Source organism: Bidens hawaiensis, unplaced genomic scaffold, assembly GCF_021521415.1.
Source record: "Bidens hawaiensis isolate Kalapana, Puna unplaced genomic scaffold, B.hawaiensis_p1.1 tig00017589_1, whole genome shotgun sequence".
Classification (NCBI taxonomy): Eukaryota; Viridiplantae; Streptophyta; class Magnoliopsida; order Asterales; family Asteraceae; genus Bidens; species Bidens hawaiensis.
The window spans coordinates 78,092-150,180 of record NW_027492664.1 but is presented as its reverse complement, the minus strand read 5'-3'; positions in this window follow the sequence as shown (position 1 = coordinate 150,180).

Sequence of the window (72,089 nt, the reverse complement as noted above, 5' to 3'; positions counted from 1 at the left end):
GCATAATACATATACGATCATAAACTTGAAATTTATGGATCATGATTATCTAATGGCATGACCGAAAGCTTCTTCATGATATTTGAACATGCAAAGTTTTCTCTCAAGTGAACTTGCTTATTGCCAACAAAAGTAGGGTGAGAATCCCTAAATACTCGGGAAATTTTAAAGGATATGAACATCCCAACATGATACCATTTAGCTTTTTTCTAAATCGATGTATCGTCTAAATGGTTATCAATTTCACAACCTGAACTTTGTGAGAATTTGGCTTAGCTAATGATATAGCGGGCATATTATTCCAAATTATGATAATCTTTTGGTAATAAGAATAAACTTAATGATCATTGGAAAAATGTTGAACTTCATACAGAGTATGTTCTTACGCGAATTGTTTTTGTTGAAGGCGATTATTCAACGTCTATAACTGGTTGCAAAGCCAGTGATCACGTGAGCAAAGGTTCATGCTTGTATATGAGTACATATGATTTTACATGTCCTAAAATTAATTCACATTAAGCCAACATGTATAACATCTAATCTCCATTAAAGTTGGTTTTGGTCATAACCATGTACTTCCCATCAAAGATTTTGGTTGTGTGATATGTAATGAAATTGATCCACCTTAACACACAAAGATGGAACCTCATTGGAGGTTGAGATTTTATGTTGGGTATGAAACACTTATATATTGTTAGTTTTTTAGAGCTATTAATGAGAGATAAGGTTAAAACTTATTAGTTTATACTATAAGTGAGTTAACATTCCCAACATTAGGGGGATATATAATGCAGTTGGAAAAAGAAATGGGCTAGAATGAATTATCATTGATCTTCAAAGTAAACTATACGAACAAAAAAGAAAAGTTCAAAGGATAATTCATTAAAAAAATAATGAATCAATTACCAGACGCGTACACTAACCTATGAAGAGTGACAAAGTCACATAAATCAACTACTTATGCTCCAATTAAAATAAGCGTCCTGGAAGGACAACCATACATTGGTAATGACTCGTGAGTCTAAAGCACGCTTGAACCATGGAAGACTAATCAATTCCAAGAATAATGATTCCTCGAAAATTGGAGCAAGTAATAAAGATGGTCAAGTCGAAGTATAGTAATAATGTCTCTTGAAAGACATTAGACATGATGATTTCCATAGAACCCCAGGTACCTGAAAATAAAGAGCTCTCGGTAAATTATATTTTATCATGTCTAAAAGATATATGAAATCGAAATAAAATCGACGTCGTTATTGTATATAATATAGCGCTTAAAAATGATGAGGATCAAGATTTAAGATCTGCCTATGCAATATGATTGGCCAAAGTGGAAAGACGCAAACAGGGCAGATTAAATTCTCTATATAACGGAAAGTTTTTTAGACCAACAGTCTGTACAACTAAAATTGTAAAATGTGTTAGATACAAACGGGTCTTTTGTGTGAGTTATGAAAATTCAATAAAGTGATATAAGGCAAAATTGGTGGCACGAGGATTTTGCAAAGACACATGATTAATTATGAGGAGACGCATTCTCCAATGGTGGAAGCAATGACTTTCCGATACCTAAATAGTCTGGTAATACAAAGAGTGAATTGATATGCGTCTTATAAATGTTGTGATTCAGTTGATATTGAAAGTTTACAAGAAAGTTTTCGAAGGATTTGAATTATCAAATCATGTATATTAAATTCTCGAGAACACTATGACTCATGTTGTATGAAGATTCACATTTGAATATGTTACGATTATTGAATATGTTGAACATAAACAGAACTCCTAAAGAGTTTCCTAAGGTAGTTGAATACCTGAAAGGTTAAATGATACATCTTAATGATGGAATTCTTGTGCATCAATAAGTATACACATAGAAGAGAATCTACATGATGAGTAGAAATCTTAATAAACAAAGAAATGGTACAATGTGGATTTTTGATATGTGATACAAAATTGATGTGTTAAATGAGCAAGTTTATGTAGCAAAAATCCTAGAAAAGTGAATACACATGCATAATTTGTCAAGTTGGAAAGAAGTTCATGATATATTGGAAATGCATAGAGTTATGCTTATTGCGTATGGACTAATATAGTCGGATTGAGCGTTGCACAACCAATAAATATTTTGATAAGGAAGGAGATAAGTTGGATATCATTAGCCATACTTTTATCAAAATTTTATTCTTAAAGGTTCATATAATCACAGTTAACAGTGATAATGTACACATCATCGAGAGCACGATGTGATTATTTCTCGACCTGCGGTTGGAGTATATGTGTAATTATATGTTTATCAATCTATCAAAGTACATCTGAAATGTTGAGACAATTTATCAAAGACAAGATTCATTCTTTGAGTACTTTAAAGGATGTACAACAATTCACTCTATACATTTCCTATCTGAATATGAAATATTATTGGTTCGGAAATACCATAGTTAAATGCATATGTGCAGTATGTCGTACTGTTAGCTATATATGATTATTATTTTCATTATTTATTTTATCGGCATGTGTCCAGCTAGGAGACATCAGAATGAGTTAACAATAAGATCATAGTGTTTACCAGATGAAGCAATAGAAGTTTTCAAGTGAAGATCATGAAACGTTATTCAACCTAAGAATTCGCAAGTCAATGGCTGAAGATGCAATGGACTGACTACAAAAGTTTTGGACAACATTCACAGAGTATCAATATTTACCATTTTAATGGATATATAAATCAGGGGGAGATAATACGCGTTGCACTCTTTTTCCCTTAGCTATGGTTTTGTCCCACTGGGTTTTTCAAGCAAAGTTTTTAATGATGCAACATCTTTAAGTGTATTATGTTGATAACCAAGGGGGAGTGTTATAAATATATAATATTGTGGTTATCAATACCAAATATAGATTATGTTTTTTCTCCAAGTTATCTTCTCTTATATATATATATATATCTCATTGTACCCTATTGTAAGATACATCTTATTCATAAAATCTCATCCTTTTCTCCATACATGTCTTCTCTTATTCTTTGGTTATTAGGCTTGTTTCACAACAATAATATATATTTTGTCAGGCTTCACCCCTTATCCAAACTAAACCACCACGTAGCATAAACATTTAACAAAAGCACAAAAGTCTATAGATTACAAAATATTCTTCATATTATTAACAAAATCATGATTTACCATGAATGCTCGTATAATGACGGATTGCTGATGATAAACAATGGGTCCAATCACCTAGGAGTAGGGACGAGATTTTATTCCCGAATACCCGTATCCGTACCTGTACCCGTACATATCTATTGGGTACGGGTATGGGTACCCAATTTACTGATTATAGGTACGAGTACTTTCGGTTACATGTACGGGTATTACAGGTACCGGTACCCATTTAGAATATGTAGGGGCTTTTATTAGATTTCCAACACTCATGACTTAATTTTCAAACGAGATTTTCAAAACATAATATATATATATATTAGTTGAATAAGTTAATTTTCAATCTATATATGTATATTCATATATTGTGTATTCGTATATTTTTATTTCATGTATGTGTAATTGTGTATATCATTAAATAACATGTATTAACTTTCGCTCTTGTTTTTCTATATAAATTGTTGAAACAATAAACAAAGTAAAGAAAAAGGGAATAAATTTTATATTATGGTTGATTTGTTTCATTTTTAGTTTAGGTTGCGGTATTACAATTCTGGTTGTGGTATACGGTTTTGGTATTATAGATAATTGATTGTCGGTACCGTACCGTTACCTAGTTTAGTGGAGATTTAAAAAAACAACAAATGGGTATCGAAGCGAGTACTGTACTCAAAGTACCTGTACTCGTACCCGTACTCGTACCATATAATTCGGGTACGGGTATGGGTACCAAGATTTACTGATTTTAGGTACGGGTACTTTCGTGTACAGGTACGGGTATCGGGGGACCTTGCTAATAGAACACCAATTTCATAATTAGATTATTGTGCACAATGAACCAATTGTTTACCCTCCCGAGCTTGTATCTACTATCGTTGCTTCCAAACTTGTGACCAGGGCTGACTCTAAGAGGAAAGTTACGACTTTAGGCCCCCGTTTGGATAGGGCCTCTGATTTAAATTAAATTTAGGAAAAAAAAAACATTTTAAATGATGAAAATGACCTTAAGTTATATGAAAAGACAAACATATTTGTGGTTAGTTGTTTCGCTTTTTAACAATAAACCAATCCTATACTACGAATCCAAACAATACGATTAAAATAGCAAATCAACTGAAACTTAAATCAAAACCTGATTTAACGGATTTCAACGAGCAGCAGCTATTTTCTCTCGAAACGCATCAAAGAATCACCGCTCCGGGGACTCCACACTGCGGCGAAGAACCTGGTCATTAACATTTTGGTCTGGTTCGAGTGAATTGATCAGCTAGCTGTTGTAAGCTTTAATATTGATTGAAAGTTTGAAACTAATTGGCGCCAAATATATCATAATTTAATATACATGATATACAAGTCCCTTAACTATTTGCCATGGCATATTCAGTCCTTCTATAATCTAATCTAGTTTTGAACCAAATGGCATGCTAGCTAGACATATAATGTGATGTATATAAATTTAGTTATGGTAGAAAAGTATTTAATAAAATTTGTAACCAATTTTTGTATCGAGCTTTAAACAATTTAGGTGATGAATGGCTGAAATTTCGAATCATAAAGTTTTTCATTCTATAGTTTGTTGAAAGTTTATTGAACAGATGGTGCGGTGCATTCATCTCATGCTACATATTTCAAAAACATCAAAAGTATAGTTAAGTGTACATGAAACATAATCGTCATTTTTAAGCATCATCGACTCTTTAATTTGAAAATTCCTCAAATTCACAACGTTAGATATGCATAATAATTGAAAAGAATGCAACCGATAACTTAATGGTCTAGTTGTATGGTGTTTTCTCTCTCTAAAAATGACAACTGCAAAGTCTGAAGTTTTAGGTGGATAAATTCATAATTAGAAAAAATTGAAAAGAATTTGGTGAAGGTGGATAAGGAAAGGATGAAGAGAGAAAACAAGAACGTTAAGTTATATATCTATTAGCTTTTTGTTAATTTGATTTAAAATATTTTATGCCAAGTTGAATTATGTGTGATGCAAATAAGTTGATAGCATGTGTTGCTTCGTTGCTGATGAAACGAATTGTTGTTAATGATCAACATCAAATAAATGCCAATAATTCTTGGATAAAGTTTATGATCTTGCTACTCACTCAGGTTTACTATTGATGTATTGGTTGTTTTTGAACAACGGAGTTTCTCTAAGTTAAAGTTTAAAAGAAAAGTTGCTTTTAACTAAAAGATCTCTAAATTTAAAAGTTAAGTTCTAGTTTTTTTAAAAGAATGAGTCGTTCTCAGTTATTTCCTCGCTCTTTGTTTAGAAAACGACATGGATATCTCTATCATAACGTCTATAAAATAATGAGTTGAAGGTGATGGGTAAATATAATACCAATGAACTAATTGGATACGTGTACACAAATCTTATAAAGATAAAAGTAAGAAATGATTGAAACAATATCTCCTAAAGGTCTCATATGATGAAATGCCTCATGAAATTTATGGAAATTCTATATTTACCATTTTTCCCCTTATTTTTAACTACTTGATAATGGATTTTTCCCTTTTCTTTTACAAAAAAGTCAAGTCTATTGTTGTCCTTTTGAAATTTCCTTAAATATACTAGTATTATATTGATAAAATGTAACTATGTATCCACTCTATTGTGGGCTCTTTTGGTAGGCACATAATTGGAAAAAAAGTTTATTAGACAAACATATGAATCGTGTGCAAATGCAACAAGTTACATATTAAATAGCCCCCACGTCAATCAAAAGAATACTTAAAAGGTTTACTTGGAGTTGTTTAAAAAGGAATTACCTAGCTTTCACAACAAGCTATTTAAGAAAAAAAGTTAAGATATAAAACATTAAAAATGCTTGAGTGGAAATTAAAGTCCTTGAACTAATTCAAAGGCTATTAACATGTTCTTTTCCTTTTTGATGATGGTGGTAGGGTGTTTCAGTCAGTGGAATTTAAAGTTTTAAACAAAGTTTTTTCTTATAACATGGCTTTTCTTTTTCCTATTATCAGATTAATTATAAAGATGATCACAATCACGTATACATGTGTACATGTTTTTTTAAGTGTAATCCATAAAACAATTTTATAGTCAGATAATTCTGTTATATATATTTGGTCAGCACTGTCTAAACATCTTATCAATACAGATCTATTTGGCTCCTATTGAATTGATTACGTAATAACTTGGCTCATTTTATTTTGTGTGTATATCGAATAAAGAATGAAGTAAATATTGGATATGTGACAAACAAGTCAATTTAAAACTTAAATAATAATAATAATAATAATAATAATAATAATAATAATAATAAAAACATTAATAGTTATATGAGTTTTCTTCTTCACTTTTTCAAGCTAACATGTTGATATTTATGTAGTGTTTATTTAGATTTAGATTTAGATTTAGATTTGATGCTATGATTGCTAATATGATTTCTATATAATTGGTGTAACATAAATTTCACACAACATTTAATATAATGGCTTCAAGTAAGGTTAATCATGATACATACTTATTATGTTCATCAGGTTAAGAATATAATGATTTCGTGAGTTTGTCCTAAGTTAAAAAAGACAAATGTTTTATGGCCTTTCAATCCTCATAAGGTTAAGGGGTATACATCAGTGGACAACCTCCACTGATCCCATCACCCGTCTCACGCAAACACTGCCTCGCCCGCCGCCCTCCTTTTAGTCACGCGTGACCTGACCTCACTGAGGATGGTCAGTCACGTCAGTGACGGTTTCTTGTGGGGCTCATTTGACCATTGGCAACAGTAAAATTAAAAAAAAAATTGATTTTATTATATTTTAAAAACCATTTAAACCATTTCAAACCATTCCAACCAATCTCAAACCATTTCAACTATTCTCAAACCATTTCTACATATTTTAACCAAAACCATATAATTTCAACCCAAAAAATCAAAATGAATGATTCTTCTTCGTCCGACGATACATATTTTTTTTTTCTATATGCAATGGGAGTTTACGATCAAACATGTTTTATTTGGTGACGACCAAACATCGCCTCGTCTCACAAGAAAAGCTCGGTTGAATCGAGATTGTAAAGGTGCACACGACCATTTGGTAGCCGACTACTTTGTCGAAAACGCAACTTACACATGCAAAGATTATAGGTGGCGCTTTCGAATGAGTAAACGCCTATTTCAAAGAATAGTCGATGATATAGTGAGAACGGATCCATGGTTTGAGTTACGTTCGGATGGGAGAGGGAGAAGAGGTTTTACTCCACTACAAAAGTGCACTGTAGCGATCCAACATATAGCATACGACACGATTCATGTGCTTTGAACGAGTATCTTCAAGTGTCCAAAAGAACGGTACGCTATAGCGTTTACAAGTTTACCAAAAATATTATTAAGTTATATAGAAAAATATATTTACGTAGCCCTACTTGGAGTGATATTCAAAAATTATATGAATGGCATGAAACAAAACATAGATTTCACGGGATGCTTGGTAGTATTGATTGTATGCATTAGGAGTGGGCAAACTGCCCAAATGCTTGGTGCGGTCAATACATGCGAGGTGATCATGCACACCCGACTATATCCTTGCAAGCAGTTGCTTCACAAGATTTATGGATTTGGCATGCCTTCTTTGGTGTTGCGGGTACAAATGATGATTTAACGATCCTCCATCAGTCAGGGTTTACAATAACATACTAGAATGTACGATGCCGGATTCAGGTTTTTATGTTTCAGGAATCGAATACAAGCACATGTATTATCTTGGTGACGGGATATATACGTCGTGGTCCATGTTTTTGAAATCCTTCATGTGCCCACAAGATGAAAAACGAAAGAAATTTAAGGGAGCTCAAGAGGCGGCAAGAAAAGATATTAAAAGATGTTTCAGTGTCACAAAAAGAAAGTGGCATGTAGTGGCCAACCCAACACGAGCATGGACGCCAAAAAAATTAGGCGGATGATGTATGCAATATGTATTTTGCATAACATGATTATTGAAGATGATGGATGTGCGATTTGCGAGTACAATGAAGATGAAGACAACGTACAATATCAACCGGTTGACGAAACATAGATAATATAATCGATTGGCTTTGGAAAATCAAGATACACATGACGCGTAACATTCGGACTTGTTTGAACATATATGGTCTCTTATGGACGATGAAGACTATATATTTTTTTAGTTATTTTTTTTAGTTTAAGTTTATTTGATAATGTTATTTGTAATGTTTTAAGTTTAAATTTAATAATTAATGTTTGAATATTATATAAATTAAAAAAATAAAAATGGAGAATGGTGGAGAATGATGGAGAGTAGTGTATTTCCTTGGTTGAATGGTGTTGAAGAGTGATGTTGAATAATGGGGGAGGGGGGGATGACGTGGCAAATGAGGGGAATGGTGTTGAGGGGTGTATACCCCTTAGCCTAAGGGTGGACGAAGTGGGTGGTGCCGCATCAGTATCGGCAAGAACACTTCCCCTCCTTTCGTGCAGATCAAAATCACCCTGTAGCAGGGTCTTTACACCGCTCACCATGCCAAATAATAGATTCACATTCAAATCAAAAGTACAAAATAGAAACCTGGTGTCAAAATCAATATTTATTAGACTAGCGTACTCATAGATATAATGAAGCCCTCTTATTGAATTGCTCATCGAATGAGTATTCTCAATATTATGCTTTGAAGTGAACTCGAACCTCCATACTCTTTAGCATGAGATTTTGAGTCTCGCGTACAAAGTAGAGTCATTTGACTCTTACGACGTTCGGGAAGAACTTCGGAACACCGGAGAAATGTTGAATCTCCTTGAGACTCTTGGAACCTCCCTAATGACTTTGTAAATGAAGCTAGAAAAAATTTAAGAAACTAATTATTTTTTTATAAGAATTGAGTGTCTTCTCTGCTGAAACACGAGCTGGTATATACAAGTGAGTTATGAAAGACTTATGGTCGTAAGGTTGTGAACAGCGTCTTTACGGCACATAAAGGTCACTTTTTCAGAAATCTTGATTTTAGCTCTAGGTTCTACGGTACGTGTTTCCTACGGTCAGGTCGTAAGGTGTCTTTATGACCCATAAATGTCACTTTCAGAGATCTTGTTATTTTCAGTCCAAAGTTTCAGAAAATATTTGCGTCGGCAACAACTGTTAATCATGCCTTACATAAGGTTATTTATGACATATAAGTCTCAAGTCTAGCCTCTCTAGGTACGAAACCTACTCCGAATTCCTTGTTTCCTAATTAATGCTTTTTCTGGCAATCTTTATGAGTCGTATGATATAGTTAACAATGTCTTTATAGCTCTTAAGGTTTTTTAGAATTCCGTTATTATTTTTATCTCGGTCTTGAGTCGTCTTTTGATCTTCGTTTTCTCCAGATTCGTTCCTTCTTTCGTTTGTTCGTCACCCTTTTATCGTACCAAGTTGCTTCATTCCCTTATCGGACCTTGTTGCTCATTGTCATTTTCGTTCGGTTTTTGAATTGGTCGGTTTTGACATCATTTCTCGTTTATTTGGATCAATTCGTTCCTCAAACCTACAAATCCATGTTACAATCAATTTAGTATTAGGCACAACATATTTTGTTACGAAAAGTGTATGAGATCGGGGATAAGTGAAATAAAAGATGTGTATAATTTGATACACATAAAGAACCAAAATCACCGAACTTCACTAGGAAATTGGAAACTAGAATATTCGTCGACTTTAGGTCATGGTGAATGTAGCTGTTGCGGTTCATGCATCCAAAACCTTTAAAGATTTGATAGCACACTCATATAACCTTGGTTATCAATAATGGTTTTGTTCGGTGAACCATATGGTCGTAGAGACTGCCTTGCAGCATGTATTCGAATTTCAAGAAGATAAGGTTGCATTTATTGATTTTTTACTTGATTTTGATGATGTTTTTATGGTTGTTAAATACGAATGGTTCGACTTCTTTATTTATCATGACCTTATTCGATGATGATTCGTGTCACATTTCGGGTTTTTTGTATCTTTCGAATTTGTAATCATTACCCGACCCAGGTTCGGGTTCGGGTATTCTATCAATAAAGTCCATATTTGTTTAATATTTTTTATTTCCTTTTTATATAATTGATTATAACTATGGGACATATACAAAACACCCCTTAATTAACTTTAATTCACCTTTGCATCCAACGCCAAAGACAAGGGACCAACCTGCAAAATAACAAAGCAAATTTTTCCCTCCTCTTCACCACCCTCACCAGCCGTCGACCCCACCACCACCTTTCTTGGACCTTAATTTTCGGGCATGATTAACGAAATTTATCTTGCCAAATCAATGGTTGACCAAAAACTAGTTTAACCGACACTCTAATCTTGATAAACAATATATAGTTGACAACGAATCCAGTAATCCTTGAGCCGCGACCTAATCGTCCTTGTAACACTTTAAATACTCACTTATATTTCAATTAAATGTGCACACACCACCTCTACCATTAGTCAACGCAAACCCCTAACTTAATTTCAACACATAAGCAGCGTAAGATCAAATTCGAAGTCATGCTAGAGCCGCAAACCCTAACCTTGAATCTTATTCAATTTCGTGTTTAATTAAGGTACTTTTTATTTGCTTTGAGTTCGGAATTTATCGCTTAGTGAAAGCCCTTTGTCAATTTCAATTAACAGAGGGTATTTGTTGATCAATTGGATGGATTTAGATCTAGGGTTTATCTATGAATTAGGTTCATGTTTTAAATCTGTGTTTAATGTTTGCAACTCGACATATTTCACAAGTTAAGGCACCAGTGTTTTTTTAAAACACTCAGACTCGGCTAGGCGCGGGTTCGAACCCCCTTGGACGTGGTTTGGTATATTTTTTAAAAACCTTTTTTTTCTTTTTTCTTCTATTACCTTTATCACACATTATTATCACCTAATAATTATAATCTTATAAAAAAGGACCGAACCTTAAAAACCCCATTTCTATTACGTACACACACACACACACTCACACTCACACTCACACTCACACTCACACTCACACTCACACTCACACTCACACGTATACAAGGAAAAAGAAACTAAACTTTTAACACTCGCTTAATAAACCGATCTATGTTAGATGTTCAGATATGTCTTTTCGTCTAACGTTTCCGTTAATATACGCTATCATACCTAATAATTGTTATTTTATTCAACCTTCTAATAATAATAATAATAATAATAATGCACCCTAACAGTTAAAATAATAATGTCCTAACTTAACGAGACCCGAGTCCGTCATATACTCCTTTTCCAATTCGTTATAGTTTCTTAACACGATTTTATATAAATAGGAATCATTGTCGGTAAACCACGTGGAATCCAACCTCTCTCATCATAATTGTATTATCTCGTCCTCGTTAATCCAACCCGATAAGATAAGTAAATTCACATTCCCCTTTTTACCGCTTTACAATTTTGGGGGCGTTATGCGTTCAAAATCAACTTATTGTTTTCACTACAATTCCGTTATATGCATAATTGAAATTGCTCGGTTAGTTGTTACGTGCAAATATGACTATGTGTTTTATTTATGGGGGTTGGTACCTCATCCTCATCCTCATCCTCATTAGTATGATTATACGCCGTCGAAGTAAACCGTTATCAATGCGATTCGGTTGAAAAGACAACTTTTATTTATTGTTACTAGCTTTAGTAATGTACGATTATTGCATAGAATTGTCCTTTTATTATTATATATACTCAAAAACTGTGGTTTACTTGCTCAACGTTATGTTGACAAAAATATATATTTTCACGCATGACGCAGGTAGCTTTATTGGATGAATCAAGTATTGAAGTTAGATGATACCTTAGGTTGCTTTGATGAATGAAGAACACATTTTCTTTAAGTCATTTATGTTTTAAATATTTATATGTAACGGTATTTTTGAGACAATGTATGTGCTTTTGAAATTTGATATATAGATGGATAATTTGGATATTGGCACGTGTATTTTACTTAGTGTCTTCTGAGCTATGATACAATATTGTCGCGCCCCGGCATGTTCTGCCGTAGGTTGGGGTGTGACAGATTGGTATCAGAGCCGAAGGCTATAAGATAGGTGGTTAGACGTAACAACCTAGTAGCATGCTTAGGGTCCCCATACGTGTTCCTATACGTGCACCCTACTTGTTTAAATTTTTTTACATAGCTTAGAATATTTATATTGTTCATCATATTAATTCGAGGCTATGCCTCACTCTCAAAATTGTTTTCAAAACTTTAGGACGATTTAAAAAAAATGAAATTCCTTAAGAAATCCCGTCTTTTCACTCCCCTTTCCTTGAGTATGATTCGTGGGACGGATATGTGGTAACTATAAGATGGACACACTTGTTCACCGAACCCTTGACACCAAGTCTTGCGAGCCTAAGGAAGTGCAACGCGCATAAATCTCAATCAACCGCAAGACCTGGTTGCCTTTCTGGAGTGTTCGGTAAGGGTGTGGAACTTATTAGGCCAAAGCATATCACACCAAACGTACCCGAATCTACTACCCTCATTGTATCAAACGTGTTTTGTTGAATTTGATGGGAGAAGTGTGTAAATACGGGGTGATTCCCGAATTACTTCAACCGTCTACTTCACGCCCCTCAATTCGAATTTAAATGATTTTATTTGAGTTTTCAATGTTTTTCATTTTGTAGGAAGGACCCATGGTGATTCATGAATCCCTAACCAACAAATGAATTCATTTACATTTTAAGATATGTTTTCATAATATTAATAATGACAAGACTTGTATAATTAAAACTTTCCCTAAGTAATGAAATTCTCAACCTCAAACACAATCCCAACCTCAATGCACAATTACTATATTTCGTCAATTTCTATACTTGTGACCTTTACCCGAGTTTTACGAACTTTACACCTTTTACCCTTGCAGTATGTCTTCTCGCCTCCTCAACCGTAACCGTCGCACCAGTAACTCTGGCCGCAGCATGTCAACCCGCATTGCTAAGGGCATCGTGGAAGCCCTCCCAGCGATCATCTCTCAATTGCAAACTGTGAATACTCCTACATCATCCACAACTCCGAACCCAATTGCTTACTCCCTCAAACAATTCAAGAGTGCCAACCCGCCCGAATACTTCGTTATGGATGGTGCTACTATTCTCCTCCAATGGTTCGAAGAAATGGAGAGCGTGTTCCTCCATTGTGAATGTCCCGAGGACAAGAAAACCACTTACGCCTCTAGCGTACTCAAGAAGAATTCCCTCAATTGGTGGAACGGTGAGAAGCGCACGCTTGGCGCTGAGGTTGCCATGACCTTGTCATGGGATGACCTTAAGAAACTCATGCTCAAGAAGTTTTGCCCGAAACATGAGCTTCGGAAATTGGAAGAGGAGTTTTGGTATTTGAAACAAGAAAGTGGTAATGACACCATATACAATGATCGTTTCCATGAACTAAGCCTTCTCATCCCCCACATGGTCACTCCCCTTGAACGTTCAATGGAAAAGTACATCTCGGGTTTGCCTATGCAAATCCAAGATTCTGTCCTAAATCGTGACGCTCAAACTCTCCATGATGCCATCACCCTAGCCGGTACCCTCACCGAGAATCACGTTTAGGCCGGGACCTTGACGCGGACGAGTTCTAAGAAACCCAATGATAAGCCCACACCTGAGCCCACTAAGGAATCTAAGCCTGAATCCTCCAAGAATAACAACCACAACAACTCATCCCACTACCCCAACAACAAGAGAAAACCCAACTCCCAAAATTATGTATTAGCCCAACCACAAGCCCAACAAGCCCCTCCAAACAAGAAGCCTTATACCGGCCCACACCCGTATTGCAATACTTGCCAACGCCACCACCCGGACCAAGCCACTTGTCGAGTGTGCACCAATTGCCACTGATTCGGCTACCTCACCCAATATTGTCGAGAAGCACCTCATGTGCAAGCCGCTCCACCGCGGCTCGCACCGACAAACCAACCCAACCGAGCCTTCACTCGTGCTCCAATCATTAACCCCGTTAGAGCTTACTACAATTGTGGTGACCCAAATCACCTCCGTAATGCGTGTCCTCGACTCTCTCAAGTCCACCAAGCCTATGTTGCACCACAACCATACTACACCTCCCTAGCCTATCAAGTGCAAGCTTACCAACCCCATGTATCCCAACTCATGGCTTCTCCAACTCTTCAACCTCAACCCATGGTCATGCAAGCCTATCAAGCTACAACACCTCAAGCTTCAACTTCTCAAACCCAAGCACCTCGAGGAACTCAAGGACAAGCTTTCACCATCAATGCTCATCAAGCTCGAAACTCGAATGACGTGGTGAACGGTACGTTCGTAGTTTATAAACACCATGCTTCGGTACCATTTGATTTGGGAGCCGATAGGAGCTTTATTTCCTTTGATTTTGAATACATACTTGATGTGCCACGTAGTAAATTATCTAAGCCCTTCACGGTAGAGATAGCCAACGGTAGTTCGATCACTATTGACTCTGTCATTCGAAATTGCACGATTACTCTTAATGGACAAAACTCGACCTTATCCCTATGCAAATGGGTAGCTTCGACGTTATCATTGGTATGGATTGGCTCTCTCTCCACCATGGCGAAATTTTATGTTTCGAGAAACTCATTCGAATCCCTATCGATGGGGGCATGATTTTAAATGCTCCAGGAGAAAGACCCTTCTCAAAGCTAAACCTCATGTCATGCCTCGAAGCCCAACGTTACTTACGCAAGAAGTATGTCGCCTTCTTAGCCCACGTCACCACAAAATCCGATGAAGAAAAAAAACTTTCTGACATCCCGATTGTCCGCGACTTCCCCAAAGTCTTTCCCGATGATGTTTCTGGACTCCCTCCTATCCATCAAGTGGAGTTCCGTATTGATCTTGTACCCGGAGCAAACCCTGTAGCCAAAGCACCTTACCGTTTTGCACCTTCTGAAATGCAAGAACTCTCCAACCAAATCCAAGAACTTACAGACAAGGGTTTCATTCGCCCAAGTTCGTCTCCATGGGGCGCATCCGTCTTGTTTGTTAAGAATAAAGACGGTACTCTTTTTATGTGTATCGATTATCGTGAGCTCAACAAGCTTACTATCAAGAATCGTTATCCCCTTCCACGTATTGATGATCTTTTCGATAAACTCCAAGGATCCGCATGTTTCTCTAAGATTGATCACCGTTCGGGTTATCACCAACTCCGTGTCAACAAAGATGACATACCCAAAACCGCCTTCCGTACTCGTTATGGCCACTTTGAGTTCCGAGTTATGCCTTTTGGGTTGGCTAATGCTTCTGCCGTTTTCATGGACCTTATGAATCGTGTTTCTAAACCCTACCTTGACAAGTTCGTGAATGTTTTCATCGACGATATCTTGATATACTTTAAATCCAAAACCGAGCACAAAGACCATTTGCGCGCCATTCTCGACTTGTTACGAAAGGAACAACTTTATGCTAAGTTCTCCAAATGCGAATTTTGGCTAAAGCAATTTCAATTCTTCGGCCACATCGTTAACGACAAGGGTATTCACGTTGACCCCGCTAAGATTTTGGCCGTTAAAAATGGGTGACCCCGTCCTCTCCAACGGAAGTTCGTTCATTTCTTGGTTTAGCGGGGTATTACCGTCGCTTTATCCGCAACTATTCGAAGATTGCTTCACCCCTTACCGCACTAACCCACAAAGGGAAAGTTTACGAATGGGTTCCAATCAAGAGGTAGTGTTTCAAAATCTTAAGGACATGCTTTGCAATGCTCCAATCCTTTCTCTTCCCAAGGGCAACGACGATTTTGTAGCCTTTTGGGACGCTTATATTCAAGGTCTTGGTTGTGTTCTTATGCAACGAGATAAGGTCATTGCTTACGCTTCGCGTCAACTCAAGGTGCATGAGAGAAATTACAAGACTCACGACCTCGAACTTGGTATGGTCGTGTTCGCCTTGAAATTTTAGAGGCACTACCGTTACGGCATGAAATGTTTGGTCTTCATCGACCATAAAAGTTTACAACACATTTTCGACCAAAAGGACCTCAATATGAGACAAAGACGACGGGCCGAATTGTTAAGCGATTATGATTGCGAAATTCGCTACCACCCCGGGAAAGCGAATGTCGTGGCCGATGTTCTTAGTCGTAAGAATCATATTAAATCCGTCTTGCTCCAATGTGCCACCATCCAATCTGACCTCCAATACAGCATGTTCGACGCACAACACGTCTCCGTCACCGAGGGTAACTTATACGACAAGATGTCGTGTGGCGCCGAACTCCAACTTTGAAACCAAACGTAATATCTTACTCTTATATTTGGACCGATTATGGGTTCCCGATCGTGACGATCTTCGAATGTTCATCCTCGATGAAGCTTATAAGTAACGATACTTTACTCATCCCGGTGCGGATAAAATGTATGTCGATCTTCGTTCCATGTTTTGGTGGTCGGGAATGAAGAAATACATCGCGGTATATGTATCTAAGTGCCTCACTTGCTCTAAGGTTAAAGCCGAGCATCAAAAGCTGTTTGGTTTGCTCGAGCAACCTCCGAACCTCGTTTGGAAATGGGAAGATATAGCCATGGATTTCGTTACTAAACTCCCCACTACTCAAAGCCGCAATGATAGTATTTGGTTGATTGTTCATCGTTTGACCAAGTCGGCTCACTTCGTACCGTTCCGAGAAAAGTCCTCCGTGAGCGAATTAGCCCGGCTCTATGTCAAGAACATTATTTGCTGCCATGGAACACTGTTGACCATTATCTCCTATCGTGATGGTCGGTTTACCTCTCATTTTTGGAATCGTTGCAAACCGCCTTGGGTACCCGTATTAATCTAAGCACCGCTTATCACCCGCAAACCGATGGTCAATCCGAGAGAACGATCCAAACTCTCTAAGATATGCTCCGCTCTTGCATACTAGACTTTGGTGGAAATTGGGATACTCACTTACCACTTGTGAAGTTTTCCTACAATAATAGTTTTCACACTAGTATTGGCATGGCATCCTTTGAAGCTCTCAATGGCCGAAAATATCGTTCCCCAGTTTTTTGGAACGAGGTTGGTGGTGAATCGCAAATCACCGGTCCCGAGCTTGTTTAAGAAACTTCCGATCGAATCGTTCTCATTCGTCAAAATCTTCTTGCCGCTTGTAGTCGTCAAAAGAGCTACGTCGATAAGCGCCGTACACCTCTCGAGTTCAATGTTGGTGATCGTGTTTTCCTTAAAGTATCTCCTTGGAAATGGGTAATTCGTTTTGGCAAAAGGAATAAACTATCTCCTCGTTTTGTTGGCCCGTTTGAGATCGTTTAAAGGGTGGTAGAGTTGCTTACGTCGCGATCTACCGGATGAGCTTTCCAATGTTCATCCAACTTTTCATGTTTCCAATCTCAAGAAATTCTTAGCCGAGGGTAACCTCCATATACCCCTCGATGAAGTACAAATTAATGAATCTATGTGTGCTATCGAGAAACCCGTTGAGATCATGGATCGTATGGATAAAGAGACCAAGCGTAGTGTATCCCTCTTGTTAAAGTTCGTTGTCAATCCATACGTGGTCCTGAGCTCACTTGGGAGTGTGAGGACAAAATGAAAGCTAAGTACCCGCACCTCTTCCTTACGACTTAATCTCTAATTTCGGAACGAAATTTCCAAAAGTAGGGAATGTTGTGACATTTCGGGTTTTTCGTATCTTTCGTTTGTAATCTTTACCCGACCCGGGTTCGGGTTCGGGTAATCTATCAATAAAGTCCATATTTGTTTAATATTTTTTTTATTTCCTTTTTATATAATTGATTATAAATGTGGGACATATACAAAAACACCCCTTAACTAACTTTAATTCACCTTTGCATCCAACACCAAAGACAAGGGACCAACCTACAAAATAACAAAACAATTTTTTTCCCTCCTCTTCACCACCCTCACCAGCCTTCGACCCCCCACCTTTCTTGGACCTTAATTTTCGGGCATAATTAACGAAATTTATGTTGCCAAATCAATGGTTGACCAAAAACGCGTTTAACCGACACTCTAATCTTGGTAAACAATATATAATTGACAACTAATCTCGTAATTCTTGACCGCTACCTAATCGTCCTTGTAAAACTATAAATACTCACTTATATTTCAATTAAACTTGCACACACCACCTCTACCACTAGTCGACTCAAACCCCTAAATTATTTTAAACACATAAGCAGCGTAAGATCAAATTCGAAGTCGTGCTAGAGCCGCAAACCCTATCTCTTGAATCTTATTCAATTCGTGTTTAATTAAGGTACTTTTTATTTGCTTTGAGTTCGGATTTGTGGGTTAGTGAAATCCCTTTGTCAATTTCAATTAACAGAGGGTATTTGTTAATCAATTGGATGGATTTAGATCTAGGGGTTATCTTTGAATTGGGTTCAAGTTTTAAATTTGTGTTTAATGTTTGCAACTCGACATATTTCACAAGTTAAGGCACCAACCCAATGGCTGGTGCGTGTTTGTTTAAAACACTCAGAACCGGCCAGGCGCGTGTTCGAACCCCCTGGTCGCGGTCTGGTATATTTTTTAAAAACCTTCTTTTTCTTTTTTCTTCTATTACCTTTATCACACATTATTATCACCTAATAAGTATAATCTTATAAAAAAGGACCGAACCATAAAAACCCCATTTCTATTACACACACACACACACACACACACACACACACACACACGTGTATACAAGGAAAAAGAAACTAAACTTTTTAACACTCGCTTAATAAACCGATCTATGTTAGATGTTCAAATATGTCTTTTTGTCTAATGTTTCCGTTAGTATATGCTATCATACCTAATAATTGTTATTTTATTCAACCTTCTAATATTAATAATAATAATAATAACTATAATAATAATAATAATGCACCCTAATAGTTAAACTAATAATGTCCTAACTTAATGAGACCCGGGTCCGTCATATACTCCTTTTCCAATTCGTTATAGTTTCTTAACACGATTTTATATAAATAGGAATTATTGTCGGTAAACCACGTGTAATCCCACTACTCTCATCATAATTTTATTATCACGTCCTCATTAATCCAACCCGATAAGGTAAGTAAATTCACATTCCCCTTTTTACCGCTTTAAAATTTTGGGGGCGTTATGCGTTCAAAATCAACTTATTGTTTTCACTACAATTCCGTTATATGCGTAAAAAAAAATTTCTCGATTAGTTGTTACTTGCGAATATGACTATGTGTTTAATTTATGTTTGTCGATACCTCATCCTCATCCTCATTAGTATGATCATACGACGTCGAAGTAAACCGTTATCATTGCGATTCGGTTGAAAAGACAACTTTTATTTATTGTTTACTAGTTGTAGTAATGTACGATTATTGCATGGAATTGTCCTTTTATTATTATATATACTCAAAAACTGTGGTTTACTTGCTCAAGGTTATGTTGACAAAAATATATATTTTCACGCATGACGCAGGTAGCTTTATTGGATGAATCAAGCATTGAAGTTAGATGTTACCTTAGGTTGCTTTGATGAATGAAGAACACATTTTCTTTAAGTCATTTATGTATTGAATATTTATATGTAACGGTATTTTTGAGACAATGTCTGTGCTTTTGAAATTTGATATATGAATGGATAATTTGGATATTGGCTCGTGTATTTTACTTAGTGTCTTCTGAGCTATGATACAATATTGTCGTGTCCCGGCATGTTTTGCCGTAGGTTAGGGTGTGACAATTCATACTATGTTACCACTTACGCATATAAATCCTAATTCAAAACTTTCTAACCATTGTTAATACTAATGTTACAACCGTTTAACTAATAATGCAACAAAAGATGAATAAAACAATATATATACTGAGCATGATTGAGGCATGTATTCAATACGTTTCCCTTAAAACATATTTCGGGTCTCTAATAAAGAGTTTGTCTGTCTCCCAGGGTACAAAAACCAGAACAATGTGTGTACTGTCGGAGATGACACTCGCACCCGATATTGAATTAGGTAAAGTAGTGTTATTGAAAAAAAAATAGTAGGATGAATAAGTTGGTGATGGAAACAAATAGAGAGTACTCCTCTCAATAGGTTTTCACATATGAGGTCTTCAAGTGTTCTCACTTCTCTAAGAATTCTCTCTCTATTTTTTCTCTATCATGAATGACACACAAAAGAACACTTATATAGATCCATGCATGGATTAAGAGTTTCTTAATAATTAAAGAGTTAATATTAGACATTAAAACTCAAATAAATTGAAATAAGTACTCTACTCAAGAGACACAAAACATGTCACATCCCGACCAAAGGCGGCGGAACATGTCGGGGCGTAACGTATTGATTGGACAGTAGCTCAAAAGACACTAATTAACGTGGCAATTATTATTAAATTTCATTAACATTAAATCACGTACACAATTACAATAATTAAATCAAATAAATCGTTCTTTTGTGTAATATGAGTAGATATCCTAGGGTCAAACTATTGTCTTCCATCTTGAATAATATCAACTACTTGTACCTGTAACATGTATGAAAATAGAGTTTGTCAACACGAATGTTGGTGAGAATACACAAGTTTTAGTTATATATATATATATATATATATATATATATAGATAAATCACAATTCATATGTAAATGAAGAGTATTACAATTCTTATGAAAATGTAAACAACTAAATATATGTGGACCCGCTCTTATTGATACGAAATCAAAGTACTTGGGTAAATGTATGATCATACTAAATGAGGATAGATGAGGATGAAATACGAACCACCAAACATAACATAAACAATTAAGCATATAGAGCATTATCATAGAGCATGCAATAATCACACATAAACATATATTAATTACCTATAATGGTGACAGATTGAGGGTAAACGACAAACTAGGGTTTGCGGCTCAAGTTGAGATCGAAACTGATATGAACGAGTTTGTTTGTTATAATTATGTTGGGGTTTTGATTTGCGAGGTAGTGAGGGATATCTGTGCAAGTTTAATTGAAAAATGGTGACGTTTATATAGTGTTTTAGGGACCCCATTAAGCCGCGGTTTACCATTTATGAGATAGCTGTCAATTGTTAATGCTTTCCATGTAGGGAATGTCGGTAGAATGCGGTTTATGGTAAAGAATGATATGGTAACACCAATTACACGATTTGGTCTGTAAATTATGGTCCAAGTTATGGTAGGGGGAATATTTTGCTTAATTACCATTTGGTCCTTGATCTATGGTGGTGGGTACAAAAATGGTTAAAGCTAAGTTAAGGACTTGTTTTGCATATTAGTAATAGTTATATATAATTAAATACATAATTAATTAAATACATAAATAAATAAAGATTGAATCTTAAACAAAATGCGAGACTTTATTGAAAATTTTCCAAATACGAACCTGGGTATGGATCGTGTTGGGTCACAATTACAATATGAAAAGAACGACAAAACAACGAAATGTTACAACATTAACTACTTTTGGAAATTTCGTCCCGATATTAAAGAAAAACATGACATAAAAGAAGAAAACAAAGGAATTTTTTTATATAAATTACACAGATCTTTGAATGACCCGAATAAAGCTACAAACGAAAACTATGATAAGGACACTTATATATAGGATGTACCAACGGCGTACCCACCATGCCCTTATCACATCGATATTTGTACCGTTACCCAAAATCACCCTAGGTTCCGAGTTATGTCACACAACCGTATTCACTATGGGTTCCATTCGAGGACTTCGATAATAATTCGTGCACTCATAATTATTTAGGTCGTCGCATGATGCGCATGGTTCGTCCCGTTGTGTGGGTTCGAAGAAAACGAGAAAACCTTTTAAGTTGAAATTAAATGAACTTATTTAATCAAAAGTAATGAAACAAAATAAATGGGTGAAATTAAATAATGACTAGTAAACAAATTTGAAAAACATAATTAAATTGTTAAGTTTATCATTGAAAGTAATAACAACAAACTGGAATAAATAAACGAAGGAAAATTTGATTATATAAGTAACTTAAACATATGATGTCGAGAAATACTCTGGTTAACAAAAAAATTCATGAATAACGAATCATATGATGGAATAATATATACGAGGCTTGTAATCAAGATTATAAAATTGGGTAAGGTGAGGAAGGAGTCCTATGAGAGCATGGTGAGTTTGGAGAGTTTGGGATATTAAAATATCAAAATAAAATTTGTACATGTGACTCCTATTAGATAACTATGTACAACACATGTTCATAGTCCAAATTTACAAGACGTTTGTAGGAATCGCTCATAGGTAGTTCATTATACAAATAAGGTGCTATCAGATAACCATGCGCATAGCCATGCACATAGTCACGATAAACAACCGGTCATAGACCATGTAAAAATAAATAGTGCAATAATCGTAATAATAGAAATAGATGGGTAACTAAATTCAAACATAAATAACCATGATTTTCATTCATAACAAAACTGGAGATTTAATGAAGTCAATACATTAGATTTAAAATTAAAAGAACTAAATAAAAGAAACATCTTTCGCGTAGCATGTCTTCATAAAGGGTTAGGCTTAGACTTGGGAATCGTTGATGTAACACGCATGTCCTTGAGCACTTTGAGTAGCTTGGTTAACTTGAGCTTGGTTGGATGAGTTTGGTTTGGCTTGGGTAGCTGGATTAGGTTGGGCATGAAATGCTTGAATGGATTGAACTTGGATTGGTTGAAGTTGATTACCTTGGGCATGGTAAGCTTGGTATAGAGTGGTTTGGTTTGGGTACGATTGAATTTGGTTCATGTGTGCGCTTCTTGGGCATGCATTGCGATAATGGCTAAGATTCATGGCTAGGGTCTCCACAATTGTAGCAGGCTCTAATAGTTGAGAGTGATTGAGTACACGGTTGAGTATAAGGTAAAGTTTGGGGTTGGGTAAGAGGCGAGGTAAATGGTTGCATCATGAGTTGGTTGCGTTCACGGCATGTGGTAAAGAGGTGACCAAATCGATCGCAATGTGTGCATTGTCGACACTTGAGGTTAGGTGAATGGTGAAATTTACACGTATCACATAATGGGGTGGGGTCCTGTGTAGGGCTTCTTGGTGGGTTGGGCTTGCGATTGGGCAAAGACATAGTTTTGGAAAGAGAAATCTGCAATTTGCCTCCCTGGTTTATATCGTCGCTGGATGGGTTAACCACTGAAAAAGATTTTGCGAACTTTGGACCACTGTGAAAATTGGTCGTGTCAGTCTGTGCCCATCCGTTAAATATTTTCGTTAAAACCCATTGAGATGGAGGGTGTTTTAGACTTTTTACAAATAGAAATTTGGCGGGTCACACCTGTACCACTCTGTTTGTTATTTTTTTAAAAATCTTGAAAAAACCAGCTTACCGGGAAAAATGACAGTCCGACCACCGGGTATTATCTTCTTCCTCCTTCCTCCATACTCTTTCCCCCTTCTCCACCCCTCCTTCCTCCCTCTTTCCTTCTTTCCTTACCCAACACCATCACCAACACAATTTCTCCACAATTTCACCACATTTTCTATATATATACACCAACACCATCACCATCACCCATCACCAACACCAAGACCATCACCATCACCGACGTCATCCATCACCATCACCATCACCATCACCGACGCCATCCATCACCATCACCGACGCCATCACCATCACCGACGCTATCCATCACCATCACCATCACCGACGCCATAACCATCACCGACGCTATCCATCACCATCACCATCACCGATGCCATCACCATCACCGACGCCATCACCATCACCGACGCCATAACCATCACCATCACCGACGCCATCACCATCACCGACGCCATCACCATCACCATCACCATCACCATCACCGACGCCATCACCATCACCAACGCCATCACCATCACCATCAACGACGCACCCATCACCAACGCCGCCATCAATATCCGACGCCGCCATCATCGTCGCCACCAACGCCGTACCTTCACCTTCACTTCACAATGGTTTTGGTGTTGGTTACTCGGTTCAATTGGTTATTCGGAGTCCCACTTGGACTGAGTCTCCGAATCCGGATTCGGAGAATTTCTGTCCGTTTTGTTGTTACTTTTGCCGGTCAAGCCCGGTTGGCCTTCCATAGAAGGTGGGATCTTGACCCGCTTCTCCTTTTGTAGTGTTCGGGGTCGGGGTCGGCACGTAAAATCCCGAAGTTTATAATTCGGGTGTTTTGATATATGTGTTTATGTATTGTGTTTATGTATTGTGTTTGTGTTTATGTGTTTATGTATTGTGTTTGTGTAATATATATATAAGAATGGTTGTGTTCATTGTGTGTTCGGGCTCGGGTTTTTGAGCTAGAAAATGACCCGTTTTTTCGTTTTTGAGCTAAAATTACAATAATAAACGACCCGTTTCGTCGAAAAATTACAATAATAAACGACCCGTTTCGTCGATTTTGAGCTAAAATTACAATAAAAACGGCCCGTTTCGTCGTTTTGGACGAAAAGTTTACTAAAAAACGAGTCGTTTCGTCGTTTTTGGACGAAAAGTTTACTAAAAAACGAGCCGTTACGTTGATTTCGGGTGAAAATTACAATAAAAAACGGGCCGTTTCGTCGTTTTTGAACGAAAATTTTACTAAAAAACGGCCCGTTTCGTTGTTTTCGGACGAAAAGTTTACTAGAAAAACGGTTTTTTCGGACGAAAAGTTTACAAAAAACGGCCCGTTTCGTTGTTTTCGGACGAAAAGTTTACTAAAAAACGGCCCGTTTCGTTGTTTTCAGACGAAAAGTTTACTAAAAAACGAGTCATTTCGTCCTTTTCGGTCGAAAAGTTTACTAAAAAACGAGTCGTTTCGTCCTTTTCGGTCGAAAAGTTTACTAAAAAACGAGTCGTTTCGTCGTTTTCGGACGAAAAGCTTACTAAAAAACGAGTCCTTTCGTCGTTTTCGGGCGAAAAGTTTACTAAAAAACGAGTCGTGTCGTCGTTTTCGGACGAAAAGTTTACTATAAAACGGCCCATTTCGTCGTTTTCGGACGAAAAGTTTACTAAAAAACGAGTCGTTTCGTCGTTTCCGGGCGAAAAGTTTACTAAAAAACTATTTGTGTCGTCGTTTTCGGACGAAAAGTTTACTAAAAAACGGCCCGTTTCGTCGTTTTCGGACGAAAAGTTTACTAAAAAACGAGTCGTTTCTTCGTTTTCGGACGAAAAGTTTACTAAAAACGACACTTTTCGTTGTTTTCGGACGAAAAGTTTACTAAAAAACGAGTTCGTTAGAGTTTTTTACAAAAAATTGGTTTTAAAAAAAAGGTTTAGAAAAAAACCTTTTTTAGTTCAATTCTTGGTTCAGTTCAAATGTTGAGTATATATTACATATTGTATTGAGTATATATTACATATTGTATAGATTTTTCAAATGTTAGTTCATTTCAAATCGTTGGTTTTGTATGTTGTTAAACCAGGGGACGGGGGTTCGAACCCCACCCTCTACCGAAATTTGGATATTTAGTTTTAGAATTAATTATAGGCTCAGGGGTAAAATGGTCATTTCAACGTTTTTTGGTCAGTCAACTCACCATCAACTGACGGCAATGGCACAGACTGCTCCGTCAAAATTTCACAGTGGCAGAACATTCACAAAATCTTTTTCAGTGGTTAACCCATCCAGCGACGATATAAACCAGGGAGGCAGATTGCAGATTTCTCTTTTGGAAATTGGACTTTCTTTTATTGAAGCGGTAATGGGGAGAGTTGTTGTTGTTGTGCTTGAAGGATTTGGCATAGAAGACTCGGGTGTGGAAGATTCGAACTTGGGTTCTTCGGTGGGCTCGGATGCAGGCTTATCATTGGGCTTCTTGTAATTTTTCTGCGTCAAGGTCCCTACCTTGACATGGTTCTCGGTGAGGGTACTGGCTAAGGTGATGGCATCATGGAGGGTTTGAGGGTCACGACTTAGGAAGGAATCTTGGATTTGCATAGGCAGATCCGAGATGTACTTGTCGATTGAACGTTCAAGGGGAGTGACCATGTGGGGGATGCGAAGGCTCAGTTCATGGAAACGATCGTTGTAGATGGTGTCATTACCACTTTCTTGTTTCAAATTCCAAAATTCATCTTCCAACTTCCGAAGCTCATGTTTCGGGCAAAACTTCTTAAGCATGAGTTTCTTGAGATCATTCCATGGCAAGGCCATGGCAACCTCAGCGCCAAGCGTGCGTTTCTCACCGTTCTACCAATTGAGGGAATTCTTCTTGAGTACGCTAGAGGCGTATGTGGTTTTCTTGTCCTCGGTACATTCACAGTGGAGGAACAAGCTCTCAATTTCTTAGAAACATTGGAGGAGAATGGTAGCACCGTCGATACCGAAGTATTCGGGCGGGTTGGCACTCTTGAATTGTTTGATGGAGCAAGCAATTGGGTTCGGAGTTGTGGATGATGTAGGAACATTTACAGTTTGCAATTGAGAGATGATCGTTGGGAGGGCTTCCACGATTCCCTTAGCAATGCCGGATGACATGCTACGGCCCGAGTTGCCGGTGCGACGTACGGTTGATGAGGCGGGAAGAAGACATGCTACAATGACGAAACGTTATGTTTTGGGGAAAAAAATAATTTTGTATAACTATGTGAAATTCCGAGTTTTGTGAAAATTCATGAGAATACAAGATAAAATTTTAATAACCTTTACTTAGAATACAAAATAAAATTTTAACAACCTTAACTTAGAATATTGATGAAATTGATACTTTGAGAAAATATCCATTCTTAACAAATTAAAAAAAAAAAACAAAACTCTCATCGTTGATTTAAGAGTGTGATCGTCACATAACCACGTTTGATACAATGATGGTAGTAGATTCCGTTTCGTTTGGTGTGATATGCTTTGGCTTAATAAGTTCCACACCCATACTAAACACTCCAGGAAGGTAACCGGGTCTCGCGATTGATTGAGTTTTATGCGCATTGCACTTCCTTTGGCTCGCAAGCCTTGGTGTCAAGTGTCTGGTAAACAAGTGTGTCACTCTTACAATTTACTACATATTCGTCACACGAATCTTCCTCAAGGAGAGGGGAGTGAAAAGGCGGGATTTCTTAAGGAATTTCCCTTTTCTTCTTAAAGTTTGAAAAACAATTTTGAGAGTGAGGCACAGCCTCGGATTAAGTGTGTGCTTTTGTGTACAAGAATAATATTAAATCATTAAATAGTATTTAAGCTACTCCAATCAATAATATAATTCAGGGTGCAAACACGTAAAAACATATCACGTATAGGGACTCTAAGCATGCTACTAGGCCATTATATCTAACCACCTATCTAATTATAGCCTTCGGCTCTGATACCAATCTGTCACACCCCGACCAAAGGCGGCGGAACATGCCGGGGCGTAACGTATTGATTGGACAATAGCTCAAAAGACACTAATTAACGTGGCAATTATTATTTAATTTCATTAACATTAAATCACGTACACAATTACAATAATTAAATCAAATAAATCGTTCTTTTGTGTACTATGAGTATATATCCTAAGGTCAAACTATTGTCTTCCATCTTGAATAATATCAACTACTTGTACCTGTAACATGTATGAAAATAGAGTTTGTCAACACGAATGTTGGTGAGAATACATAAGTTTTAGTTATATATATATATACATATATATATATCACAATTCATATGTAAATGAAGAGTATTACAATTCTTATTAAAATGTAAACAACTAAATAGATGCGGATCCGTTCTTATTGATACGAAATCAAAGTACTTGGGTAAATGTTTGATCATACTAGATGAGGATAGATGAGGATGAAATACCAACCACCAAACATAATATAAACAATAAAGCATATAAAGCATTATCATATAACATGCAATAATCACACATAAACATATATTTATTACCTATAGTGGTGACGGATTGAGGGTAAACGACGAACTAGGGTTTACGGCTGAGATCAAAACTGATATGAACGAGCTTGTTTGTTATAATTAGGTTGGGGTTTTGATTCGCAAGGTAGTGAGGGATATCTGTGAAAGTTTAATTGAAAAATGGTGATGTTTATATAGTGTTTTAGGGACCCCTTTAAGCCGCGGTTTACCATTTACAAGATAGATGCCAACTGTTAACGTTTTCCATTTATAGAATGCGGTTTATGGTAAAGAATGATATGGTAACACCAATAACGTGATTTGGTCCGTAAATTATGGTCCAAGATATGGTGGGGGGGAATATTTTGCTTAATTACCATTTGGTCCTTGATCTATTGTGGTGGATGCAAAAATGGTTAAAGCTAAGTTAAGGGACTTGTTGTGCATACTAGTAATAGTTATATATAATTAAATAGATAATTAAATAAATACATAAATAAATAAACATTGAATCTTAAACAAAGTGCAAGAATTTATTGAAAATTATCCGAATACGAACCCGAGTATGGATCGGGTTGGGTCACAATAACAATATGAAAAGAACAACAAAACAACGAAATGTTACAAAACATCTCTAAAGAGTTTAGTCTTCAATTCACCACTTGAAGTGTCACATTTAATAAACCACCAAATATCCATTCACCATATTTTCCAACAATCCCCCATGTGAATGGAGATTGATCAAAACACACAAAATATCCAATGGAACCTCGACGGTTAAGTATTGTAGGATAGGTAGGTGTTAGCTTTGAACCTTACTTTGTGAAACATACTTAGTCTCCTAGCGGTTAGTAGACGTGATGTCCTTGAACAAACCTTCATTTGTGTATACGAAAACACACTTCACGCAATACTCTTCTTAGTTGGGCCATCCCCTCACTAGTGTGTCCAATAATTGTGTCAATCGTCAATTTCAGGTTAACTCCGTTAACTCAACTCCGTCAATTCAAACTTTAGATCACTGAACCTATAACGCACACCTCATCACATTTAAACTAGGGTTTAAATGACGCTTGACACTTACTACATGTGTAGTCTTTCGGGAATTGCACCGAAACGCAAACGGGTTGACGCAAACAATTGGTGAATAAACGAAAAACGTCAAAAGAATAATTATGTGATAGTTATGTGTTAGACTTATGTGTTATGTGATAACATTGTTATAAACGTTAACTCAATGTGCTAGAACTAGTTAATTAAGCTAGAAAAGTAACATTTGAAAGTGGAGGGACCTAGATGTAATATGATTATTATTAATAATATTATAAAACCCTAACTCCCCTCTCTCTTTCCTTCACAAAACCCGACGACAGCCTACCCCCCCCCCCCTCTCCTTGCGATCGGCCCTCATACACACACATATTGCTTGGTTTTTGATCTTGGTTTTCACAATTGAAGCATCCTACACCCGATTCTAGTCACCTTCTACCTTCCCCTTGCTTATTTTTGTGCTTTGGAAGGTATAATTATAAAACCTAGAATCTGGAAATTATATACATGATGTTCATATGTCTTGTTTTGATTGAAAGATGCATTGATTGTTGAATTGATAGCTAGTATTGGTGTTATTGCATGTTAATCGTTTGTTTCTTGATTTTGAGTTCAAGTAAAACCCTAATCATGGATGTAATGTGTATTTGATGTGCATGGCTAATGATTATGGTGTCTATAAGGTCACATGAACGGATTATGGTCCATAGATAGTTAATAGGTTGAGTTTTGTTGCAAACAGTTTCTGGACAGATTGTGTTGTTGATGTTCAATTGACTGTATCGGGGTGTAAATATGAAAATTGGTTGAGATTATTGATACTACAGTAAACTAGGTTGAGTCTAGTTTCTAAAGAATATAAATTTGCAATTTTTGGACGTGTAAAAGTTAACCTTTATGATTTTACAAAAACGTTGTGCAAAGCTGAGTTGTTAGACCTGCTGTTAGGTTGTTTTGTAAATGTTATATCTCATAAACCACGAGACCAATTGGGTTGGTTCCACTTCTGGAATTTGACTTGTTGAGTTAGGAACCTAACCCAAGTGGTCTTTCATTTGTTGGATTTTTCGTTTAACAGGAATTTCAAATAACATTCTGTTGCGCATGAATTTGACTGTTATGAGTTTGCTGTAATGTTTTGATCATTGTGAGAAACCTATGTGGAATAAAAATAAAATAAAATATGTTCTGGAAACCTAATACATGTATGATTTTGTGATGATTTTTGGTAAATTAATTGAGATGTTATGATCAGTGGAATAGTACAATCTTTCAAGTAGAATTTCTGTCTCGGTGAAACTAGCTGCTGAATTTTGTGAAAATGCATGAAACATGATAATTGCTAGTTAATTGTTATGTTTTGACCAAATTGCCCCTGCGGGGAATAATTGCTAATTAATTGTCGTGTTTTGACCAAATTGCCCTTGCGGGGAATAATTGCTAGTTAATTGTTATGTGTTGACCAAATTGCCCTCACGGGGAGTAATTTCTAGTGATGTACATTATTAATACATGACACGTAAATAATTGCTCACACATGTAATGTATCACAAATGTACTTGTTAAAGTCACACACGATTCACAAACGAAACACGAAACATATTGTGTGCATAGGTATTATGTGCCGAGTCTAGAGACTCGATAATAGTTCCGACACTTAGAAAAATCTCTTTGTTGTTTTAGAACGCTAGAGAGAGTTTTTCTGTGACGCGCATCCTTTGGTGATTTATTTTGGGAATTCTTCGCAAACAGTGAGTTCACTTACCCCTCTAAACTATTTTCAAACGCTTTTCACTTGGGGAGATAACATACTCCGAAAACGCATTTAAGATTTTGTTAATATAAATTATATATCACTTGTAAAGACTAAGTGGCAAACGCAATAACTAAAGTCCTTCATTCACATTGAACCGTTTAGTATTGGATAATAGCGAGTCATTGTTGAGTAGTACTACTGGGTTTGACAAACCCCACCCAACGCTAAACTCGACTGGAGGTCGAGTGGGTGTAATCTTGGCTAAACACATACCATGGTCGGGATAGACCTGGTGGCAAGGCAAATGATAAACAGTCAGCTTCGGTGTCGAACACTTAGTAATACTTGTTTTATAGGCTAGCTACCTATAGATATATAATTGACATAACACTATCTGGTAACGCAAAACGCTGAACGCAAAACGCTGAACGCAAAACGCTAAACGCAAAACGCTGAACACAAACGCTAAACGCTTTATTTTATATAAACTTGTGAACTCACCAACCTCGTGTTGACACTTTTAGTATGTTATTCTCAGGTAGCCGAGGCGGGCGCGCGGTATAGGATCATGCATTGTTGAAACGCTTTTGTTTATGCAACCTGATTTTAAACTGTTATTATGGGGTTTTGAGTCGTCCTGCGTGACGCAACTTTTATCTTTTGGTTTTTACGCTTCCGCACTTATTTTCATTTAAACATTTTTATGGTTTGATTATAACTAATGATTCCGATCCTGTTAGTTCACACCATCTGACGGTAAAACTACGTTAGTGGATTTTGAGGGTGTGACAGATTGGTATCAGAGCCATTGGTTATAGCGAACTACAATTGCATGCATACTAGACTATAACCGCGACGACCCATTAGTTATAATGATACGCACTGCATAGATTTGTGTAGTCTTTGTTATCTTATCTCTTTACCCTTTTTCACTCATACGCGCGCATACACGGCTTACCTGTAGGGATGTCGACGCCACCATCATCATCATCATCCGATCAGATGACTCATGCGCATGGGAAGGAACCGCAGTTACCTACCTCATCGCCACCCCGAGTAGTCCCGGAACTCGAAGCTCCCGCACCGAAAAGGTACCGCTTATCCGGAGGCATGTACGAAAACGAAGTTATCTGGGATTGATACCCTAATATGATCAGACGTATGGTCTACCGTGAACAAGTTCCCCCGCTACCTCACCCGAACCATCCTGCTTACCCCAACACCCTACCACCTATAACCGAACCTGTAGAGCGTGTGCTCGCAGCTGTTGTTTCTTGTTTGGAGCGTGATGTTGGTTACATGCGCTATACGAGAGCGAACGTATCCGGACTGTTAAAAGATGGAACCAAAACTAAAGAGGAAATTTCCCGCATGACAGCGGCAATGAAGGAAATGCAAGTGGCTAGTGATCAACAGATGAAGATTATGAGAAAGATGCAAGCCGAGATGATAGACTTGCAAGAGCAACTCCAAGTAGCAAGGACTCGAACCGAGATAGCTTTAGAGCGTTGCGATGTCTTACAAATGCAAATTGCTCAGAACGTAGCCGAACCTGAGGCAGAGCCTGAAGAGGATCCCGAAGAAGATCCTGAATAGGAACCTGAAGAGGATCCCGAGGAAGATCCCTAGGAGGAACTTGAAGAAGAACCGGAGGAAGAACCGGCTGAGGAGGAAGCAAACTCAGAGGTGTCCTCAGATGATGACATCTAATGATGATAACACCTAGATGGAGGGGTTGTCTCCATCCAAACTATTATTTTCTATGATTTTAAGGATTGGTTTTAAATACTTTGTAGCGAATACAATGGTTTTAATCAAGAATTATTATTTGGATTAATATATGGTTGTGATGTGATGTTTGATTCTTATTTCTTTCTTACCTATCTTTTTATTACATGTATGGCGTGTTGCATATGAAAGAAAAATTCATGTTTAATATTTTATGCTGTGATTCTAGGAAATGGCAGGAAGAAATGCTGGACACGGACGTGGTAACATCAACCTGACTGTAGCAGAACTCCAAACTCTGCTGAATGACCACGCGACGGCCACTCTAGCCGCACATGTCCAGAACCAAGCTGGAGGTCCAATAGGAACGTGTACCTTCAAGAATTACCTTGACTGCAAGCCCAGTTCGTTTAAGGGCACCGAGGGAGCTATAGGCTTCCTGCGTTGGGCTGAGAAAGCCGAATCGGCGTTTGAAATGTGTAATTGTCCCCCTGCCAGTAGAGTCAAATTTGCTGCTGGAACACTTGAAGATTCTGCTCTCACTTGGTGGAATTCGAACGTACAGATTCTTGGATTGGAACTGGCTAACGCGATGAACTGGGAAGAGTTCAAGAACATGATGCGAGAAGAGTACTGTCCGAGAGAGGAGATTGCAAAGTTGGAGTCAGAGTTTTGGTCATTGAAGATGGTGGGTTCAGAAATCGAGGCCTACACTACCCGTTCTCACGAGTTGGCCGTGATGTGTCCACGGATGGTAGACCCACCGAGTAAGAGGATTGAAATGTATATTGATGGGTTTGCACCGCAAATTCAGGGCATGGTGACGTCTTCCAGACCAGCCACGATTCAACAAGCGATTCGGTTAGCTCACAAACTAACGGATCAAGCAGTGACCCAAGGTGCGCTACCACCTAGGGGTTCAACCACTAAAGCCCGTGACAACCCGAACACTGACAACAACAGCAACAACAACTCGAGCAGCGGAAAAAGAAAGTTTGACAATACCAGATCCTCATCCTCGAACCCCCCCACAGCAGCAACACTACCGAAAGCCCGAATTCACCCGGAGCTTCAACAATCAGGGTCACAACAACAATAACAATGGTATCGGGCAGGGTTCGAGCGGCTATGCTGGGAAATATCCAAAGTGCAACAGGTGCAACTATCATCATGCTGGGCCGTGTGACCGTGTCAAGTGTCAGAGATGCGGAAAGATGGGTCACCAGGCAAAGGAATGTAGAGGAGACCTTGCGGCAAAGGGTGCTCCTAAACCACCTATGATGACTAAGGGATGTTTTGAGTGTGGTCAAGAGGGCCATTTTAAGAAAGACTGCCCTAAGCTGAAACAGAACGACAACAATGGAGGTAATGGAAGTGGCAGTGGTGGTGGAAGCAATGGTAAAGGAAGAGCTTTTGTTATTGGGTCGGGTCAAGCCCGCAATGATCCGTACGTGGTGACTGGTAAGTTCCCTGTGAACGATTGTTTTGCTTCTGTATTGTTTGACACGGGAGCTGATAGGAGTTTTGTGTCGAAAGCCTTTAGTCAACTCTTAGACCTAACTCCAACCCCGTTAGATGCTAAGTTTCCTGTTGAATTAGCTGACGGTAAGACTATAGTAACAACTCATGTACTTGCGGGATGTAAGTTAAAACTGTCAGGTCATGTTTTTGATATCGACCTTATTTCTTTTACGCTTAGTAGTTTCGATGTCGTGGTAGGCATGGACTGGTTATCCGAGAACAGAGCGGAGATTATATGTCACGACAAGATAGTCCACATTACTACCCCTTCCGGCGAGATCATTTCGATCCGAGGTGAGAGAAGCGGCATGACCACCAGCGTCATTACCCTCATGAAGGCGCAGAAGTATCTACGAAAGGGTCATCCGGCAATTTTGGCGCATATTGTTGAGAAACCCGCGGAGGAGAAGCGAATTGAAGATATACCGATTGTGCGAGATTTTCCGAATGTTTTCCCGGAGGATTTGCCTGGACTCCCTCCTATTCGTCAAGTCGAATTCCAAATCGAGTTGACACCCGGTGCAGCACCCATAGCACGAGCCCCGTATCGGCTCGCACCGGCGGAGCTTCAGGAACTGTCCACTCAGTTGCAAGATTTGTTGGATAAGGGCTTTATCCGACCTAGCTCATCGCTATGGGGAGCCCCTGTCTTATTTGTCAGAAAGAAAGGACGGGACTTTCCGCATGTGCATCGACTACCGGGAGTTGAACAAGGTGACGGTCAAGAACCGTTATCCTTTACCCCGAATTGATGATCTGTTTGACCAGCTTCAAGGATCGAGTTTTTACTCGAAGATCGATCTGCGGTCTGATTACCATCAATTAAGAGTGCGCGAGGAAGATATTCCAAAGACGGCTTTCAGAACACGGTCCACTACGAGTTTTCGGTTATGCCTTTTGGCCTAACCAACGCACCAGCCGTATTTATGGATCTCATGAATCGAGTATGCAAGGCGTACCTCGACAAGTTTGTGATTGTTTTCATTGATGATATTCTCGTCTACTCCAAGGACGAAGCTAACCATGAAGAACACTTGAGGATAATTCTGGAATTATTGAAGAAGGAACAACTGTACGCTAAACTCTCGAAATGCGAATTTTGGCTTCGCGAGGTTCACTTTTTAGGACATGTGATCAACGAGAACGGTATCCATGTCGATCCCGGTAAGGTAGAGGCCATCAAAAACTGGGAAGCACCTAAGACTCCGACTGAGGTGCGGCAATTCCTAGGACTGGCCGGCTACTACCGGCGTTTCATCGAAGGATTTTCAAAGATTGCTCAACCCCTCACCGCTTTGACTCACAAGGGTACTAAGTACAATTGGGGAGACGAGCAAGAATCCGCTTTCCAACTGTTGAAAACCAAACTCTGTAGCGCCCCTATTTTAGCCCTCCCCGAGGGAACAGAGAATTTTGAGGTACATTGTGACGCATCGATACAAGGTCTCGGTTGTGTGCTGATGCAACTCGAGAAGGTTATAGCCTATGCCTCTCGACAACTACGGGTTCACGAGAAGAACTACACGATCCATGATTTGGAACTCGGAGCTGTGGTGTTTGCCCTTAAGATATGGAGGCATTACTTGTACGGTACCAAGTTTACCATTTACACCGACCACAAGAGTCTTCAACATATCTATGATCAGAAGGAGCTGAACATGCGACAGCGTCGTTGGGTCGAGCTGCTTAAAGATTATGATTGTGCCATCAAGTACCACCCTGGCAAGGCCAATGTAGTGGCCGACGCCCTCAGTAGAAAAGAAACCGATAAACCCAGGCGAGTGCGAGCATTGCAACTCACGATTCATGCCAGCTTACCCGATCAGATTCGCGATGCACAACTTGAAGCTTTGAAGGATGATAATCTTCCATCGGAACTCATGCGGGGCATGAACAAGCAACTTGAAACCAGATCGGACGAGGTTCGATATTTTGAGAACCGGATTTGGGTTCCATGGTACGGAGAGTTGAGAACTCTGGTGATGGACGAAGCACACAAGTCCCGATATTCTATCCACCATGGCTCAGATAAAATGTATCATGACTTAAAGGCACTTTACTGGTGGCCAAATATGAAAGCCGACATTGCCAACTACGTGAGCAAATGCTTGACTTGTGCCAGAGTCAAAATAGAATATCAGAAACCATCTGGTTTGCTGCAACAACCGGAACTTCCAATGTGGAAATGGGAACACATCTCAATGGATTTTATCACGGGTTTACCTAAGACACCGACGGGATGCGATACCATCTGGGTGATCGTTGACCGGTTGACTAAGTCGGCACACTTTTTAGCGATTAAGGAATCGGACAAAATGGAAAGACTGACTCGCGTCTACATGAAGGAAGTAGTGTCTAGACACGGAGTGCCTGTCTCAATTATTTCTGATCGAGATTCCCGTTTCACTTCGCACTTTTGGAAGTCGCTACAGAGTGCCCTAGGCACACGCCTTGATATGAGCACAGCATACCATCCTCAGACGGATGGGCAAAGTGAACGAACTATTCAGACCTTAAAGGACATGTTGCGTGCATGTGTGTTGGATTTCGGAAAAAGTTGGGAACCTCACTTACCTTTGGTAGAGTTTTCGTATAATAACAGCTACCACGCAAGTATTAAAGCAGCGCCGTTTGAAGCGCTGTACGAACGGAAGTGTCGATCACCTCTCTGCTGGGCAGAGGTGGGTGACAGCCAAATCACTGGTCCAGAACTGGTACTCGAAACCTCGGAAAAGATTGTTCAAATCCGAAACCGCATGGCAGCAGCACGAGATCGTCAAAAGAGTTACGCCGACAAGCGCCGAAAACCTCTTGAATTTCAAGTGAACGATCAAGTGTTACTCAAAGTATCACCTTGGAAAGGTGTAGTTCGCTTTGGAAAGCGAAACAAACTCAACCCACGATATGTTGGTCCTTACCGGATAACGGAACGCGTTGGTCCGGTGGCGTACCGACTGGACTTACCAACGGAACTCAGCAGTGTACACAATGTTTTTCACGTATCCAATTTGAAGAAATGCCTATCTGATGAAACCCAAGTAGTCCTTTTGGACGAACTGCAAGTTGATGAACAGCTACGCTTCATTGAAGAACCAGTTGAAGTTTTGGATTGGGAAACCAAAACACTCAAGCACAGCAAAATTCCAATCGTTAAGGTTCGTTGGAACTCAAGACGTGGACCGGAGTTCACGTGGGAACGCGAGGATCAAATGATGAAAAAGTATCCTCACCTTTTTGAAGGGCTGACCAAACACAGAAAACCACGAAACCCGACAAACCGTCAGAAATCACCGGAGGTATGAATTAAATTTCGGGACGAAATTTCTTTCTACTAGGGGATGATATGACAAACTGAAATTTTTTTCTTACTTTTTCAGACACTCATCACGACTTGACTCAAATTTTCGGGACGAAAATTCTTTAACATGGGAATGATGTGACAATCGTCAATTTCAGGTTAACTCCGTTAACTCAACTCCGTCAATTCAAACTTTAGATCACTGAACCTATAACGCACACCTCATCACATTTAAACTAGGGTTTAAATGACGCTTGACACTAGTTAATTAAGCTAGAAAAGTAACATTTGAAAGTGGAGGGACCTAGATGTAATATGATTATTATTAATAATATTATAAAACCCTAACTCCCCTCTCTCTTTCCCTCACAAAACCCAACGGCAGCCTACCCCCCCCCCCCCCCACTCCTTGCGATCGGCCCTCATACACACACATATTGCTTGGTTCTTGATCTTGGTTTTCACAATTGAAGCATCCTACACCCAATTCTAGTCACCTTCTACCTTCCCCTTGCTTATTTTTGTGCTTTGGAAGGTATAATTATAAACCCTAGAATCTGGAAATTATATACATGATGTTCATATGTCTTGTTTTGATTGAAAGATGCATTGATTGTTGAATTGATAGCTAGTATTGGTGTTATTGCATGTTAATCGTTTGTTTCTTGATTTTGAGTTCAAGTAAAACCCTAATCATGGATGTAATGTGTATTTGATGTGCATGGCTAATGACTATGGTGTCTATAAGGTCATATGAACGGATTATGGTCCATAGATAGTTAATAGGTTGAGTTTTGTTGCAAACAGTTTCTGGACAGATTGTGTTGTTGATGTTCAATTGACTGTATCGGGGTGTAAATGTGAAAATTAGTTGAGATTATTGATACTACAGTAAACTAGGTTGAGTCTAGTTTCTAAAGAATATAAATTTGCAATTTTTGGACGTGTAAAAGTTAACCTTTATGATTTTACAAAACGTTGTGCAAAGCTGAGTTGTTAGACCTGCTGTTAGGTTGTTTTGTAAATGTTATATCTCATAAACCACGAGACCAATTGGGTTGGTTCCACTTCTGGAATTTGACTTGTTGAGTTAGGAACCTAACCCAAGTGGTCTTTCATTTGTTGGATTTTTCGTTTAACAGGAATTTCAAATAACATTCTGTTGCGCATGAATTTGACTGTTATGAGTTTGCTGTAATGTTTTGATCATTGTGAGAAACCTATGTGGAATAAAAATAAAATAAAATATGTTCTGGAAACCTAATACATGTATGATTTTGTGATGATTTTTGGTAAATTAATTAAGATTCTATGATCGGTGGAATAGTACAATCTTTCAAGTAGAATTTCTGTCTCAGTGAAACTAGCTGCTGAATTTTGTGAAAATGCATGAAACATGATAATTGCTAGTTAATTGTTATGTTTTGACCAAATTGCCCCTGCGGGGAATAATTGCTAATTAATTTTCGTGTTTTGACCAAATTGCCCTTGCGGGGAATAATTGCTAGTTAATTGTTATGTGTTGACCAAATTGCCCTCACGGGGAGTAATTTCTAGTAATGTACATTATTAATACATGACACGTAAATAATTGCTCACACATGTAATGTATCACAAATGTACTTGTTAAAGTCACACACGATTCACAAACGAAACACGAAACATATTGTGTGCATAGGTATTATGTGCCGAGTCTAGAGACTCGATAATAGTTCCGACACTTAGAAAAATCTCTTTGTTGTTTTAGAACGCTAGAGAGAGTTTTTCTGTGACGCGCATCCTTTGGTGATTTATTTTGGGAATTCTTCGCAAACAGTGAGTTCACTTACCCCTCTAAACTATTTTCAAACGCTTTTCACTTGGGGAGATAACATACTCCGAAAACGCATTTAAGATTTTGTTAATATAAATTATATATCACTTGTAAAGACTAAGTGGCAAACGCAATAACTAAAGTCCTTCATTCACATCGAACCGTTTAGTATTGGATAATAGCGAGTCATTGTTGAGTAGTACTACTGGGTTTGACAAACCCCACCCAACGCTAAACTCGACTGGAGGTCGAGTGGGTGTAATCTTGGCTAAACACATACCATGGTCGGGATAGACCTGGTGGCAAGGCAAATGATAAACAGTCAGCTTCGGTGTCGAACACTTAGTAATACTTGTTTTATAGGCTAGCTACCTATAGATATATAATTGACATAACACTATCTGGTAACGAAAAACGCTGAACGCAAAACGCTGAACGCAAAACGCTAAACGCAAAACGTTGAACGCAAACGCTAAATGCTTTATTTTATATAAACTTGTGAACTCACCAACCTCGTGTTGACACTTTTAGTATGTTATTCTCAGGTAGCCGAGGCGGGCGCGCGGTATAGGATCATGCTTTGTTGAAACGCTTTTGTTTATGCAACCTGATTTTAAACTGTTATTATGAGGTTTTGAGTCGTCCTGCGTGACGCAACTTTTATCTTTTGGTTTTTACGCTTCCGCACTTATTTTCATTTAAACATTTTTATGGTTTGATTATAACTAATGATTCCGATCCTGTTAGTTCACACCCTCTGACGGTAAAATTCCGTTAGTGGATTTTGAGGGTGTGACAATAATGGTCCTAGAACACTTTCCTTGTTCTGTGAGAGCTCTAGGAATTATGCCCCCAATTCCATTCGAAGCGACCTCACTTCTCTCTAACATAGGTGAGTTTTCTTAAATCATTAAAGCATTATGGTTACCATGATTTACCTAAATAATATACCAAATATTATGCTTAACCTCACAATTTGTCACTAAATGTCATGGGAATGGACTAGGACGTATTTAAACACCCTTTTATAGTTTATATGAATATATAACCATATATACTAGCTTATATATACACGTATATATTAGCAACACCCCCACAGTGACCGCCATTAGATATGTGAGTTTGTTGTCCTATTGAACCTAGATCTTGGGATCTCCAGTCAACAAGGTTAGGTTTCCTTCACATACCCTCAACAATGGCCTTTAGTCTCATTCCACAACTAGATCTCTTATGATCCCTCGAGTTGTTGGGTCCATAACATTATCTTTGACTTTGTCTAGTCACTACAGATAACTTGCGTAGTTGAGATCAGTTGTTGTGATGTGTTCTTAACTTATAAGTTAGTTTTGCCTATTGTAACTTTTTAAGACTATAACCTTAGTGGCCACCTGAATCTGGTTATAATTACTGTCTTCTAAGATACAATTATCACTAAGGCAAACACATATCCATTATGCACTACCACATTTTTTTCCTCCACTTAGTCGTGTGTTTGCAGTGTTAGATTGAATTACAATAATCCTTATTGCTAAACCTTCCAAGTTAAAATGCAAGACACCTCCACAATTAAGTGTAATTGGATAACATCATCCAACTTTCGAATGGGGGTAAAGAAAGGTTTTTTCTTCCTATAAAAGTTTGATAAATTATATCAACTACCATTTCTACACACTTCTAAAGAGTAGTTTCTTAAATTGTTTCCCCCACATTTCTTGCATTTTTGATATAGTTTGTTTAAAGTTACTTATGAAGACAACATGACACTCATGATTTGAACAAGACCACGTATTTGTATCAATGAGTTCATCAATGCTTACTAATAAAGTAACACATGCCTTAGCGTTAGTTTCCACCACTTGCTAAAGTTTAAGCTAAACTTGTCATAAAGTTGTTACCAAACCATCAGATCTAGAAGGATTATAAAGCATCATCTAGAACATATCTAAAAAGTTCGAGGTCTTCTTAAGATCCTCACAAGTTATATCATTTCTTTAGATTAAATGAAAATTTCTTTAAGTTTGTCTATACACAAATTCATTCTTGTGTTGTTGATGTTTCAAATTTCACTTTAATTAGTCTTTATAAAGCACCATAATTAGCAAGTATTAGTCTAGCATGCTTTAAACTACAATACTTAAGCATGTGAATAGAAGACGCATCATTCTGATCCTTCACGTCCATTACAATATCACTTTGAAACACTCAACCCTTTGTTTAGACAAATTATAAGACTTATTAGCAATCCCCAAACCTTAATATTCATGAATTTCACAATTATTTTATAAAGAACATACATAACTTTTTCATTCATTTAAGGAACATAACAATTTTGTATTTGATCTTCAAGGCTTCATCATTGACTTATATGGACTTTGAACATAAGTCTTAATCCAAATTATTTTGATGAATACATTTATTACCAACAACATGAACGCTACTCATCTATAGCCACTATTATGTTGAAATAAAGTCAACTAGATTGACACTCAAACTCTTGGAATTTACATTTGCATAAAGTGATTTATGCATTTCATTATTGTCTCTTGAAACTATTTATTGAGATACTCTCTTAAAATGAAAGACAAACTTTCACGTAGTTCAAACAAAATGGATGGGAGTAGAAACATTTATATATTCATCGCTATTGTAAGCATATTATAATAAATCTATTAAGAATCACTTAAACTCAATTAAAATAATAACATAATAGATCTCTTATGATTCACATTTGGTGAATTTTCAAAGACGAATATCCAATGATATAGATATCTCATTAACGTATTATGTTCCAATTCACATCTAGTGAATCTCCAAGGAGTTATATACGTCATCAACATATATTAATTCACATTTACTGATTTCCAAGGAGGTAAATATCACACTCTTGTGTATATAATCTTAATACACTTACCAAGTTATTTCATGACCCTCTCATGATGTGATTATACATTTGATGTGTCATCTTAGAGTTTAGTCAACGCAACAACTCACAAGTTGTTTCTTATGCAAAATTATTTTTGAACTATCAATATAAAATTATCCTTTTTTAAACATACTTTTTTCGTTAAAAAATCTATAAAAAAAGTTTTGTTTGTCACGATAAATATTGTTGTATTTGATTGTAAAACTGCATGTAGTATCCGAAGATATTGAACATAAAATAATAATCAGCCGAAACTAAAATATAAAGTGTAAAACACTTTTCGTTGAAAATTCGATCAATGGATAAATATACAACGTTTAGACATCAAATCTCAAAGTGTTATTACCTTCAACACTTTCATCATCCGATCGAAATCATCTCAATGATATCATTTTATGTTATGTATTGAGGTACTTCCACAAATAGAACTCCATGCACACATATCCTCATTCTAATATTGAAACTATACTCTTGAACAAAAATGCTCAAAACAACCTCAAGTTGTTACAATTACTACATTTAAGTAACAAAACCTGAACAATCAGTTTGTTCACACAACACGAAGTAGTTTTCCACTATAGAGTATCCTTGATAGCGTTATCCTAGTTTAACATGTACTACCTTTGGCATGAGTAGCGAACAATTTTGAATTATTTAAAATATGCAAAATTTTGTTTAAAAAATTATTCTAAGACATTTACAGTTTTGCAATATATTATATTAATAATATCAATAAGGGTTTATAAAATCAAAAATTAAAACCTAAAAAATCAAATAGTTTTATACGTTTTAGGTTTAATAGCCATGTTCTAAAACGGTTTCTAGAACACAAGTACAAAAAACACATTATAATGCGCACGTTATAAACTTTAACGTTTACATATAATATTTTCCAATGATAGAATCTATAAAAGAAACCATTTCTAATTATTTCTAGCGCATACGTTAGAAAAGTAAATGTTTACATAAAACATTTCGGTCAGTATTTCTAACAAACAATTTACAACATTTCCAACACGCATGTTAGAGAAAATACTATACATAAATGAAACATTAAACGTTGAGACAAGACCTTTTAAACTGTTGGTTTTCTAGTATGTGACATTCGTCAATTTCGGGTCTCGATTCATATTTGCTTTGTAAACTTTATTGATGTAAACCGGCCCATTTTGTAAACTGAAACCTTTGATATAACAAAAATGATGGATTTTATGTTACAATATTGTTTTACACTTGTTGGGTCTTGAAAACATTCATTTCGGTCTTTAAAACGCTTAAAAATCACTTAAAACGAACTCCGGGGGCCAAAACTGCCATTTTTGAAAGTGAAAATATCAGATTTTGCACCCATAGCGTAGCGCGACCAGACAGCAAGAACATGGGAGCGTAGCGCTACCAGACTGCAGATCAGCAGCTCATTTTTTGGTTATTTTTATGTAAACATGTGACCAAAACACCCCATTTTCATGCAAGACCCTTTATGCTTGACCATTTCAACTTACCCTATATATACACCACCCTTTCCATCCATTAATCTCTGCTACAACTCCAAATTTCTCTCTCAAATTTAAAGATCTTAAGGTTATTTTTATTGTGTTCTTGAAGGTTTGACTTCTAAAAGTCAAACTGAGTTTTATCTTTAGTTCTAACTTGTTTATCTAACATTACTAACTCTTGAATATGGTAGTACAACATATATATAATACACACCCCTTGTTACCTTTGTTAGTTACTTCACCGACTCCGGTTGGTTAAGTTTCGAACGTCATAAGGCAAGGCTTCATGGAGGACTTCGAGTTCTTGATATATACACACACACATAACTTATTTATAAATATTATTTATGCCTAACTTCTGCTCATTTTAGTTTGTTAGTCACACTTACAAGTCTTGGGTATGTGGAGACCATCTATGAACTCATTGTGAGATGGAAACCGAACCAAACCGAACTTTTGTTAAAAAGACTTGTTGTTGACTTTTTAGTTGTAGAACTAAAATATTTTCATTTGTACATTATTATATAAGATCTATGATATATGGGTATGTGGAATCCATCTATGAACTTGTTGTGAGATGGAAACCGAACCGATCCGATTTTTACTCACTTAAGACACACAAGTGTGTTTTTAGCTATCAAGACTTGTATATTTCTTTAAAAAAAGTTTACAAACTGATTTTTATTATTTTCTTAAGTACTTGGAATGTTGGATCCAACTTGATCTCACAACAAAGTTTGGACCGACAAAACCGAACACTCGCTTAACGTACGTTGTTAGTTCTAAACAATAGATCTACATACTTGGTTAAGCCTTATAAAGTTTTTGTGAGTTATCTCATAACAATTAATATTTTGGAAAGTTGACTTTGGGTTTGACCATTCGTCAAGACCCGAACCAACAACGCGAACACTCGTTAAAGACCCGTTTTAGTATCTTTAGCCCAATGGAACTTGCATTTTAGCATTTTCCCCGCCTTATTACTTAACATTGGTTAAGTAAATATTAAGGTTAGATACTTTAACCCGGTTTTGAGCAAATTTACATTTTTAAAAGGGTTATTGTTATAAATTCTTAAATAGTTACATTTTAAACCTTGAACTTTAATTATTTACTTTTTACAACAATTATTTTATTTAAATATCTTCAAGACAACCTTTCTAAATCCAAGACTTTCTTTTATTTAGGCTTCATACGTTAACCTCGTCGTTCCGGCAAATCTCCAAATAATCAAATCTTTCAAGTTTATTACTTGAACATGAGTAACTTCATACCCCATTTTCTATCTTTTGTTTTGGGGGTGACATCTCATTTTATCTAAACTAAATGTTTCATACTTGGGTCTTAAACCACAAACGTTGTTGTATACTTTACATGAATAATTGCTCGATTTGGTGTTCTATGCTTATTTGTCTATGTGTTTATCGCTTTTTGATGGTGGAACTATAAATCCTAGACCATTTGGCAGCCCCTCATGAAAAGGTGTCGTTAACTTAATGCAATTAACGATAACTATAAAATCCTAAACTATTTGGCAACCTTTTATAGTTGGGTGTCGCTAACTTGTTAGCGATAACTATTTTATCCAAGTTTATAGCTATTATTTATGGTTTTGTATACTAGTTTTGTGGCTTTTCTTACTATATATCTATATGTTCAAACTTACGAATTGCTCACCAACCTTTGTGTTGACAAACTTTATTTTATGAAATGTTGCAGGTTTACATCTTGGTTGATTCGATGCTTGTGGTGAAAACGAACGTCAAGACCTCTAAGTTATTAGCAAAAATGAACAATATTTGATTTGCTAAATTTTGTTATATTTTGTTGTATTTGACTTATGAATATTTGGTTATGTGACATTTTCGATGTTGTGAAATGAAATGAGTTTGTTAAATATTGTCGCTTTAAATAGTGTCATGCGCTTATGGGCAATCGTTGAACCCCGGCATGTTTCGCCGCCTTTGGTCGGGGTGTGACAGATTGGTATCAAAACCATGACAATTAGGATAGGTGGTTAGACGTAACGACCTAGAATTGTTATGCTTAGGGTCCTATATGTGTGCTTATACGTGTTTACTCTATAATTTATTGTTCATATCGCATGTCATTTATTTATAAACTTGTTTAAAATTCACCAATATCTTAAATGTTCACATACACACACTTTCATAGTATTTCCAAGGTATCCTTACCTTAAAACGCAAAAAGTAGATTTTCATTGTGTTTTATGGATTACAAGATTAACTTGGATCCCGTTGTTTCAAATCCCTTAAAAGTTGCGTTTATTTAGGGTTTGTAGCCATCATAGGAAACGAGACATTATAAAATGACCAATTGACAAAAAGATTCCAAGAATCGAAGGTGATTTACTTACCTGGGATGGTTGAGTTATAGTGCTCGTTTCTAGGCCATAAATCGTGTTATAAATGTCAATACTTTAAGTAGTCGAATGCGAGCGTTCCGGTCGCCATCCTAATTTTCGTTGTTAAAACAATAGAACTACGATGATTTCGTGGACTAGTGTTTTGACATGACGTTGTATCTCGATTTATTTTGTTATTATCGTTATTTGAGTCGAAAACATGAAAAAGTTTCAGTGGTACGTACACATGTTTAAACTCCAATATGTTGTTTTATCAAACTTTTTTTTAGTGTTGGAATGTCAAGTCATGGTGGATCATGCACGATTTTTCCGACTCTATAAATCTCAAAATCTCAAATTTTCGAACTTTAACATCTCAAAACCTTTTACGTTTGTTTTCGGTTTTGTTATCTATAAACAAAGTTTTATATATTTTATCAAACACTAACATCTTCTCCTTACTAACTCTAGAATTCACAGTCAATAAATCAAACTTCATCCTATTTTATTTTATTACGCCTTCATATTCATTTCTTTTACCCAAAACTTATCCCATTTTCTTTATAAATTTTTAGCATGCCTCCGCTAAGACGCCAACCGCACAAGAACTCCACCCGACGCATGGCCGCTCTCATCGCCAAACAAATGGCTGTTGTGATTCCCAAACTTATAACCCAAATTCAAGCCACATTACCCGCACCCGTTGTTACACCCGTTGAACCCAAACCCGCATGTTACCTACTCAAGCAATTTACTAGTGCCAACCCGTCCAAATTCCTTGAAACCAATTGTGCGACTACCTTGTTGCAATGGTTCGAATCGACCGAGAGTGTGTTCCGACACAGCGAATGCCCTGACGAAAAAAAGACAAATTTCACGTCAAGCATGTTTAGAGAAACCGCTCTAACATGGTGGAGTAGTGTTATGCACCTCCAAGGTTCGGAAACGGCTATGGCTCTTCCATGGTCCGATCTCAAAGCACTCATGATGAAGAAGTTTTGCCCCAAGCACGAACTTCAAAAGCTCGAGGAGGAATTTTGGAACCTCAAGCAAAAAAGTGGTGATAACGCCGCTTACTCACTCCGCTTCCATGAGTTGAGCATTCTTGTTCCTCATTTGGTTACCCCAACCGAACGTGAAATTGATAAATACATTGGGGGTTTACCAATGCAAATCCGTGACTCTGTTATGAGTAGCAAACCCGTGACCCTCGAGGATGCCATCACTTTGGCCGGCGCGCTGTCGGAAAATCACGTGAAAGCGGGTACCCTCACCATTAAAAAAACGACCGAGAAAGCCAAATCCGAGCCCGCTCCCCAAGCCAAGGTTGAACCTGCACCACAAGCTATATACTACTCCAACTCTTCCAGACACAACAACAACAACAACAACAACAAGAAACCCAAGAATAATTACCGAAACTATGCCGTCACCCAACCTCAACCACAACAACAAGCCCAAACTCTTCCCCAAAACCGAAAACCTTATGTTGGTAACTCCCCACTATGTAACACTTGCCAACTTCACCACCCAAAAAACTCACCGTGTCGCCATTGTACAATTTGTAACCGATTTGGTCACCTCCCCAACACATGCCGATCCCCGCTACGAACCCAACCCAACCAACCAAACCAACCAAGAACTTTTCCCCAAAATTCCCTAAACCGATATGCACCATACCCACCAAACCAACCCCAACAACCCCGAGCTTGCTTTAATTGTGGTGATCCCAACCATTTTCGCCAAAATTGCCCACGTTTAGATTTTGCCAACCAAGCTCAAACCGTAACCATACCATACTACCAAACACAAGCTTACCAAGTTCAAACTTACCAACCCCAAATTCCCCAACTCAATGCACCACTCATCCAACCCATCCAAGCAATCCAAGCACCACCTCCACCTCCGCAACAAGCACCTCAAGTCAACCATGGTAATCAAGGGCGAGCGTTTATGATGAATGCAAATCAAGCTCAAGTGGCAAACGATGTTGTGAACGGTATGTTTTTGGTGAACTATCATTTGGATTCTATTTTATTTGATACCATTTCCGATAGAAAGTTTATTTCTTTAAAATTTGAGTCGAAACTTGCGATGCCTCGAACTAAGCTTTCCCGACCGTTCTCTGTTGAAGTCGCCAATGGCAATTCTATTACCATCGATTCCGTCGTCCGCGATTATTCTCTTATTCTTTCTAAGCATAAATTCTCCATCGATCTCATCCCGATGCAAATGGTTAGTTTCGATTTCATAGTACACATGGATTGGTTATCTTTGCACCGTGCCGAAGTCGTTTGTTTCGATAAATTCATTCGCATTCCTCTTGTCAACGGCAAGGTTCTTAAGGTCTTTGGAAACACAACGTCTCGAAGGCTAAATCTCATGTCGTGTGCTCAATCGCAAAAGTACTTACGCCAAAAGTACGTTCCGTTTTTAGCTCTCTCGGTGACAAAAGACAAAACGGAAAGGAAGATCCAAGATATTCCTATTGTTTGTGATTTCCTTGATGTCTTTCCCGATGATGTTACCGGTCTTCCTCCCATTCGTCCGATTGAATTCCAAATCGATCTTGTGCCCGGCGCGATGCCCGTGGCCAAGGCTCCTTATCGTCTAGCCCCGTCGGAAATGCAAGAACTATCAAACCAACTCAAAGAACTTTCCGATAAAGGCTTCATTCGTCCAAGCTCTTCTCCTTGGGGTGCTCCCGTTCTCTTCGTGAAAAAGAAGGACGGTTCGTTTCGTATGTGCATTGATTATCGTGAACTTAACAAGCTTACTATTAAAAATCATTACCCATTGCCACGTATCGATGACTTATTCGACCAACTTCAAGGCGCAACTTGTTTCTTCAAAATTGATCTTCGATCGGGTTATCATCAACTGCGTGTTCGCGAATAAGACATTCCAAAAACCGCTTTTCGTACTCGATATGGACATTTCGAATTTTTGGTTATGCCCTTGGGGTTAACAAATGCTCCCGCGGTATTTATGGACCTCATGAACCGCGTTTGCAAACCATTCCTTGATAAATTCGTTATTGTCTTTATTGTTGACATCCTTATCTTTTCTAAATTCAAAGCCGAACATGAACATCATTTGCGTTCCATTCTCGAGCTCCTTAGAAACGAACAACTCTATGCCAAATTCTCCAAATGTGAATTTTGGCTCGAGGAAGTTCAATTTTTGGGACATATCATAAACGACAAAGGTATTCATGTTGATCCCGCTGAAATTGAGGCCGTTAAGGATTGAAAAACTCCAACGACTCCAACAGAAATTCGATCCTTCCTTGGTTTGGCCGGATATTATCGGCGTTTCATTCGTAACTTTTCTAAGATTTCCTTGCCTCTTACCTCCCTCACTCATAAAGGGAAACCATTCGAATGGGGTTCGAAGCAAGAGGAAGCTTTCCAAACTCTCAAGGACATGCTTTGCAATGCTCCTATCCTAAACCTTCCCGATGGAAACGACGATTTCGTTGTATTTTGCGATGCCTCTCATCAAGGACTTGGTTGTGTTCTCATGCAACAAGGTCAAGTCATCGCTTACGCATCAAGGCAACTTAAGGTCAACTAGAAGAACTATACGACTCACGATCTCGAACTTGGTGCCGTCGTTTTCGCTCTCAAAATCTGGAGACATTACCTTTATAGAACAAAATGTGTGGTATTTACCGATCATAAAAGCCTTCAACATATTTTTGACCAAAAAGATCTCAACATGAGACAACGACGATGGGCCGAATTACTTAGTGATTACGACTGCGAGATTCTCTACCACCCCGGTAAAGCGAATGTTGTCGCCGACGCCCTAAGTCGAAAGGTTAATGTTAAATCCGTTTTGCTTCTAAGTGTCATTGTTCAAACCGATCTTCAAATTCGTATCTTTCAAGCTCAATGTACCTCCGTTGAAGAAGGTAACATGTACGACAAAATGTCATGTGGAGCCGAACTTCAACTCGAAACCAAACCCGATGGTCTTTTATACTTTCTCAATCGTTTGTGGATTCCCGATCGCGATGACCTTCGTAGTTATATACTCGATGAAGCTCACAATTCGCGGTATTCCGTTCATCCCGGTGCGGATAAGATGTATTTCGATCTTCGTGCTACCTTTTGGTGGCCGGGTATGAAAAAGGACGTAGCGTTGTTTGTATCTAAATGTCTTACTTGCTCAAAAGTCAAAGCCGAACATCAAAGACCTTTTGGTCTACTCGAGCAACCACCGATTCCCGTTTGGAAATGGGAAGACATTGCTATGGACTTTATTACCAAATTACACAAAACCCAAAAAGGCAACGATGGCATTTCGGTGATCATCGATCGTTTGACCAAATCTGCTCATTTCATTCCGATCCGCGAGAAGTGTTCTGTTGAACAGCTTGCTCAAATCTATGTTCGGGAAATCGTGTGCCGACACGGTTTGCCATTGTCTATCATCTCCGATCGCGATGCCCGTTTTACCTCTCATTTTTGGCGATCTCTACAAGAAGCTTTAGGAACACGTCTCGATCTTAGCACCGCTTATCATCCTCAAACGGACGGTCAATCCAAACACTCGAGGATATGCTACGAGCGTGTGTTATTGATTTCGGTGGGAATTGGGATTCTCATCTTCCGTTCATTGAGTTCTCCTACAACAATAGCTACCACTCTAGCATTGATGTGGCTCCTTTTTCAAGCTCTTTACGGTCGTAAATGTCGTACCCGGATTTATTGGAACGAAATCGGTGAAGCTCAAATCACGGGACCCGAGATGGTCCAAGAAGCCACCGATGTAATTAATCAAATCCGTAAGAATCTCCTAGCTGCTAGAAATCGTCAAAAGAGTTACGCCGACAAACGGCGAAAACCGATCGAATTTAATGTTGACGATCTTATCGTTCTAAAAGTATATCCTTGGAAGGGTGTAGTCCGTTTTGGAAAGAAGGGTAAACTAGCTCCTCGTTTCGTTGGTCCTTTTAAAATTCTTGAGCGTGTTGGGAAAGTAGCGTATCGACTCGAACTACCGCAAGAACTTGTCGGTGTTCATCCGACATTTCATGTTTCGAATCTCAAAACGTGCCTAGCCGAGGGTAATCTCCATATACCTCTCGACGAAGTACATGTCGATGAGTCTATGCTTATGGTTGAACGACCCGTTGAGATCATGGATCGCAACGAAAAGAAGACCAAGCGTAGTCGAATTCGGTTAGTAAAAGTTCGATGGGAATCACGGCGTGGCGCGGAGTTTACATGGGAACGAGAAGACGCAATGAAGGAGAAGTATCCACATTTGTTTGCATCGTCGTCTTCATCTTAATTTTGGGACGGAATTTCCTAAAGTAGGGGATACTGTGACATTCGTCAATTTCGGGTCTCGATTCATATTTGCTTTGTAAACTTTATTGATGTAAACCGACCCGTTTTGTAAACCGAAACCTTTGATATAATAAAAATGATGGATTTTATGTTACAGTATTGTTTTACACTTGTTGGGTCTTGAAAACATTCATTTCGGTCTTTAAAACGCTTAAAAATCACTTAAAACGAACTCCGTGGGCCAAAACTGCGATTTATGAAAAATGAAAATATCAGATTTTGCACCCATAGCGTAGCGCGACCAGACAGCAAGAACATGGGAGCGTAGCGCTACCAGACTGCAGATCAGCAGCTCGTTTTTTGGTTATTTTTATGTAAACATGTGACCAAAACACCCCATTTTCATGCAAGACCCTTTATGCTTGACCATTTCAACTTACCCTATATATACACCACCCTTTCCATCCATTAATCTCTGCTACAACTCCAAATTTCTCTCTCAAATTCAAAGATCTTAAGGTTATTTTCATTGTGTTCTTGAAGGTTTGACTTCTAAAAGTGCTGCTAAACGTATCTCACCCCCATCCATTTTTACTAAACATACCCCCTTCCTTAGGTTTTACATTAATACGATTTAGACCTTTTTGTTGTTTTTTTGTCATTTTGTTATCTTTTATAATCATTATTATTTTTATAAAAGCATTTTTATTCTATTTTTATTTAACAACTTTTTTTTCTTAAAAAAATATTTTTTTTTCTATACTTGTTTTAATCTTTTTAAAGAGCGTTCTTTTTAAATTAAGAGAGTTTACATTTTTTTATAAAAAAATCATATTAGTTTTTATAAATAAAAATGTTAAATAACATACAACTTAATAAACAAATTTGGCTATTTTCTCAAGTAACATTAGCTCATGTATCTAAATCTAACAAAAAAATCAAGTTGTTTTGAATACATTTTATAAAAAAATAAAAAACTAGCTAGAGAAAACATACAAAACTTTTTAATACATGTAAAAAAATAAACAAACTTTTAATAAGATCTTAATGAAATAAAATAATAAAATCAATAACAAAAATATAAAAAAAATTGTAAAACAAAAATAAAAACTTAATAGTTTTTTATTTGATATTTTGAGAGAATTATAAAATAAAATAAGAGGGACTATAATGTCAATTATAAATGTTAAGAGTAAATGAAAGTTCCGGAGGGTGTATGGTTAGCAAGGGAGGAGGGTACGTTTAGCCTGACCCTTTTTAAATAAGAAAGTACAAATGAGCAACAGGATCAAATTCTAACCAAAAATAATTTTCTCACTTGATTAAATTTCTATGATTCCGCTTATTTATCAAATGTAACAAATTCACAAGATGACTTATCAAATTGATGACTCTTGTGACTTATCAAATTGATGACGGTTGTCTAATTTGAATAAATGTGTCAAGAAAAGAGCAACTGAATTTGAATCGAAGTGGACGCCTACTTTTGGAACTATTGACTAGTAGTATGAAGAAGGGACATAACAGTGGTCAATTCAAGGCTTTGTTTGACTCTTTGGAAGCTACTAACATATAACAATATAACAAATAGTAATATTATTAGTAAACCGGCCTTTTTCATTTCCATGAGTGAAGAGGTAGGTCCCAGCAGAGCCCAGTTGGACCCGCAAGACTCACCTTGAAGAGGAACGTCTGCGCAGAAACCAACTGGATCCGCAGGACCAACCATGCTCAGAGACGTGACGTCCTTACGCGCAGTACGCAAGCTGTTCCCGCAGGAAATGCCTCCCAATGGTGAAGGACTCCGCCTGTCCCCGCAGCCTCGGATATAAGCCATCAGGGAAGGCCACCCGCGTAGCAAGGCTACACGCACAAGGCACTTAGCTCTCAATCGTTCAGTGTCACCTGAAGGAATGAGCAAAGCCGGGAACAATCCCGCACAAGGGCGGGAGGGGGAATATTCCCGCCCCAAATAAGCCAGTCTGTACGATACGGGAAGATCTTCTGTACTGTACCTGACGAGGTATGGGAAAAAGATCTAACTAAAGATACGACAGCTTATTGACCACAGTATGGCGAGCAGCATGCTCCTGTACTGTGTCACTATTAGCCGCTGCCTACTCACCAACTACTGCCATACCACGTGCGTAGCCGGCAGTTGGTGGAAAAGGAATAGTACACAGCAGGCCTGGTCACTATCAGCCGCTGCCTACCCACCAACTACCAGCAGGGCACGTGCGTAGGCCACTGTTGGTGGAACAGGAACACTGTTGCAGCCGGCCACACCTCCTTGGAAACCTACCTTCGGCTATAAATACCACAAATGGTATGACCATCTCATCTTATCTTGTATCATCATATTATACCTGATATCTGCTCTAGCAATCTCTTAATATACACTTATATTTAAAGAGCAATCTAGTCTGATTCTCATGCCGGAGGGTGGTCACAAGGAGGAACCCCCCCCCCCCCCTTCTCAGTGACAAGCTCACGGTGTCTGTTTTGCAGGTTATCAGAAGAACCATCTTCTCTGGGTCTAACCCCTCGTGGGAAACATCTATCTAACCCCCAGGTTACCAGTAATCTGTCCGGGGACCGGTTAGTGTTTCTTCATTGGCGCCATCCGTGCATAAAGCTAGAACATTTTTCTCCAGTTTTTTCAAACTTCTAAGATGGTTAAAGAAACTCCGGTAACCACAACCCCAGCTACTGGGGGGAATACCGGCAACACAGTTTTTACAAACACTACCCCGGCTACCCAAGCCGGGGCAAGTGAAGTAAATTTTACGAACACTACCCCAGTTACTCAAGCTGGGGCAAGTGCAGTAAATAATCGCTCACTGGGATTCACCGATACCCAGTTAGAGAAACGAACAAGACTCCCCCGCCAAACACTCGATGAAGTTAAGGCATGGGCGGAGGCACGTCAAAAGGAATTCCAAGCTGAGTTGGACGAACGCTTGCGTTCCGTCCAACAGGCTGACGAATTCGAAGAATACTGGGACGATGACTCGGAGGAGTCCGACTCCGACGCGAACCCTCGCCATAGGGCAAAAGGGAAGCGTAAGGAAACGTACTCCCAACCGAGAAGGCATTTTGGACAAGCCTTCAAACCAAAAAGCACAGGTGGAAGTCCACGAGACTTCTCCAAAACATTCAGACCAAACGTTGCAAATGCGGGAACGTCCAAATTTGCAAGGGACATTGCAGAAGCAATTGCCCCAAAAAGTGCCAAGCAAATGTCCAGCATAGGCACATATGACGGTATATCCAACCCAGATGATCATTTGAACAGATTCATAGCGGGGGCAACCGTCAGTAGTTGGACGGAACCCACGTGGTGTTACATGTTCCAAATGACGCTTGTCGTGGCTGCTAGAGCGTGGTTCGATCGTCTACCGGTCAACCACATCTACGACTGGGCAGACTTCCAACAGAAGTTTAGCCAACACTTCAGCCAGCAAAGAAAGTATACCGAGGAGCAATGAACAATCTTCAAGTGCATTCGAGAAAAAGACGAATCTTTGCTAGACTTCATCACTCGCTTCAATTCGAAGAAGCTAAGTCTGGGTAACATTAGCGAAGATCTTGTTCGCGCTGCCTTTATTCAGGGCGCGAACGACCCAGAGCTCATCCGCACCTTAACAGGTAAATATGGCATGCCATCCACATTGGATGCCATCATGACAGCAGCTAAACGCTTCGCGGAAACGGAGAAGCAACTGGGTAGAGATCTCCCACAGAGCACAAACCTCTACACCCAGAAAACAAGAGAAGACAACGTCCTTACCGCCCGATTAAACAAAAAGCGGAAGCTAGGCATTTGGCAGTCAAGGGTAAACTTTGACACCTCATCCGGCTTGCAGCATCGGTTAGGCGGAAGGGATAACGTACAGTCAAACAAGAACTCCAGATGGACGCCGCTCACCAAAAGCGTCACCGAGATATTCGCCACCGAGGAGCTCCCATGGCCAAAGCCTCAAATAATCCGACATCGTCACAATGCTGATCGAAGCAAATACTGTGACTTTCACAGGACAAAAGGCCACAACACCGAAGAATGCATAGACGTAAAGGACATGGTCGAAGCATTTGTCAGAGATAGGACGCTCGCGCACCTCGTGGCGCAATGAACGCTGAGCAGGCTGATGCGTGTAGAACCCCAGCTGGGGAAAACACGAATAAAATTCCAGCTTCAATGTGTAGACTACATGCTGCGTAAAGAACGAGATCCCGAACCAGGTGCGTATCGGCTCGATGGCACTCCCATCCCAACAACATGGAAGGGAGCTCATTTACACAGTTTGCATGTAAATCAATTCCAAATTTGTAAAGAAAAGGCCAAGAGCCACTTCTAATGGAAATGATTCTCCTTAAAATATCGACGCTGATGATTTTACATTTATACTTTATAAACTAAACACTGATGCCGGTTTTCACCGCATACATAAGTGAGTCGTTGCGTGGGGAAGGCGGCAAAACCCGCATAAACCCAAAAAACGACAAACCTTCACGCAGGTCAGTTGAAGGGGAAAAGTTCAGTCATCCTACTAAATGAAAGTGCCGGTCTATCCGCATGAATCATGATAAGAGAAAACTGAACACTAACCTATTAACAACCGCGCGTCGAACGGTTAATTTATTCAACACTAATATGCCGGTTTTCACCGCATAATTACGTAGAAAGTCGTTGCGTGGGGAAGGCGGAAAAACCCGCATAAACCCAAAAAACGACAAACCTTCACGCAGGTCAGTTGAAGGGGAAAAGTTCAGTTATCCCAATAAATGAAAGTGCCGGTCTATCCGCATGAATCATGATAAGAGGAAACAAAACACTAACCTATTAACAACCGCGCGTGGAACGGTTAATTTATTCAACACTAATATGCCGGTTTTCACCGCATAATTACGTGGAAAGTCGTTGCATGGGGAAGGCGGCAAAACCCGCATAAACCCAAAAAACGACAAACCTTCACGCAGGTCAGTTGAAGGGGAAAAGTTCAGTTATCCCATTAAATGAAAGTGCCGGTCTATCCGCATGAATCATGAAAAGGGAACTGAACACTAACCTATTGACAACCGCGCGTCGAACGGTTATTCAAAACAGAGAATTTCTAACAAAAAGGATGAGGAAAACCTACACGCAGGTCAGATATGGGTAAAGTTTAGCCATCCTACTAAGTGCAAGTGACGGTCCTACCCGCACAATCACGAAAGAGGAAGCAAAACTTCACACCTATTATCTACCACGTTCAAAGGTTAACTTATCCTCAAAGGATGAGGAAAACCTACACGCAGGTCAGATATGGGTAAAGTTTAGCCATCCTCCTAAGTGCAAGTGACGGTCCTACCCGCACAATCACGAAAGAGGAAGCAAAACTTCACACCTATTATCTACCACGTTCAAAGGTTAACTTATCCTCAGAAAAGATGAGGAAAACCTACACGCAGGTTAGACGCAGGTAAAGTTTAGCCATCCTACTAAGTGCAAGTGACGGTCCTACCCGCACAATCACGAAAGTGGAAGCAAAACTTCAACCTATTATCTACCACGTTCAAAGGTTAACTTATTCTACACTTGGAAAATTGCTAATTTAAACTAAAGTATGAAAGTCATATAACGTTTATAAAGCAAGGAATCCAGAGAAACTAGCGGTCTTACCCGCACAAAGATTTATATTTCATAAATATTCATTACAAGAATGGCCGGGTAACTACCCGCCTACAAGAAAATAAATCTATACAAGCTAAATCTATCCTAGCAGTGGGAAGGGATCTTCAGGATCAGGCTTCAGGGCCACTTCCACTTGGACCAGCACCATCAGTAGATCGTGGCAGTTTAAGGAAAGCTTTAAGGATAGCTAACCCATCATCAGCAGCAGCAACTTCATTCACCTTCTCCACCACCGGATGCGGGAAGGCGGCGTACTGATTCACTGCTTGGTCGTAAACAGCTTCAGTATCAACATTGTACAAAGGGAAGTTGGAAGGCGGGATGCCTTTCTCAACGAACCCTAGACCAAGCAGGAAGCCGGCCTTTTCCCCATCCTCGTGAGAAGCGTTGAGGGCTGCGCTCATAGCATCATCATAAGAGGTCTCTGAGAAGACCCGATGCACAACCTACAAAGAAAAAATACAAGTATCAGAACCTTTTCTATTTACAAAGAAAAGCGTAAAGACATGAAAACATACCTGAGACAACGCTTCTCGAAGAAGCCATTCCTTGGCAACCAGAGCTTCTTGGAGGGCAGCTTGAGCTTCGTTACGGGCGCGTTCGGCTTCACTCTTGTTGAGGTTGGCAAGCAACACTTCTTTAGCCGCAGCCTCTTCGACGCCCTTTAGCTTCCGCTCAGTATGGTCAAGCACCCCCCTCTGGTCCAAGATCTCCTGGAGCTTTTTGGCGTCTTCCATCGCCAAGGCATCATGAGCCTGCTGGAGAGCCTCTAATTTGGCTTTAAGCTCTTCATTCTCCACGCGTAGAGGCTCAGCAACAGCTTCAGCCTTGGTGGCCCTCTCAGTTGCGTTCCTCGCAGTTTCCTTAGCCAGCCGAAGCTGTTCATTAACAGCTTGGGCTGCCTTGAAACGGGCCTCGAGTCGAGCCTGAACTTCAACCTCGAGGGCCTTGAAGGCCTTCTCCTTCTCCGCAGCCACTGCGGTAAGTTTTTGGTTCTCCTCCCGGACAGCCCGCGCCTGAGCTACTTCTTTAATGCGAGCTGCTTTTAACTTGTCGTTTTCACGACAAAGCAGCTCGACACGCGGCTGCATCCGGGCCAGGAGAACCCGAAGCTCATTGGTTAGCCTACCCTCCTGGTAGCTAGCCATGGCTTCCCCCAACGCACCACTGGGAGCAGCGTGACGAGCCCATTCCACGCACTCCACAGGGGTGCGAAGGGTTGTTCCTCGGCAAATGTTCCATCGTGGAACATACACTTCATTGGAATCCGACACTGCAAAAAACATAAAGCAGTTAGGAAAAGATTATAAAATAAAAAAATAAAAAAAAAAATGAAAAGGGCCAAAAGAACCCTACGCACCTGTAGGGTCAATAACAGGCCGATAGCCGCCGAACCCATCACCTGAACCCTAGGGAAATCCATCCAAGAGGTCAGGCAGATGGGAAGGTGGCAGAGATCGGCGAGAAGCCCATGCGTACCTGATGGATCGGCCGTCGTTGCCAATGGCGGGGGCATGGTAGCAGCCGCCGCGGTCGCCGCCGCGGAATCCGCAGCAATAGTAACCGCGGCTCAGTGAAAGATGCAGTAAAAATAGCACTCACAGCCGGCGGTGACGTCATCACAGCTGGAACAGTCGGCTCAAAAACTGAACCAGCGGAAGCAGGCGCAGGCGCCTGGGTCGTCGCCTCAGGTAGGCTGACCGGGCCTACCGACATTAGCGGGGAGGTACCACTCTGCGCTCCACCCTGGAATGCGTCAACATCCACGCCTGCGTAAAGAAGATAAGTGTTAACGATATTAAACTATGAAGCTAAAAATAAAGGAAGTTTGTACTTACGGGTTTTCTTGAGCCTAAAGGTACAGAGAGGCGGGGACGAACCCGATGGAGCCGGCCTCTTTGCGCCGGTCACCGTCGTCTTCTTGGGCTCTCCGGAGGTGACAGTCGCAACCTCCGGAGCAGTGGTCTTATCACCACCGGGATTCCCCGCAACCTCTTCGCTCTCGGTCTCCGAATCAGACCGAGGCGCTGGATCGGCAGTGGAGGCCTTCTCCTTCCCCTTCCCGCCGGCAGCCTTCTTCTTCCGCACCAACGGAGGACCATCTGCAGATTCCTCATCAGAACATACGATTAGAGGAATTCCAGCAGAGGTTTCAACATTGAGGGGTCGAGGGTCGAATAGCGCCTTACCTGGCCGACGGGCGCTAAGGATCTCATGGCCTAGCGGATAGACCTCCACGAACCGATCCGCCGTTTGTTCTAGGATGGGCAACTCGTTCTCGTCTAGAGCGCGAGTACCCATCCGAGCGGGACCGTCAGCCTCCCGCGGGTTTAGGAGCGACTGCAAGTCATTCCCCTCTGAAATAAACAAGAAAGAAGTTAGAAGAAATTCAAAATCAACAAAAAGAAACAAAGCATACCGTAAGGAACAGAGTTCGAACCGTATTCGAGGACGATTGGGATCTTTTGCGCATCGGCAGCCTTCCACACCCGGCTCATCCCCAGCATCACCATCCCGGACTCCGCAAACCGGTAAACCGGAGATTGGACCCGAGATATCTTCGAGAACCATTCCGCCTCCTGGTAGTTGGAGGCGTGAAGGCTTGGGAGAGCTTGCCCATTCTTAAACTTCATGGCAAGGGGGATGGCGCGAGCGGAGATGAAGAAGAACTCCCGCTTCCACGCGCGAAGACTGCGCTCGGTCGCGCAAATCTTCAAACCCTTGATTCGGGTTGTCAAGGTATACCACCCCTGGATGCACCTCCATGTATAGAAGGTCATCAGGCGGTCAACATAGGGCTCAACGCCCAAAATCCGGCACACCCACTCGAAGTGGCGAATCTTGGCGATCGCCATAGGGTGCAACTCGGTCAAATGAACACCGTGCCTCTCAAGGACACGGTAAACAAACTTTGTCAATGGGAACCTAAGATTCCCATAAACAAAGAATGCAGCATAAACCCCGATCTTGCCTCTGGGGGCATCGTACACCGTCTGATGGGGTTCAGGAAACACAGGCTCGAGAGACTCGAGCATGAACTTCCTGACGACGTACCGATACAGATCGCCGGGCAGAGCACACTGGCACTCGCCAGCAGTACTCTTGTCATCGGCTGTAGACTCGAGATCACGTGAAGACATCTTGCAGAAAGAAGAAAACGATTTCGGGAGAATGCTTGCCTGAAAAGGTGAGTATTCGCCGGAAATCGCTTAGAAGATGAAGAGAAGAGTGAAAGTGTGGATTACAAAGAACCCTCTCCCCCTTTATATACTAATCGCAATTAATGCGATGAAATTAATGCGGAAGAGAGAGAAAACGAAGGTGCAATGAAACTATGACACGTGGCAAAAAGCAAGCTGGCAACAGCTGTTGACAGGACGCATACCATTAATTTCGCGGCCACGCGCCCGAAAAATCGGGCCCACGCGCCTGAAAAAGCGTCTGGAATGACCATGTACTGTCACGTCACCATAACTTCCTGCACGTCCTGACACAGTCAGAAGAAACCGTCGCACGACGTTTCAGAGGTTTGGACTGTTCTTATCTTTCCACCAACTCTTCGAATTTCAAAATTCAAAATTCAAAAAAAAAACAAAAAAAAAAAAAAAAATCAAAAAAGTAAGCGGGAAAATACCCCTTACCTTGGCAAACAAGTAACCGTAAGACGGATGCGGGTACAGTGTAAAGGCAAAACCCTTCACATACCTAGCACCCGCAGGGAATTGAAGCCAAGTAAACCTTGGCAAACAAGTAACCGTAAGACGGATGCGGGTACAGTGTTAAGGCAAAACCCTTCACATACCTAGCACCCGCAGGGAATTGAAGCCAAGAAAACCTTGGCAAACAAGTAACCGTAAGACGGATGCGGGTACAGTGTAAAGGCAAAACCCTTCACATACCTAGCACCCGCAGGGAATTGAAGCCAAGTATACCTCGGCAACCAAGTAACTATAAGACGGGTGCGGGTACAGTGTAAAGGCAAAACCCTTCACATACCTAGCACCCGCAGGGAATTGACGCCAGGAATATCTTGGAAGTAAAGTAACCGTAAGACGAGCGCAGGTACAGTGTTAAGGCAAAACCCTTCACATACCTAGCGCTCCGCTGGGAATTGAAACCAAGAAGGATCTTCTGGGCAATGCTTGCGGAAACGGAAATAACATCCCCGCATAGCGGGAACGTCGAGAACTACGTTGTTTGAAGCTCCAGGATGGAATTGGTGGTTTTAACATAATTGATCACTATGTTCAAAACAACCAAAACCTCATAGAGAATCCACACAAGTGGGGCTCAACGCTCCTGACTTGCGAGGAGGTTACAGACCTACCCGCATCATACCCAAAGACCAAGCAGGAAACTCGGGAATTTCTGCAAGTGACAAGGACTTTCGCGGGAAGAATCCCCATGGAAAACCTTAAAAAACCCTTTTCAAAAACCCTTTGCTTAAGTCCAAAAGTTCACCTCACTTTATTAAACACTCATGAGAAGAACATTGGACTGGGGGGACTTGAAGAGGTAGGTCCCAGCAGAGCCCTGTTGGACCCGCAAGACTCACCTTGAAGAGGAACGTCTGCGCAGAAACCAACTGGATCCGCAGGACCAACCATGCTCAGAGACGTGACGTCCTTACGCGCAGTACGCAAGCTGTTCCCGCAGGAAATGCCTCCCAATGGTGAAGGACTCCGCCTGTCCCCGCAGCCTCGGATACAAGCCATCAGGGAAGGCCACCCGCGCAGCAAAGCTACACGCACAAGGCACTTAGCTCTCAATCGTTCAGTGTCACCTGAAGGAATGAGCAAAGCCGGGAACAATCCCGCACAAGGGCGGGAGGGGGAATACTCCCGCCCCAAATAAGCCAGTCCGTACGATACGGGAAGATCTTCTGTACTATACCTGACGAGGTATGGGAAAAAGATCTGACTAAAGATACGACAGCTTATTGACCACAGTATGGCGAGTAGCATGCTCCTGTACTGTGTCACTATTAGCCGCTGCCTACTCACCAACTACTGCCATACCACGTGCGTAGCCGGCAGTTGGTGGAAAAGGAATAGTACACAGCAGGCCTGGTCACTATCAGCCGCTGCCTACCCACCAACTACCAGCAGGGCACGTGCGTAGGCCACTGTTGGTGGAACAGGAACACTGTTGCAGCCGGCCACACCTCCTTGGAAACCTACCTTCGGCTATAAATACCACAAATGGTATGACCATCTCATCTTATCTTGTATCATCATATTATACCTGATATCTGCTCTAGCAATCTCTTAATATACACTTATATTTAAAGAGCAATCTAGTCTGATTCTCACGCCGGAGGGTGGTCACAAGGAGGAACCCCCCCCCCCCCCTTCTCAGTGACAAGCTCACGGTGTCTGTTTTGCAGGTTATCAGAAGAACCATCTTCTCTGGGTCTAACCCCTCGTGGGAAACATCTATCTAACCCCCAGGTTACCAGTAATCTGTCCGGGGACCGGTTAGTGTTTCTTCAATGAGACTACGACACACACGTAAGCACCACTACATATGTCAAACCAATTTAACGTGCAAGGTTTAGATAACATCACCGACTTAACGTTTTCTTAAGTCTTCCTTCCGACTGTTCAATCATTATATTTTATACTTAAAAGGTTGCAAATGTGACTCATGGATTGAATGAGTTGTAAATGTATATAATGAGTCAAAATATGTTAAACTAAAAAAAGAAAATGATTGAAACGGATCAAAACGGGTTGACTTTTTTTTATGAAACGAGAAAAATGGAGAAAAATTTTTAGTATTTTTAATTTTCAGTTTTTGATTTATATTTCAAGTTATAATTTTTTAATTTTTTTTTGAATCTTTTAATGAGATGTTTTTGAAATCTCAATTCATTCTGACCCATTTTAAAAACCTCTCATTAAAAAATTTAAAAAAAATAATCAAAAAAATCATAACTCGAAATATAAATCAAAAACTAAAAAAATAAAAGTATTAAAAAGTTTCCTTCGTTTCCTCGTTCCAATAAAAAATAAAAATAAAACCTTTAAAAAATGTCAACCCGTTTTGACTCGTTTCAATCTTTTTTTTTCACTCATTCTGACACATGATATACATTATAGTCCATATATGAGTTTAATCACATGTAGCTTTTGTGACAAACAACTAACCGCCGAGATCGAAGAACCGGTCACCTGAAATCACAAGCAGGTTAGTTTACCTTTGTGATCGGACTAAAGGCGGTGACGGTTCAACGACTTTCAACAGATATAACGCTGCAGTGAGACGACATAACTCTTAAAAAATTTAAACTTTATTATAATTAATATATATATATATATATAATATAAACGAAGACGTAAAAATCCTACGTGTCGCGATCTGGTCGCTCCCCCTTTTTTGGAGTCACCAAATTTGCTTGATTTTTAAATGGAGGCTTATCATGCATTTGACCTGAATTCATGGGTATGGGTCTTACCAAATCCAGATATTCCTTAAACGGGTTATAACATCTCATTAAATTAAAAATTATTCTCACCAAATTATTGATGTAAAAATCCTATAAAATAGGATATGATAATATTAATATCTTATTTATTTTAAAAAAGATATATATATATTTATTTAAATTAAAAACCAACTTGATAGTGAAAAAAATAAACGGGTCTTGGGTCTCATCAAACCATAACTATATTATTAACTTTCAAAAATATTATTTATAATTAAAAAACCAATTTTATAGTAAAAAAAAATAAACGGGTCTTGGATCTCATCAAAACCATATAACTTTTAAACCGAGTTATAACATCTCATTTATTTGTGAAACAATTTATCATCAAACCATAAATATATTATTAACTTTCATACAATAAAAAAATATAAATTCAAAAAATAAATAAATATTAGAGTAAAAAATATAAAACAACCCGCGTAATATATATAGAAAATGGTTCAAATAAGAATAAGAAGATTCCTAGGAACAGTAAGAACCAATAAAATTTTGACATTTGACATTACAAATGATGGTGAAAGAAAAATTCTAGGAAACTATGTCGGTTATAATGATGAAAGAGTGATTTTAGGAAACTACGTCGGTTATTGGTAATTTTAAATCTCAACCATTGATTAACATGATCTAATGGCTATGATTTATTCCTAATCTTCCTAGAAAACTATTTATTTTTAGAATAATCCCTTCCCATATATTGTAACATTAAATTTGATTCCCAAAATCTAACTACGTCGACTTATAACATTTGACCAACAACTATAAATCTAGAATCCTTTGATAGTTTAAATTACTATATGAGTCAAATATTGTATTTTATTTAAAGTGAAGAAGCACTCTATTAGGCCCTCCGTAATGGGGCGTGGGATGGGACGATTTAGGGCGAGAGGGGGTTAGAAGTACCCCCCCCCCCCCCCCCCGGTGATTTTTGGGCGAAAAGGGGCAAGGGGGGGAGAGGAGTTGTCGCCCAAATATGTTTAAAAATAATAATATTTTAACAATTTGACCGTTGTCAAACGGTCAACAATAAAAAAATTAAGTAAAACAATATACTATTTATATATCTATATAAACACACACTTATTTCTTCATTTCATATCCTTCTTTTCCATTTCATATCTATATAAACATACACCTTCTTCAAAAAAAAAATCTAGCAAAAAGAATCCTAGAAATAACCTGAACCAACTGAATTATGTGGAAGTCACCGCACCGCTACCATGAGAGAAATCATCAAAAAACACGAAAAGTATGTCGAGGAACTCAACGATGCCATGAGAGAAACCAACAAACAACAAGAAAAGATTGCCGCTATGTTGAAATTGCGGGAAATGAATAAAGAATACGAATCCCTCAAAGCGACCGGGTTACACGAAGAGGCCGCATTATTACAACGATAACAAATTGAAAAAATGAGCGAATATTATGGATATTAGTATTTTTTTATTTATGTATGTATTTTTTTTTTTAATTTTTAGTTATTTATTTTTTTAATTTTTAGTTATGTATTTTTTTGTATTTCTTTTTAATTTTAATGCATTTTTATTTAATTATTTAAATAAATTGGTTTTTATTTGTTTAGTTTAATTATAAAAAGAAAATAATAAAAAAAGATACTGTGAGTCCAGTTTGTAGCCCCTGCACCATTACATCCCAAAAAAATTCTCACCCCTTGCTGACTGGGCGTCACGTGTCGCAATTCGCACCCATTTATAGCCCCTCCACTACGCGTAACCTTAGTCACAAGCTAATACAGGAGAAATGGAGAATCATTTATAAGTTGTCCAAGTAAATTCTTCATGTTATTTTCTTATCAAATATACATATATCTTGTTTAGGGGTGGGTAATAGGGTAATGCGGGTACCTCTGGTGGGTGTACTAGTCGCAAGTCAAACACCATCGAAGGTGGTTTAAGTTGTAATTCAGGTACCCAAAAAACGGGTACTATTACCTGATTCAATATAGCCGTTGGACATTTTTTGACCTTTGCAGTTTGCACCATGTATTAAATTAGAAAAAAAGGATTTACTTTTCCTATTTTAAACCAACATTTTTACCATTTTAAACACACAAACCAAAATATAAACAATGTTCTACACATACAACCTTCAATCTTCATGGAAAACTCAAACATTCAAACGACCAAAAAATCCTCTAAAACCCGAGGAATATGATTGAACTGTGATTTTTTTAACTTTTCGTATATGTTTGTTTTTTTTCAGTTATTGTATTTTAATGTTATATTTATGTTTCAATGGAACATTAGTTTTATTTTTCATTATATGTATTTAATTTTTATTAAAAAATGAAAATAGAAAATAAAATTTTTTTTGAGGTACTTGAAAGGAATAATGCATTTAGTTTAAGTGGTTTTGAAATAGTTGATGTAAATGACATGAAAATACAAGATTGATGGAAATTGGGGTACACCTAATATAATTAATAAATTCGTAAATGCTTCTTATAAAAACAATATCATTCACATTACACAATTAAATAATAAAAAAAGTGTTCAACTTATAAAGATGTTTTGTTAGACCACCTGTAGTGGTGGCGGTTTTTTCTTTTTCCCGACGTTTTATACATAACGCAACGTTTGGCTCGAAATTTAAAAAAAATAACAATTTTAAACCTCCAACGGTCATATGACCGTTTAACATATATATATATATATATAGAGGATTGATATCTTTTGAGAACCGCTTTGAGTTTTAAGAACTCGAAAGAACTCAACGTAACAATTTTTTTTCTTTGAATTTTTTTTACACATGTGTAATACGTAAGTGTAAGTAATGTACAAAAAAGTATCGTAATTTTTTACACACCGAATCGACTTTTTACACATGTGTAACTAAAGTTTAAACTTGTGTAATCAACAAAAATCTTTATTCTCTCTCTGATTCATTTTTTAATCAAATTTAATCTCATCAACATATTCTAACTCATTTAATTAAATGTGTGGTATAAAATTGAGTTTTAAAGTTCTTACAACTCATCAAGTTCTCAAAATATCTCTCTCATATATATATAGCAAGGTTAAAATAAGAAGTAGATTTTTCCTAAAAAGTGTAAAAAGTGTGTTTTCACCATTAGATCTAATAAAACACACCGCATAATAAACACACTACCACTAAAATAAAACACGCCGCACAATAAACACACTTTCCATATCCACCATCAGATCAACATATCTAATGCACCAGATTACTTCTTACACTTTTTAGACACACACCACTTCTTATTTTAACCCCGCCCTATATATATATATATATATATATATATATATAGGGGAAGGTTATCCTAAAAATAAGTAGTTTCCTAGGAAGACTAGGAATAAATCATAGCCATTGGATCATATAAATCAATGGTTGAGATTTAAAATTACAAAAACCGTCATAGTTTTCTACAATTACTCTTTCATCATTATAACCGACATAGTTTCCTGTAATTGTTCTTTCACCTTATGTTTTAATGCCAATGTCAAAATTCTGTTGGTTCTTACCATTCTTAGGAAACAACTTCTTTTTATTTGAACCCTTTTCTCTCTCTATATATATATATATATATATATATATATATATATATTAACCAACTTCATCCTCAATTAAAACTCACCAAATTTATAAGTTTTTCATTCTACTCTATGTTTATTCACACCAACTTCCCTATAAATGGATTCTCCTATTTATATATATGATTAGTTTTTCGGGCACGACCGACAAGCCGAAGATGACGCGGAGGAAGAGGCGGTTACGAGTGCGATTGTGCTCGCGACAACTTATATGAATTTTGTTAGCTCTCCTCCACCCCCGTTTCAAAAAGAGCATATATCGAACGAGATCGTACCGAAGCCAACAGCCGGTTGATGGCGGATTACTTCGGCGACTCGCCGAGATACAAGAACCCGAAAACCTTAAGGTGTCGCTTCGGATGTCTAAAAATTTATTTATGCGCATCACCAATTATTTGGAGTGTGAGCTTGATTACTTTAAGCAAAAGCCGGACGGTCGAGGGACGCTAGGATTCACGGCTATTCAGAAGGTTATGTCAGCCGTACGCGTGCTCGTCTACGGAAACACGGGCAACATCAACGAAGAGTATTTAAAGGTGACCGATAAAACAACTCGGGATACCTTGGAGTATTTTTGTTACGATACTAATGCAGTTTCGGAAGCAATCAATGGCTCGAGAGACTCATGATTAATAAAGACGATAAATCGAACCGAAGTTCCAAGAACAATGTTCTTTATATTAAAACTCAATCAAAAACTAATTAACAAATAAACCCTGACACCCTATTTATACTAAAACAAAAAAGAGATAAACATGGAAACTAAATAAACATAAAATAATAAAGATATTAAAAACCGAATTCAAATTAGGAGATGCTCCTGCATCAGGTACATTTCATTTTTTTTAAATAATTATATCACTTGTTTACTTTAATCAATTCTTTTATAAAAGTTGTGTAAAATATAGGAATATTGAAACTATATGGACCACATTATCTGAGAGAACCCAACTGGAACGATCTACGTCTTTACGAGGCCCATCAAGGGTGCATGGTTTACCCCACATGATGGGGAGTTTAGATTGTATGCATTGAGAATGGGCTAATTGTCCAACTGCATGGCAAGGTCAATACACACGAGGTGACCAAAAGGGACCAACGGTCAGCCTTCAAGCGATTGCTTCATACGACCTTTGGATTTGGTCAGCATTCTTTGGTTTTTCCGGTTCCAACAATGACATAAGATTCTTAGAACAGTCGCCTGTGATGGAGAGTTACATATCTGGTACCGTTCCAGTCGCTTCGTTTTGGGCTAAGATAACTTTTACCATCATGGGTACTATCTGGGTGATGAAATATATCCAGAGTATGCGATTATCGTGAAAACATTCAAATGCCCGTTGAATGAAAAAGACAGTATTTTAAGAAAGTACAAAAGTCTGCGAAAAAGGATATCGAGAGGTGTTTTCGAGTTCTTCAACAACGCTTGTTAAAAATCCTTGTTGTCTATGGTCTTTAGAAATAATGAAATGTGCTATGTATGCGTGTATCATAATGCATAACATGATCATCGAAGACGAGGAAGAGCAATATGTCCAACTTTCATACCGAACTCGGATCCACCATGAACTCCAGCAAGTATGGAGCAAGGACTTGAAAACTCGAATTTCGTGCGGTCAAGAGAGATACATAACACACTAAAGGGGGATATGGTCCAACATTTTTGGATGAATCGACGTTTGCTAGGTGAAAATGAAAATCAAAACGAGGGCAACAATGAAGACGACGACGACGAGGGTGAAGACGATGAAGACGACGAAGGTGAAGATGATGGAGACGAGTAGTTTTATTTTTTAATGTAATATGTATTTAATAAAATATTATTGTTTAATTATTCTTAATAAAAAAACAAAAAAATGTAAAAGTGACTGGGCGGCACGTGCCGCATAACGCCTATGGATGGAAAGTTACGAATACACCATCTTTTTGCAAAAAACCATAACTCTAACTGGGCGTCACGTTACACATAATGCCCAGGGGTGAAGAGTTATGACTGCACATGGCCTTAGCAAACTTAATTTAAAAAAAAAGTAAAAAAACATTTTATGAAAGGAAGTAATTATTACTTAATGAAAAAGAAATGCGGAAATTATAAGATTTATTAATTTTTTTAAGAAAAACAGAGGAATGTGAAAAATAAAAAAGATGATAACTCACTATAAAATGACGTGTGACAAATAAAACTACTCTTTTATATGTTGTATATACATATATAGATCTGTACAAATAATTATTTTTTTCATAAAACGATAAATCGGTACAAATACATGATTTTAACACGTTAAGCGTCATCATATTAAAAAAAATTTATAACCTTTTGATGTTTTTGTTTATTTATTTATAATATTGATTAATAATTACTCTAATATTTAATTAATATAAAATAACAAATAAAAAAAAAGAAAAAGAAATAAAATAAATTTTAGACCCTTAAAATTCCAACCATTTCGGGTCCATCCCCAACAAACCGTACATTCATTTCATTTATAAATATATAAATATATATAAAAACAAAGCCCCAAATTCCTCTGTCAACAAATTACTTGTTTAATCAATCAAAAAAACCAATGGAAGAAGAAGAAGCCTGCTGCTAATCACACATACACACACAGACAACACAATACAATCAGCTCATCACACAAAAGACAAAAAGACTCAATCTTTCTATTCCCATCAGGTTCTTATTCATCTTCATCACTTACCCATTTCAATTTCACTTTTTTTTCCATGTATTTTATCATCAAAAATTTGATTTTGACTTCAGATCTTTGGTTTTCATGAGTTAATTTCATCTGGGGTGTTTTTAGATTTTGATTTTGGGTGGAATTTATGTGAATTGTTGTGGGGTTTGGTTGTATAATTAGAATCTTGAAATATGATTGGTTTTTTTTACCACAAGTGGAAATTGAATCATTGGGCTTTATTTGTTTTGTTGTTATTATGTAATCATTTTTGTTTTGTCAGTACAGAAAGTAATTAAATGTTGTGGTTACTGTTTTGAGCTTAGTGATTTGTTTTTGTTTTGCTTAAAATGGGAAAAAACAATGATATTTGAAACTGCGGTTTTACCGTTACTAGGACTGTAAACGGACCGTTCGGTTTTTGAGATTTTATCGGACAAATGAACGTTAACCAAAAGGAAATGAACTTGTTCGTGTGAACGGTTTAGGAAAAAAAACAAACGAACACGAACAAATTTTTTTTTAATTTGGCTAACCGAGAAATGAGATAGGTACTGTCAAGGATCGGTCTGTCTACCGAGTTTGTGTTGGTATTTTATTTAATATTTGTATTCATATGTTAATTTTACATATGCATTAATTACCTAATTATTTTGATCAAATCGATATGACAAAATTAGAAAAGCCATTAAAAAGTATTAAAAAAAATTTAATTTTAATAAACAAAGTAAACAAACAAACGTAAACGGACATAAAGAACACGTTACTGTCTTACTGAACGTTCATGTACACAGTTGAACGGACATAGTCTCTGTTCGTGTTTGTTCATTTAGTTAATTGAACAGAATTCGTTGCTCGTGTTTGTTCATTTATTAAACAAACAAACACAATCGAACCTCCCGCCGAACAGTGTTTGTCAAACGTCGGTTCGTTTACAGCTCTAATTGTTACTAAATATGTTTGATGTTATTTCTGTTATCATTAATTAACTTTGGTAAATTGTTGTATTGTATATTGTACATAATTGTGGGATTACAAGAGATATAAATAATAAACTCATTTACACTTTAATCCCTCTAATATATTAGTATATATAATATCGACTAATATTCCCCCTCAAGCTAAGGTCGGGCATCGACTCTTAGCTTGGACTTCAAAAAGAGAAATCGTTGAGAAGATAACGGCTTTGTGAACACATCGGCTATCTGATCATTTGTTGAAATAAATTGAACTGATAATTTTCCTTGTGCAACCTTCTCTCTAACAAAGTGGAAATCAACTTCTACATGCTTTGTACGCGCGTGAAACACTGGATTAGCAGATAAATACGTAGCTCCCAAATTATCACACCACAAGGTTGGGACTGATTTCATCGGAACATGAAGCTCACGCAATAGTGTTTCGAGCCAACTCAACTCAGCAACTGTATCAGCTAAGGCCTTGTATTCAGACTCTGTAGATGACCGAGAGACAGTTTTCTGCTTTCGTGCAGACCAAGAAACTAAGTTAGATCCAATATAGATTGCATATCCCCCCGTGGATCGACGGTCATCTGGGCAACCGGCCCAGTCCGCATCTGTATATGCATGTAAGGTAGAGGACGAGGAACGAGAGAGCAAAAGACCATGATCTACTGTCCCATGAAGATACCGGAGAATTCGTTTAACAGCGGACCAATGATTCACAGTTGGTGAGTGCATGAATTGACAAACTTTATTAACTGCAAAGGTAATATCAGGCCGAGATAGCGTGGCATATTGTAAAGCACCGACTACTTGTCGATATTGGACCGGATCTTCAAAGAGGGCACTATCACCAAGTGTTAAATGGGCATTAGTGGTACATGGAGAGGGAACGGGTTTAGAATGAGACATGTGTGTCCGATCTAGCAGCTCATGAATGTACTTTCGTTGTGATAGAATAATATCCGACCCTTTATGTGTAACCTCAACACCTAGAAAATAGGACAATGGGCCCATGTCTTGGACCGCAAACGAACGACTTAAGTTGTGCACCACCTGGTCAATAGCTTTGTTGTTGTTACCTGTGAGAATGATGTCATCGACATAGACAAGCATATATAATAAAATGCCATTAGTCGAGTAGATAAATAAAGAGGGATCCGTTTTAGATCCTATAAAACCGAGACCAAAGAGAGCTTGAGATAACCGCTGGAACCATGCCCGTGGAGCCTGTTTGAGACCATATAAAGACTTGTGAAGCAAACAAACATGGTTAGGCTTAGTGGGATCAACGAAACCAGGTGGTTGTTTTAAGTAGACAGTTTCCTTCAGATCACCATGCAAGAAGGCATTTTGGACATCAAGCTGCCTGAGAGACCATTGTTTTGTGACAGCTAGAGAGAGAACAACTCTGATGGTGGTGGATTTCACCACTGGACTGAAGGTCTCCGTATAATCAATACCTGGCTGCTGGTTGAAGCCTTTGGCAACCAATCGCGCTT